Source organism: Crinia signifera, chromosome 1 (assembly GCF_055691185.1).
Source record: "Crinia signifera chromosome 1, ASM5569118v1, whole genome shotgun sequence".
In the NCBI taxonomy this organism is placed as follows: Eukaryota; Metazoa; Chordata; class Amphibia; order Anura; family Myobatrachidae; genus Crinia; species Crinia signifera.
In genome coordinates this window covers 263,087,175-263,159,263 of record NC_139217.1, presented here as the reverse complement: position 1 = coordinate 263,159,263, position 72,089 = coordinate 263,087,175, and the positions used below count along the sequence as shown (strand labels likewise).

The 72,089-nt window shown below is 44.5% G+C and overlaps 1 long non-coding RNA gene across 1 annotated transcript; it reads left to right on the top strand.

Annotated features, from left to right (window-relative positions):
* Positions 1–22,730: 22,730 nt before the first annotated feature.
* Positions 22,731–64,393, top strand: LOC146028209 (uncharacterized). Its single transcript, XR_014455197.1, has 2 exons — positions 22,731–22,782; positions 64,040–64,393. It is a non-coding gene; the product is annotated as an uncharacterized LOC146028209 (long non-coding RNA).
* The last annotated feature ends 7,696 nt before the right edge of the window (positions 64,394–72,089 follow it).

The following is a 72,089-nucleotide window of genomic DNA, read 5'->3' as shown; positions in this document are numbered from 1 at the left end:
CCAAGTGTGTTTAAAGTTGTTGTTTATTGACACAATCTCTCCTTGATACAGTTGATATTAAATGTTTTTCAATACATGTACTGATTGAGGGTCAGATTACAGATCCTGTCAATACATTGTATCATTTTTTAGACTCTTTTTTGAGTGGTGGCTTTCAAGTTATTATACTAGTCACACCCTAGCCGATTGCGGCAGTGACTGAGAACCATACCACACTACTGTATCTCCTACACACTGTACGATATATTGCTTTTGATATAGTACTTTTTCCTATATTTTTCGCGTGTTGTTAAACTTTTAGTGACATCATATCACTAATTTAGAAAGGTTAAACTGTGCAAATTTGCACGTATATGTTCTTCGTTGTGTTGTCTGTTATGTAGTTATGTGACATTTCTTTTTCTTATCTATTAATAATTAAAAGCTAAGTTTTAACAAAAAGCGTGCCCCCACAAAGAGAGAGTACTTTCTTTCCTTTCTTGTTCTAACTAACCATTACTCTCTGGGGAGCACCTCCACTACAGTGATATCTATATCAAAATCATAATTCATCAGTACAGTGGATCATAGTAATATAATTCTGTATATGTCTGCTTTCTATTAAATTTGCTACCTGTGCGGCAGTCACTTCCCACCTTCCCCCCTTTTCCCTTTTACAAGCATGGTTATCTTTAGTGAAAGGTTTTTTTCCTTGCAATAAATGCAAGGTGTGTATGTTTGCTAGTAAAGACCGGACTAAGATTTTTAACATTAATAATAAGAAGTCATGGGATATTAAGAGTAAAATGTCCTGTCTGCCTAGTCATGTTATTTATTTTATCGAGTGTGGTTGTGGCAAAGGTTATGTGGGAAAAACCAAACGTTTGTTAAAAATAGGTATAGAACATACAGTATGCGCTATATTCGTAATAATGTACCCCACCATAATGTACCAAGACACTTTTCTGAATGTTGTGCATCCAACCTGAACAAGTTTAGCTTTAAGGCCATCGAACAAGTGATCCTTGATGAAAGGGGAGGTGACATTAATAAGAAATTAAGTATCTGTGAAACATTTTGGATGTATACGTTAGGAACATTGTCACCGATGGGGATGAATGAGGGCTGTGACATCACACCTTTTTTGCATTAACCCGTGTCGACTAGCTGCTGACTGACTGATGCTGTTGAGCTGTGCTCCATGAGTCCTGTCTATAGGAGGTTGGTAGCGGAAGACGCCCGTGTGCATTAGTGTTGTCAGCTCCCCGTAGTAATTAACCCCTTTATCGGAGTAATGCTTGTTTTATCTTTTCTGTGATTTATTTGCAACTAATTATTCTCTTCTCTCTTCTTTTGTTCTTCCTCAGTGAGGTTACTATGGAATGTATATTAAACCGTTTTATCTATGATATTACTTTTATTATGACCTTAATGACCTTAATGAATTTATTCAATGTATATTGGCTTTTTATGTTTTTGTATAAATAAATAAATATTGTATGCATATTATATATTTTTGAGAACATGTTCCGGTCATGACTTATATGTATATGTATTGTGTAAGTTTGTATATACTGTATGATTATGTATTTCTTTTGTGTGTTATGTGAATAGCGGCTAGGATAGATTAGTGATGTAATGATATTGTGACTGCATTTACTTCTTTGAGGATTAGAAGTAATTGAAGGCATCTGGTTAATGCTAATTGAATGTGGCTATATAAGAGCATGTAGTACTGGAATGGACACACCCCCTGATGAAGTCCATTAACGAAACACGTTGGGCGTGGCTTGCGGAGAGGACGGAGTGACGTCCACTGCGTGGGTGATCGTGAGAACAGCTGTGTTTGGGACTGTGGCAATCTGATGCTGGATGCCAGCTTGACTATCTGTTCTCAATACCGTGAGCTGTTTCCTTCCCACTTGGGCTGGCAAGCTGTTTATTGAAATCCTTAATGTATGTGAGATTTTATTTCAAGTAAAGTGTTGTTTACAATTTGGCTCATGGTGCGATCTTTCCATTCTTTTCCAATATTTATATGTGTGTAGAGAAATAAAGCGGCACTCAGAGACTCTGTGCTGGGTGAATAAGATTGGACTATTTTTTATCCATGTGCTTAGCTTGACGTTTCAGAGCTCGGCAGCCCCGTCTTCAGCATGTAATGCATCAGATGGCGCGCATTTTGCCTTAGTGGAGGCTTGACACTATATTGACAGCTGTGTAAAATGTCAGAAAATCAGCTAGTCCTTTCATCCGCCAATCACAACTCCGCACACATGCTCCATTGTAATACTGTTTAAATCTCTCATGTTTCTAAACACTCTCTCATTGGCAGCTGGCACTCCGGTATCTTGCAATGCCACACTGGCAACAGGATTTTTTGTTTTCATAACTGACAACAGCAGAAGTGCTTCTGTGACTTTACCTTCTGACCTTTAACACATCAGATTCCTCTCATCCTGAGTCAATTGCGGTGTCTGCACGACTCAAGTGACAGCAGAAAATTTGGTGATCAGTTTTAAGGCATTCCACCTTACACACACCATGAATTTGACATGTGATTATAATGCCCATAATAACCTAGGTCTTAAAGTGTGTGCACACGGTGAGATTTAACTTTCTATTCGACCCCTATTCACAGGGCTGCCGAGAGGGGTACTAATTACCCGGGCTCAGGCTTGCTGCCTTTAGTTTAAATGCATACATTGTTACATTGTAGCAAAACTAATAAAGGTGCTCATACATGGTACAATTATTGTGTGCAATTTGGACTATACGTTTTGCAATGCAATGAGATGCAATCTAGTACAAAAGTATGTGCAGCACATACGTTTTGAGCTGTGCAATGGGATGTGTGTGGGAGTGCAAATCTCATCGCACCTGGAAATTGTACCGTGTATGGGCACCTTTAGCAGTAATACAATGTCAGTATTTTAAATAAGCCATCTGATACATATCTGCTACTTTTGTGTCAAGAGGCTTCTGTTTATTAGAGGAAATAATCCATCTAATTATTGTTCCCAGCGCTGGTGATTATAAAAATCACCCTTCCCACACGTAATTGGGAAGTTCTTAGCACATTGCATATTTATTTACTTTATTTTGAATTGTTATATTAAGTATCACCCTATGTACTCATATTGTATCGCAACGTAACAAAAGTTCTATTTTATTTACACTTATACTTGTTTTTTTTAAGAGTCCTCTTTTTTCTATGTTTCTTTGAAAAAGGCTACCGTATATTGTAAGAGGAAACAAAAATGTACCCTTAATGCAGCAAGTAATGCAGCCATGTGTGATTTCATTGAGTTAAAACAGAACTCAATGCATTCTCAGATATAGCAATGTATTTCAAAATGTGCATTTTCATATACATATATCCCACCATGGCTCTAACTGTGCGGAGTTTGTATATTCTCCCAGTACTTGCGTGGGTTTACTCCGGGTACTCCGGTTTCCTCCCACAATCCAAAAATATACTTGTGGGCTAATTGGCTCCAAACAAAATTAACCCTAGAATGTCTGTGTGTGTATAAATGTAGTAGGGAATATAGATTGTAAGCTCCACTGGGGCAGGGACTGATGTGAATGTTCAAATATTCTCTGTAAAGCGCTGTATAATATTTGTGCACTATATAAGAAACTGTTAATAAATAAATAACTATAAAGTGTTTTGAAAAACAATTTCAGTAATCTTAATAGTTAAAATGTTAATTATGCCCTTGCTGTAAGGGGAAAAAGAATCTCAGACAAATGTCAAAAACAATGCTGATAAGGAAAATGTCAATTATTGTCTTACCATCTGGTACTATACTTGTCCTTGTAACCTTGGTCTAAAAATGGTGATTCATCACTACACGCCTACACATAAAACCAGTTTCTTCAAGTTATTTCCCTGAAATGTCAACAGTAGTTCCATTATCGTTGCTTGCACATAGTGGGCCAGATGTACTAAGCTTGAAAAGTGATAAAATAGAGAGTGATAAACTACCAGCCAATCAGCTCCTAACTGACATGTTAGAGGCTGGGTTTGACAAATGACAGGTGGAAGCTGATTGCTTGGTGATTTATCCCTCTCCGTTTTATCACTTTTCAAGGCTTAGTACGTCACTTTGGAGAGAGAGAACGTGGAGAGGAAGTACCAGTCAATCAGCACTATGGTAAAGTACTAGCCAAACAGCTCTATCATAAAGTACCAGCCAATCAGCTCTATTGTAAAGTACTAGCCAAACAGCTCTATGATTATCTACCAGCCAATCAGCTCTATGGTAAAGTACCAGCCAATCAGCTCCTTACTGCAATGTTACAGGCTAGGTTTGAAAAATTACAGGAGCTGGTTGGTTGGTACAATATTTCTCTCCACTTTATCACTTTACAAAGCTTAGCACCTCTTCCCCAAATGATGCTCAGCTACATTGCGTATTTGAAGAAAAGAAAACTTACTATCAGTGAAGACATTTTAAATAATAAAATGTTATTTAAAAAGTATTTACAAATCTTTATTTTAGTCTCTAAAATTTCCTAGAGAAGTAAGATAAAAGGAACCATTTCCTTCTTTTTGTGTAGCCACCAGTGCTTGAGTCACTCAGAGACAGATGTGTAGAGCCTAATCCTTCTTTCCATCTTTCATTACACAATACGTGCCAAAGGTAATATCGTTCAGTTGGCCCTGCAGCATGGCCATCCAGAAGATACAGTATTGCTAATGACTTTGGGAGCACTCAGATTGGGAGTAGACACTGAATTATATGACCGACATGTTATTCTGATACTACCAGAAATGACATATTGCGTATCTGGGCATTGCATCTTGTTGGGTACAGTGGTCAAAGTGTGAATTTAGAAGTGGGGGTATGGAAAATGTAATAGAATAAACAGGGGGTACACCTAGAAACCCCAAAACATTCAGGTAAAATCAAATTGAGATACTTTTTATAGTTTAACATAAACCATATCATCTCTTATATAATAGCACAGAACTGTCACTCTGTGAGTGTGTGTATAACGCTGAGAGGAGTCATAGAGGGAATTGAATAGCGGTACCAATCTGTCACTCCCCAGACAGTGACAGATCTGGCCTGATTATATGTGGCGCCCTCCCTTGCCTCCTGCGTCCGGCCATACGCACTGTGCAGCAGAGCGCAATGGGCTGCCCCAGTGACTGTAGACGTCAGCATCCCTGGCACCACGGGCCACGATGACCCTGCACATGCGCAGTCACGCTAGGAGGCTGTGTGCCGTTTTAGACACTGCGGAGTGCACCAAAGGTGTCCTCCCCTCCGTCAGCTCCTTCACAGAGGCCTCCTGCTTAAAAACACTGATTGGACTCTGTAATGAGTCTGAATTATTTATATGCAGTTTAAGTATTATATTATATTTATTATTATTATTTATTAACAGTTTCTTATATAGCGCATACATATTCCGCAGCGCTTTACACAGAATATTTGAACATTCACATCAGTCCCTGCTCCAGTGGAGCTTACAATCTATATTCCCTACCACATGTACACGCACACACAGACATTCTAGGGTTACTTTGCTTGGAGCCAATTAACCTACCAGTATATTTTTGGATTGTGGGAGGAAACCGGAGTACCCGGAGGAAACCCACGCAAATACGGGGAGAATATACAAACTCCTACAGTTATGGCCATGGTGGGTATCGAACCCATGACCTCAGTGCTATGAGGCAGTAATGCTAACCATTACACCATCCATACTGGTATACATATCTATATATCTATCGATCGATAGATAGATAGTGGGGTTTGAGCCGGCACTCTGCTGCTGCTGATGTAATTGCCCCGGGTGCCTTCTGATGAAGATCAGATACGTGGAAAAAGACAGCGTCTCTCCAGGGGACTGTTTAAATAAGCTTTATGCTGGTATAGCAGTCCCCTGGAGTGACGCTGTCTTTTTCCACATATACATATATATATATCTCTATATCTATATATTTATATCTATATACATATACACATTGGAGGAAGAACCGCACACAGTCCATTTAAGAGAGATACAGGGTGGTGCTCCATCTTAGAGGATTATCCATCCCAAATATAACGATTAAAGAGAAGCAGGCACTCACCAGCACTGAGAATGTGCAAAAGCAAATAGTTAATTCATCAACTCATCAGGACATCAGCAAAGGTCGACGTTTCTGCCCTCCACAGGGGCCTTTGTCAAGACACAAAACATGGATACAGCAGCAGACAAAATTCTGCAACTCCACCACCCACAGTATCCTCGCACACGCCATTCCCTCCCACACACCACCCCCAAGCACCTTTCCCCACCCATGGCACCCTTGGACCCGAACCTAACCCATGAAAAAAAGGCATTCACAGGTTAAGGGGGTGGAGCCCCTTACGACGGTGTGAAGAGCACCCTTATGGGCACGATGAATCACCTAGTATGATATAATGTTCCAACCTGTGTTCCCTACCTCCTCTGTGTCCACCATTCTCTTCCCCATACAGGGATACATACAGTATGTTCTAATGTTGCTTTCCTCAATGTCTTACATGTCACCCTGCTCCTCTTACGTCCTCCTTCCCATATTCCCTGCACCTCTCACAGCCTCTGCACTTCTTTAGTCTTGCACCATATTCTCTTATTCCATATCTCAGCTCAGACACCTTACTTCCTCCTTCCTTCTCTAACCTGTGCACCTCTCTACTTACATTTTTCACCTATGCACCTAGTACCTGCCCTCCATCTCTCATCTCACCTCTGCAACTGACTTCCTCAAATTATCTCTCACCGCTGTACCTTACGCCCTCCATCTCTCACCTGTGCACCTAGCAGTCACCTTCAATCTCTCATCTAACTCCATCTATCTCTTACCTCTGCGCCTTACTTCTTTCATCTCTCTTCACTGAACCTAGCACATCTTCCATTTCTCATCTTACTCTTTCCATCTCTCACTTCTGCACCTCACTTCCTATAAGAAGAATATCCAATCATCTAGGATCAATGATTGCAGGTAATTGCTTCACCGGCTATTCTATTAGCCCTGGAAAGTCGACACAGGCAATGCAAAAAGAGACAGATTTTGGGATCTTTTCAAGGCTACAGTATGTCAGCAAAAACACACAGCTTTTATTAAAGCGGTTTGTTTACCCATGAGATAAAAAATATGTGTAACATCAAACATTTTTCACTCCTGGTGTATCATTGTACTTATTTGGCCATTCCACAATTTTTTTAATTATTATTAAAGTGCTTTATGTTACCCTTTTCTATCTGCTAGATATTTTTTCTGTATATTATGTATTTTGTGTGTAATATTTTCTTTTAAATATCTGAGTATCTTAACATTTTTAATATATATATGATTTTATAAAGAAATACTTTTACTCTATTTATAATATTATAAAAATGTCAACATATTATATTATTGGTACTGTTAAATAATTGTTATGCTTTCAGGTCATGTTTATTGATTGTTTTAATGTTTGAAAAAAAAAAAAAAAAAGAACAGTTCCCATGACAACCAAAACATAGGAGACACATAAGGCTATTTCCGTTGCACAAAGTGGAGTTTTCAATATACAGTACATTGTTAAAGGTGAGGAACTTCAAGTTTGGTTGGGGACTGAAACTCTAGTTGCAGCTATACGTACACAGGAGGTCCCACAGTGGCTAATTTTGTAGAGGCACGGATATGAACAGACACGTACATACTGTAGGATGTGTAGTCACTTACGGCAGTGAAACAGGAGGTAATAGGACCACCTGGGAACATGGATTTTGAGATAAATAATAATAATAATAATAATAATGTTATTTATATAGCACTTTTCTCCTAAAAGGACTCAAAGAGCATTAAATTTGCCTTTGCAGCACAAAATCCAAAACAAGCTTAACACTGGACATTAGTGAAATGTTTGACTAAATATGTAATGCTGTGTACACACGGGGGAGATATATTGCTGAGCAATATATGGCTGAGCAATATATTGCTCAGTTTCTACTTTACATCAGCGACCAAAGATGGTCGCTGATGAAAAAGAAACTGCCGGGGGGAGCCCGGCAGTGGTAATCAGCTGGTCGCAGGAGCATGTTCCTGCGACCAGCGATCACCACAGGGGCAAAAACGGGAGCGCGCACCCGGCGATATATAGCCGGTGCACACTCCCATTGCGGGCAAAATGGTCGCTCAGCGACCATATTTCCCGCGATTTTGCACAAAATCGCCCCTGTGTGTACGCACCTTAAGTCTTTAGTCTATTTTTGGAGGTTTCTAAAGCAGAGGCCTCTCGAACTGTGCGAAGAAGAGATTTCCATAGAGTTGGAGCCACAAAGTTGTTGGGTGTGCTCAATCGGACAACTCCCTGGGGCACATGTGGAGTAGTTTAACCTAATTAAATAGGGTAAAAAAAGCACCCCATTCGGAATCCCCTAAAACTTGACAAAGACCCTTTGGAACGGTGTGGACCATAGACAGGGCAGAAAAGAGGGCCCCGTATACCTCAGTATAAATTTACCATCATTTATACTGACTGTCTACCAGGGCATAAAGTGGTCATGCAGAGAGGGGGGGGGGGGCTCATTTCTCATCTAATTGCACCTCCCCTCCCCCCCCCCATTAGGCAGAGACAGGGCTAGTGGTAGGGTTTTTGACACCCCCCTGGGTACTTGTGTATTATCTGGGCGACTGATTTTTTCATTGGGTCGGGAAAATCGCGTCGATCGCATCGCATGTGACCAAATCGCACATGTGATGCGATCGACGCGATCAACGCGATTTTTCCACAGGAATCAATGTTAAATGGTTCCAAATGGTCCCTAACACCTGATTTCACATTAGGGGCAATGTTAAATGCCCCCCAGGCCCCCCCATTAGGTGTATGCCCCCTCATTATTAACGTCACGCCACCATCAACGCCAACCCGAAGCGTGGCGAGCGCAGCGAGCCCACGTGGGGTGGCGGTACGCGTCGTCCGACTTTTTTCATACCCCCACTATCCAAGTTGGCGTGGAGTTGATTTTATATAGTGTGGCGAGCGCAGCGAGCCACCGAGCCCGAAGCATGGCGAGCGCAGCGAGCCCTGCGAGGGGACGCGGAATACAAGCCTGAAGCGTGGGGATGTGAGCCCCGCGAGGGGATGCGGATTACTTAACATGTATTTCGCGGCCCCTTGCAGGGCTCGCTGCGCTCGCCACGCTTCGGGCTCATATTCCTCGTCCGCTCGCCACGCTTCGGGCTCGCCACACTATATAAAATCAACTCCCCGCTGCCGTGGATAGTGGGGGTATGAAAAGGTCGAAGGATGCGTACCGCTGCGCTCGCCACGCTTCGGGTTGGCATTGATGGTGGGGTGGCATTAACAATGGGGGGGCATTTGGGCTAATACACCTAATTGGGGGGGGGGCTGGGGGGCTTTTAACATTGCCCCTAATGTGAAATTGGGTGTCAGGGACCATTTGGAACCATTTAACATTGATTCCTATGGAATAATCGTGTTGATCGCATCGCATGCGCGATTTGGTCACATGTGATGCGATCAACGCGATTTTACCGCAAAATCGCGTTGGTCGCATCGCATTGCATGCCTTATTATACTTAGCTAGGGTTATTGATTAATTCAGCACATGTCCAATACCAGGGCCATCTTAACAGCAGTGTAGGCCCCTGGGCAAAGCAATACACTGGGGCCCTTACCCATTCTCCCCTCCTAGAGGTGGGGGGTGCTATCAGCAGCAGCTTTGATGTCCCACGGGTGGCAGGGGGTGCTCTATCTTCCACTCAACATGTAGGACCAGGAGCAGTAACTTCTGCTAATTACTCCTTTACTGCACAGGTGGTGGGAGGGAGAACACTAATGTGTGGAAGGGGGCACTGAGCTGTATGAAGGGTCCCTTGTAAATGACTTCCAGGGAGGTAGGGTGTGTTTTATACGCAGAGGAGGGTTGTATAATGGAGTGGGCTTAATATTCGTCATTTTCTGGTGGAAGGGCAGCTTAACTGCAGATATCGCCATTATCTGGAAATAGATTTCTTAGCCTTCAATAGTATACAAACCTAGAGTCCCAACTTTCAGGAGGTGCTGGGGACTTGGGGATCAGAGATCAGGAGCCAGAGCAATCCATTGACTAAAATATAAAACTGTACACCAGACGTTTGGAGCTGGAGCAGGGACCAGCTGCTGGAAGGCTGATATCTCTGGTTCTGGGCATGATAGAGACAAGCCGCTAGTGTCGACAGAAAGGGGAGAGTCCAAGCTTTTGGAATATACTCTCAGAAAACCTCCAAGTCAGGGAGAACCTGAGAAATATGACTGGGAAATGCAATTAACAGGTCGGATGTGTACTGCTGCTTTGAAGTTGGATATCTCCAGTTCCCCAGGGCCGATTTTCAAAATTCTGGTATCCCTGGAAAAAGGGGATCCTCAGCTATCAGAATAGGGCCCTTATACACCTGGGGCCCCTGGGCAAGTGCCCATTAAGCCCATATGAAAAGACGGCCCTGGTTCCCCGGCTGTGGCATTACCCTGCTGGCTGGTTGTGCCTTGGGCTGGTTCTTAAAATACGGGGGGACCCCTACTCATTTTGTCCCCCGTATTTTGGGAACCAGCCCTGGCCCTTGAGCCTGGGGCTGGTTTTAAAAAAATCAGCGAAGCCCTATTTGTCGGGTTTCCTGATTTTTTAATACCAGCCCCGGCTCTTTCAGCCTGGTGCTGGTTACGGCAGTGGGGGGGACCCCAAGCCGATTTTTTGTTTTACTAAATACCGTTTCAGAGCCATTCCCACTGCCTAAAAAACGGCTCTGAAACGTGTAGGACTCTGCTTTTTAAACGTGTTGAAATACCGGTTAACTTTAACCAGTAAATCAACTCTGGCGCTTTCCCACTGCAGCCTTAAACGTTTAGAAAGGGGAAAAAAACGGCAATATACCATTTAAGACTTGCAGTGGGAAAGGGGCATAAGTAGCCAAGACTATATAGTGGAAATCTAATAGTAGATAGTGCAAATCTAAATTAGATAGTACAAATCTAATGTGTTCATTGCAGCCTTCGATTCGATGTCTATTTCCTTTCAAAAACAAATGTTCCCCACAGCGCTGTCACATCACAACCGATCTTCTGTATCCTTTCAGGATGGTCTTTATAGATCCTCTCCTTTCCACCCAAGGTGCTCCCAAAAAAAGAAAGATTGGGATGTTGGTTGTGATTTGACAGCATTTGTTTTTGAATTGTTTTGTCCTAAGGGTTGGTAACTCTAAGTGTTCTCTATCTGCAGTCTTGAGCGCATTAAGCTTTTGTAATTTGTCTTATTTTCGATGTCCATCTCCTGCCTGAAGCCAGTGTTGATCTAATAGCAAATCTAATAGCAAATCTAATGCACATCGAATGGAAAATCAAACAGAAAATAGCGGAAACCTAAAAGGAGTAGAAAAATTTCAGAGCTGGTCAAATAGTCCATATCTAATAGAAATCAAATTGAAAATGGAATAGAACCGTGTGTATGCACCTTAGTCATATAAGTCATTATTTTCATGTTTTTGTTTGTGGCACCATAAAAATAAACACCCACACCCAGAGCTGGTAAGCACTGGAACCTGCTCCCCCTATGCTGCCCAGACCCTGCAGCACCACTGCTCACCACCGCAGGTCCAGTCAGCCAACTGCCAGATCTGGTAAGTACCGGAGCCTGCTCCCCTTCCTCACACTGCCCGGACCCTGCAACACTCCTGCTCCTCACCTTTGTGACTGCCTGGACCCTGCTGCACTTCTGCTCCCCACTGCATGTCCAGCCAGCTGACTCCCGGAGCCAGTAAGGCACCGGAGCCAGCTCCCGTGGATCGTGGCCTACTTCCTGCCCGGAGCCGCGTCCTCAATTTGAAACCCACCGCAGAGGTGATCACCCGGGGACGTCCGATCCGCCGTGAAATGGGTTGAATGTGAACGGACCGAAAACATTAATTTACCATTTAGAAGATGCAATGTGAAAGGGGCTTAACTGGCTTTAGAGTTAGCGGCATGGCTGCGGGGCTGGGGGCGGGGGGACCGGGTTATACGGTGCCTTGCTCCGGCCCTGGGTAGATTCTCTGCTACTGCAGATGCTGCTGTGACGTGGGAGCCATTACCTTAGAGAAAGGAGGCTTCTGGAACAGGTTTGTGGTGAGATCAGCAGGGAGGGGGAGAGGGCACGTGGTGTGCGGGCTTGTCACCCCACCCTGGCGAGTGATGAGTCACTCCACGGGGGGGCATGGGTGATGCGGCCGCAAATTTGCTCTACGGGGGATGATATGGCCGCTCACCATATCATCAAGGGGGGGGGGGGGGGGGGACACCTGCTCCATCTTCCCCCCTCCAGTGGACGGAGCCATAGGCAAATGGCTGAAGCTGCCTAGTGGTGCCGCCGGCCCTGTAGGCTTCCCTTCTTCATCTTAATGACCAATTGTATAAAGAAATCTAGGAGGTGGGCTCACCTCGTGTACTTGCTGCCTACTGATTGAAATGCTATAAGTGTGTGATGCAAATGTTGCTGATCATCTATACAGCCAATAATACAGCCAATGTTAATGTCATTAATCTTAAATCCTGCAGGTGATTATATGCAAATGTATCATTAATGGCATAAATGCCTGCTGCTGAAGATTTAATGTTGTATCCAGCAAAGTTAGATGTGTTATACTGTACAAGGCCTGAGCTTTGCAACTCCTGTTACTAACACACCTGTACCTGCATAGTTAATTCACATATGCTGCTTTCCCACTGCAGACCCGTTTAAGTTTACAGGTAATCTTAAATGGTATTTAGCATTCCCACTGCAGCAGATTACAGTTTCAAATGCCATTTAAGTACCATTCCCATTGCAGGTAAAACGTTTTAGCTCTTCAAAACGTTTTTACAGCACAAATGACACTACACAGGCAACAACCAATCAGTGGAATTGTTGCCTGTTAACAGTAAGGATGCATTCCCATAGCATCATTGGTGCCCAGTGGTGCTAAATAGATTGCTGGCATGTGCCAGCAATCTATATATTTCTGGCTTATGATTCTCATTGGTGCCCAGTGGTTCCAGAAATATATAGATTGCTGGCATGTGCCAGCAATCTATATATTACTGGCTTACGATTCTCATTGGTGCCCAGTGGATCCAGAAATATATAGATTGCTGGCATGTGCCAGCAATCTATATATTACTGGCTTAGGATTTTTATTGGTGCCCAGTGGATCCAGAAATATATAGATTGCTGGCATGTGCCAGCAATCTATATATTACTGGCTTAGGATTTTCATTGGTGCCCAGTGGATCCAGAAATATATAGATTGCTGGCATGTGCCAGCAATCTATATATTACTGGCTTAGGATTTTCATTGGTGCCCAGTGGATCCAGAAATATATAGATTGCTGGCATGTGCCAGCAATCTATATATTACTGGCTTAGGATTTTCATTGGTGCCCAGTGGTTCCAGAAATATATAGATTGCTGGCATGTGCCAGCAATCTATATATTACTGGCTTACAAAATCAGACATTGGTGGCCAGTGCTGCTCCGTGTGGAGCAGGACGGAGGGAGGCGGGGCATGTGGCTGGACCCGGCCAGCGTCGCTAACGGCATCCAGCCGCAGCAGCAGCCAGCCGGACACAGCGGGGCAGCGCGCCGTGGACAAGTGAGTATGACAGGAGAGGGGAGGGGGGGGCGGGGGGTGGCAGCGGGGCGTACCGCCGGGCTGAAAGTGGTTAATCTTTCAGCCCGGCAGCGTACACACACGGAGATGATTGCTGTAAAAAATCAGCAATCATCTCTACCGTTTAAAGATGCATTCCCATTGCATCTTAAACGGTAGATTACCGTGCAAAACCCTGCTCTGAAAACGGGTTAAAATACCGTTTAACTTTAAACGGTATTTCAACTCTGGCGCTTTCCCACTGCAGCCTTAAACGGTATTTTGCCCTCAAAAATCGGCAAAATACCGTTTTAAGGCTGCAGTGGGAAAGGGGCATCAGTTAGTGCACAGCTGTAGTCATTACCAACTGTCACATTTTCAAACCTGCTGCATTCATTTATACTAGATCCACAGGTAGCCTGAAAAACATGAACTGTTGGTAGATCTTGAGGACAGGTTTGTCCACCCCTGTTATAAAGAGACAGGGTAAATTTACTAAGATGGGAGTTCTATTTCACATGGGATGTTGCTATGGGCAACAAATCAGAATCAACTTAATTTTTATTATGCACCTTCTAGAAGATAATAGATATAATCTGATTGGTTAATCATAGCAACGTCCCATGTGAAATAGAACTCCATCTTAGTAAACTTCCCCCTGAGCTTCACGTATACTCGGAAAAGCACACCTTTACCTGTATTGCTAATTTCAGTCTGCTAGTGATGTTCCTCCTTGTGCGTGCTGCCTGCTTCAAGTGTGTTATTCAGAGACTGAGCCTTTAAGATTCTGGGACTATCACACTTTTACCTGTATCGTTACAATCTGCTTGTGTGTGTGTGTGTGTGTGTGTGTCATATTTGCCTACTTTTTAAAACTTTTCAGGGAGATTGTAGATGGTATGAGAGTTTGCACGTCGCATGTCATGTTCCGCATAAAGGACGTGTCAGGCTTTACCTCTAAGCAGGTCTATAGCCAATCAGGGTGGTATACCGCAGTGGCAGGAAACATTTAAATGACTAAGGGGCAGATTTATTAAGTTCAGTGAAGTGATAAAGTGTCTGGGTTTTATCACCAGCCAATTAGTTCCTATCTGTGAAGTTACAGGCTTGTTTTGAAAAATGACAGGTGGAAGCTGACTGGCCGGTGGTAGAAACCAGACACTTTATCACTTCACTTTTTTAGGGGAAGGGGATGCGTGGGTATGGACCAGTGCACAGGTTAATGTAGAAAAGATTCTAGCAAAAGGTATCAGGTATCCACAGTATAAATATAGTTTTTTGGGGCTATTAGTTCTAGCGTCCTTTCACCAAATAGAGATTGTGGAGGTGCTCCCTAGAGAGTATGAGAAGTATGTTTGAGGAAAAGGGGAAAGACTCTCTCTTTGTCGGGGCACTCTTTTTAAAAAAAATTTTTTTTTTTTTTTAAAACAGTTCAAGACAGTATTGCGGGTTTAACATCAGGAGGACACAAGGGATCCCAAGAGAATGTTAATTGTTAGAAAGATTTTTAGTGATACATTACTTGCGTTTGTATGTGACAAGATTTAAAAGAATTGCTTTAATGGTTATTCATTAAAAATAAGCACTAGACATAGACAAAACAGTGACACAACCAAAAACAGATACATATAACATAAAATGATAGCTGAGCTCGTGTTGGAAAAAACACTCAGGTAAGTGGGGCCAATAGCGGTATGTTCCTCGTGGAAAAGTTGGTCCCAAAAGTGGAAAATACCAAAAGTTCCCACGGGGGTCTCAGTCCCCAAATGGAGTGCTCTTCCAAATTTATCGACTCAAGTATCGGTGGTTTTGATAGGGATCAGAAATAATCGCTAGAAAAAATCAGTACACCAATATATAATTTCTCAGATGTGAGGTAGCAGTATATTTTATCTATCCAGGCCCCGAAGGTATTATGTCCTCCGAATATCTGCAGTGACGACACACTGCACAGTTACAGGTAACCTGTGTTGACTCTGCTCTGGCACATTGTATGGATCTCACTAATTACGTGCAAAAACAGAAATCTGCTGTGTTAGATCCCTATCATTTATCATTCAACATACATCTGTATGGTATAGAGATAATGTACTTTTGTAAATGATGCAGGTAATTACGTCAAATAGTACAGTAAAAATCAATCACACATTTGATAGAAAAAAGCGAAAATATAGCTTTTATATGCAAAGGTAGCACTGTCTCCTCTCCCCCTAGGAGGTGAGTTTATAGAAGAGAGATGAAATAGAAGGAGTAGGGAAAGGAGAAAGAAGGGAGTAGAGAAGTTTGGAAAAAGGTGGAAAAGATAAAAGAGAGAAAAAAAGGGCTAGAGAGGATGAGAAAGGGTGTTGCTACCTCAGAGGTGACAATTCACCAACTTTATATACCTATAGCAGGCTAGAGATGATGAGTTCTCGCAGTGAGGTCTCCCTCATCTGTTACTTGTCACCACTCTGCATGCCAGCTGCCATCCATGATGGATGGGCCTTCTAGGTATTGTGGGAAGTCAAAGACCTACGCTCTCTGATATAATCCCACAGGACTGCTGCTGCCCAGCTCTATATACCTATGGCCAAAAAGGGGTCCACCGGTTTCCTCAGTAGGGTCTCCCCCCTCTGTGTACTCAGGTTATACCTCAGATTGGTCGGCTTCCTGTAGCATGTTGCCACGGGGCTTTTGAGGTATTGCGGGTGAGCGAGTCCTGGTTAAAGGGATTGCAGGGAGAGAGGACCAACGGGAGAGAAATTGAGAATAGGAAAAAAGGGTGAAAGTTGAGAGTAAGGAGAAGCTGCTGTCACAGGTAAGTAATTTCTTATCCCCAAGGGTGGGTGCCTCCCTGGAGAGCAGCTGTGATGCCCAGGGCTAAATAGCGCTGCTATTCCCCAATTATAGATAATTATATCCCAGGGTGATAGGCAGCCTCTTGTATTTGCTGTTTATCGTTTTGGAAATAAATATATAATAAACGTGAGTGCAGGGGACCTGAGAGAGAAAAAAAGAAAAGAAGAAAAAAGAGAAAGAAAAAGAAAAAGAAAGAGAAAAGGAAACAGAGGGAAAAAGAATAAGAAAAAGCAAGTAAGAGAAAGAAGGAGTGAGGGAGACAGCGGATACCTCTGATTTCACCCCGGGGATCAAGTCCTTGATCTCCACCGGGTTTGCCGCTGTATAAGGCGGTGCACAGTCCCTGCTGTATCTTCCGCTTGGCGTGTGTGTGTCTTACGGAGCCGCCGTAAATCAGCGTCTGTGGTGTGTGCTCCGGACCTGCCGTCGGTCAGAGACTGTCAGCCGGGGAAGCCCTCAGCAGGGTGCACGAATGTGCAGATGACAGGAGGCACTGGATTAGTGCACCGAAGTCTCCTATGTCCTGTCAGGCAGCCTGTTTCTCGTGTCAGCGGGACCTACGGATATGGGTGACAGGAGGCACTGGGAAGGTCAGCCAGTGTCTCCTACTTGCTGTAAATCAGCGTATCTTTAGCAAACGATCGTCTGCTAAAGATACGCTGATTTACAGCAAGTAGGAGACACTGGCTGACCCAGACAAAGAGAGAGTCTTTCCCCTTTACTTTATCACTTCACCGAGCTGAATAAATCTACCCCTAAGTACTGCATAATGCACAGGACCGTAGCAGAATAAATACAGTGTCAGCCTATTGAGCTGCTGAGGTAGAACCACATACATTCACCTTGGGACCAGGCACTATCCATAGCAACATACAATCAGCCTGATTCAGACCTATATACTCGCAGCCTAGTGAAGAGATTAGAGCCGCCCACCACCCCGCCGAAAATCATCGCCCCGCCGCTGCCCACATCCCCTAGTTAGCATGCGAGGGGATGTGAATGAGTACACAACCCATTGCATGTGGCCAAAAGGGTGAGAAATTATTTGACCGTCATCCAGTTTGATTTTGCAGTGTAAATGATTGCCGCTTTAAAAAACCTGGAGATTTCTTACCAACTCTCACTTTCTGAATCTCTCATTCTATTAAATTTCACCCTGGGTGTGGAGCAAAAAAAGGTACTAACTGAGGACTGACACTTCCGTAATAAAACCTGCTTCTACTAAAATACTACTTTTAGCATGCTAAGCCCCAAGGATACAATGCTCTACTAATTGCCTTTGATTTACGCAGCTGCAATTTTGTTGATTTAAAATATTATGATGAGCTCTTGAGATTATGATGAGCTCTTTAGATTAACAATGCAGATTTGCTGATTAGGTTATGTGACATTAACTAACAAAGTTTTCAATCGTTTTAATTTTTCATCCTGTGATGATTTAAAATTGTGTTATAAAAATGTTTTATTGTGAAGTGCTGTTTTTCTTGTATAAATTGCGTTTTCTAACTAAAAGGGTTGAGTATCCCTTTAACCCTTTATTAAACAGCAGCAGATTTGGATTTGATTTGTAGATCTGCGCTCATCATATTTTTGCATTCCCAGGGGAATGCCCATTCCCCTGCAGCTTCCCTCTGCCCACACCCGGGGCCTCCCTGTCCAAGTGTGATACTTGCCAAAGGCATTTGCACAGGTGGTCTGCACTTGTGCATAATCGCGCATGAGCAGACCCCCCGCCATCAAACATCATGGTCTGAATAGTGGTATGAGGGGTATAAGAGGTTTAAATGGGCTACGTATTTACTGCTAATTGTTGAAGTAGGTGCTATTAGCAATATGACATTTATTCCAACTTCTGCATCCATGGCGATGGGAGAGCACGTAGGAGTGACAGACTCACGTTCTGTCCATGATGAAGTTACTAAGCTGCGCCAATGGCCGGGTGCGAGACCCCAAAGCGGAAGACGTTACACTGCACATGGGGTGAACTTGCTATGTAAGGTAAGAGCTTTTAGGGGTGATTCTGGTTGAAAAGCCTGGCACATTATATTAAGCCTCCTAGGTTTGTCCTTAAAGGGGAATGCAGGGTAAGATGGAGGAATTACTGGGAAAATTTGCTGAACTGGCAGCTGGGCAGCAGAATATGGCTGGAAGACCGCAAGCTCAGATGCAGATATTTTCAGGAGGAATTAAAGGTACTAAGGAAAAGTGAGAGCTACTGAAGTATCCATGGCAATGTCGAGGAATGCCCACATGTGTACTTACTTAAAGGTGGTAGCTTGGGGTGACTTCCAGATCACCTTATTCATTAATCCTGGGCCATAACTGCAGGAGCTGGTTACTTGGCATGACTCTGACAGATAGTCAGCCTCCGAGGCAACTCAGGGGATAGAGACCAGATACTACCAAAACTTGGTGTCCAGGAGAACTACTGCTGCTGCTGCTGAGCCATCCCAGGAAGTCAAGTCTGACCCCCAATGGAACCCTGTGTCACAAACTTGGGGTGCACTACCACTCGGGGATTGGCTAGACCTGACACAGGGGCGCGGAGTCTAACCGTGACGGGGGTTTTCTGCCAGTGACCCCTCCAAGCGGGATATGGGCTTCTGCGGCACCCGACACGTCGGTCGCGGCCCCCTGGTCAGGTTCCCCGTATGAGTGGTGGTAGCTTGTGAAATATGGAGCGTGGTCGTCAAGCCGAGTCAGTAACAGGTGGACAGAAACGATACCAATGGATGCAGCAATGAATAGTCAGAGTCAGGCCGGGTCATACACAGGAAGGCACAGGATGCGGTACACAGGGAGCAGGCAGGAGGATGGTCACAGAACAAGCCAAGGTCATACACAGGAATCACTGGACACGGTACCGGAGGATCAGGCAAGAGAATGGTCAGGAACAAGCCGAGGTCAGATGCAATAATCAGAAGTCTGGAATAGGACAAGGCACTGGAACGCTGGAGCTGGTGTGAACCTATACTCTGGCAGCTTCTGTCTGCCAGAGACTGCCTTTTTATAGGAAGCACAGGGAACTCACAGGTGAATTAATCAACAGGCTGAGCATGCTCAGTTACACAGAGTTTCCCAGCAAGAGAGGTTCACCAGGTGTAACTAATTAGCTGAGCTCAGATCTCACAGCACAGTTCAACTATACAGAGCTTGTCAGCAGCATGAGACAAAGCCAGCAGGATTGACCAGCAGGTAACTGAAATACATGCATATTGTGACATTAGAGCTTGTCAGCAGCATGAGACAAAGCCAGCAGGATTGACCAGCAGGTAACTGAAATACCTGCATATTGTGACACCCTGTTAGGGAGAAGATTTTGTTATAGGACTTTGGGCGAGACCAATGCGGTGACTATAAAAGTGGTTAATGACAGGGTGTTTGCTGCTTTACCAGCAGAGGGTGTGCCATATTATATATTAAATATTTAAAGAATGATTTGCTATTTTGTGTTACTACCTTACAGGGAAAAAGAGTAGATCAGTTATTAGTTTCCCGAAAGCTTGATTGGTTGGCATTTGTGGGGAGGCCACAGGGGAGGAAAAAACACTCCAACGTACACAGATAAGATTATTTTGGCCAGGCATCTATGCCTCAGTTAAGAGGTATTGTCAGAAATGCCCAGTGTGCCAGAAGACGGCCCCACGGCCATGGTTTAGGGCTCCAATGGTACCGCTCTCCCTATCATTATAGGCTTATATCAGTACAAGTTGTTGGCATTATAGATGTGTTCAGCATCTGGGCCAGTGACGTGCAGTGAGGTCAGTCTCTGGTGAGGCTCTGATTGATACCAAGCACCCTGATCCTATAGACAGAAGACTTCATATGAGGAGACATTTTCCCAGTCTTAGAAGGAATACTGATGGATATATATATATATATACATAGATACATATATATTAGAGATGTGCAGGCTCTGATATCCCAGATCCGAGCCCGCACGAACGCCATCAATCCATGGCCGGATCCGAGCGGCGCTCGGAGCTTCCCATCTGACTCGGATCCGGGCGCGCGGGCAAAACGTCATTGCCCGGTGCCGGATTCTCACGAGATCCGGACCGCTATATAAAGAGCGAGTGTCCGGCGCCATTTTTCACTCGTTATTTGAGCTTGTTAGAGAGAGTAGGATAGTCTGTGTGCGGAGCTTTGTTAGGTTAGGTTAGGGAGCTGTGTTTTTTTATGCTGCTGGGGCGACTGCCAGTGCCTACTAGTGCCACTGTCTGCTCTGCTCTCTGGTGGTGTGTGCTCTGCACTGCCAGTAGCTGGCTGCCAGCCCAGTCAGCAGTAGTACCTCTACCTGGCCACTTCACTCATACATGTGTCTGCTTGTGCATCTGCTGTATAATTAATAATACCTCCCTGCTGATGTATTTTTTACAGCCTTATATCAGACGTGTATATGACTGCTGTGTGCACTGTTGTTAAACTTATTAACCACTTGTATACCAGTCTGCTTGTGCATCTGCTGTTAATAATTAATAATTCCCCCGTGCTGGTGTATTTTTTACAGCCTTACATAACTAGTAAACATATTCTCTGCTGGTGTATCTACTGTACTACTGAGTCTGACTGACATAAATAAATATTAATAAATGAACAGTGTACTTGTGCATCTACTAAATAAATTAATATCTCTGCTGGTGCATATTAATTATACTGCCATATATATATATATATATATATATATATATATATATATATATATATAATCTCTTTGGTGGTGCCTGATTAATTTACTGCCGTATATATAATATCTTTCTTGTGGTGCATAATTAATTTACTACCGTATATCTTTCTGGTGGTGCCTAATTAATTAACTACCTTATACTGTATATAATATCTTTCTGGTGGTGCCTAATTAATTTACTACCGTATATATAATATCTTTCTGGTGGGGCATAATTTACTGCCATATATATAATACCTCTCTATTGGTGCATCTACTACCGTATATACTTGCACTCCAGTGGTGCTGTCTTGTGGTGTAATATATTGCATAACTCCACAAAAATAATGGAGATCCAAAATATGGAGAATCAATTAGGGAAAGATGAAGGGCCGCTTCCTCTTACTTCTGAATCTGCTACAAATGCAAGTAGTAATGATGACATAGACAATAATATGCCATCAACGTCGTCTGCCAAGGCCGATATCAAGTGCATGTAAAATCCAAAAAGCCAAAGTTGAGTAAAAGAAGGACCAAAAAAAATAAATTCAAATCATTGGAGCTTTCTATTTTCCCTTTTACAAACTTTATTAAATTCATTCTACCTAGAGAATGCCTTCTCATCCCCAGTAGCCTTGTATATTTTAAACTCTCATCTTTATTCAGGTTCCTCTACTGATTGAGACATGTAGTGACCTTTCAGTATGCACAAAAACCTATTTCCCTTAGCTGAACTACACATATTATTATTACTCCATTCGAGGTCCAGATAATTGAAATCTCCCATAATTAAAACTTGACCCAGGGGCCTGCAGCTTATGATGATGTAAGCCCTTTTTCCTGTAGAAAAAAAATAAACTTAAAGGCACAAGAGCCAATTGTGCGCTCAGAAACATTACAAATCATGGAGGAATGTCAACATGTGTCTGCAAATGCCATGTGTGCGACCTTTACAATACTGTAAAGTACTGTACTACTGTACTTTGAAGAGGAGGCTCCTTCTACCATTTGTGCACCCTGCAAATTTGGGGATAAGTAGCACAAGTCAACATTTATGACATAGAAATTGAGGATGCTACTGTCCACCAGGATGAGTAGGATATGTATATAGCTGGTGCTAAGGATGTTGACGATGAGGGTGTTGATGAGGATGTTGCTTGTGTAAATCAGGCAGCAGTGGAAACGCTTGTTGCCCATGGTATGAAAAAGCTTATTTTCATGCCTGTGCAAAAGACAAAAAAATACACTTATGTGGGGTTTTTTTCTACCCAAATCCAGACAATACCTGTCAAGCTATCTGCACTCTTTTAAATGCCATAGTATGTACAGATTGGGCCCTTAACCATCTAAGAACCTCCTCCTTGTTCTGGCACATGCATCACATTCATAGGTATTTGACAATGTGACAAGAACACTGGAATAGTGTTTGAGGGCTGGTATGTTTGTCCCAGATTCTTGTCTTATACATTTTAGAAACAGGAAAGCTTCCATGTGAGTGTTTCTTTTTGTACAAGCTGAGTAAAGGCCCAGTTCAGGTGTTTGGCCTCACAGAGGGCTAATCAGGGCTTGCAGCTGTGCAAGGGCCTTATAGAGCTGCTAGACTGATCAGTGTGTGCAGACTGCCTGGGGAGACTCCAGAATCTCTGTGAGAGAAACAAGCTTTCTTATGCAGGTGAGTCATCCAGTGGTGACTGGACAACTTTGTGTTTTGTTTAGAGACTGTTAGGAATGTCCTGTGTTTAGTTAGTGCCAGACAGGCAAGGTATTTTCTTTTGATGTTTGTTTTATTTTCTGCTTAATAAAAGTGGTTGCGGCCAGTTGCATCCCAATGACTAAACTTGTATGATTTCTCAGCTGCTGCTTGCTGCCTTCTACCCCAGGAACAGACATCCGGTTCCCCTACAGTGTTACAACAAATTAAAAAGCTTTGGCTAAAAATATAACAACCAGTCCTGCTTTACTTAGCTTCCTTTGCTCTTTTAAATCCATGCACCTGGAATTTATACCATCAACACCTTCATTGTCAATCTCCACAATCATGTAAAGTAGCCCTGCATCCAATTTCATAAGCATGACCAACTCCTCTCCTATTTGGGCTTCCTCAGAAAGATCCTTGAGTGCTATATCTTCTGCTGCCTTCTGCCCCTGTCTTTGTAGCCTCTCGTGTCCTCCCTGTGTCACTCCACTGTATCCTGTCCCTCTTTTTCTAGCCTCCTGCTCTGTCACTCATCCCTCATGTCTTCCTAACTTTCTTCCATCTATATCTCTTTAGTCACTTGCCCCTATCTTAACAGCCGGTGTTTGTTAACCAAATCCCCAGTTTATAGCTGCTAAGGGTCCATTTATTGGGAGTAGGGAAAAACTGCTTTTTTATACGCATCCATCCTCAGCCTTTTCTCTGCCTGCATGCTGCTGCATGGCAATGCAATGTGACTCTCCAGGGCCGGCGGAACCCGCTCAGCGAGGGATGCAAAGCAGGGAGGCGCCGGCCAGCAGAGGCGCTCTCCGTGCTCTGCACCCTGCTCCTGTCAGCTGCCGCTACTTGTGAGATGCTGATGAGGCGCCCGGCAACATGAAGCACCCGGAACGGTGAGCACTGAGCTGAGCGTCGGAGGAGGCATAGGAAAGCTCCGGAGTTACTGCTAACTGCAGTACTAGCAGGAGCCACTAGATGCCCCCATCTCAGTGTGGAGCTCTTCACAAGAGAGATGGCAGGCCCCGGGAGCCTACGGAGGAGCTGGCTGAGTGAGTTTGTTTGGTACTCTTTACCTAGCACGGCGCCCACGATCTTGATCGTGGGCATCGTGAGGTAAAAAATCGTGTCGGTCGCGTCGTATGCGGGCTAAACATGCCCGCACGCGACGCGATGCTCACGATTTCCCATTGAAACCCATGTTAAACATGGACATCGTGTCGGTCGCGTCGCGGCCGGCTATAAATGTGCACACGATGGCCGCGACACGATGCCCACGATTTGCCATAGGAATTAATGTTAAAACACCCGATGGACACGATTTTAATGTTAAATGGCTCAATGGACCCGATTTTAGCATAGGAAACAATGTTAAATGGGCCTTAGAGCCCAAATAATTACCCTGAACTCAGAAATGGCCCCCCCAATTTTGTACGCCACCCCACGATCAACGTGAACCCGAAGCGTGGCGAGCGGCGGCGGTACGCGTCCTCCGACCTTTTCATACCCCCACTATCCACGTCGGCGTGGAGTTGAGAATAGAATAGTGTGGCGAGCGCACGCGGATACCTTCACAGGTAAACGCGTCCCCTCGCGGGCTTCACAGGTGTCCGCGTCGCCACGGACACCTGTGAAGCCCGCGAGGGGACGCGTCTAGCTGTGAAGGTATCCGCGTCCCCTCGCGGGGCTCCCTGCGCTCGCCACGCTTCGGGCTCGGTGGCTCGCTACGCTCGCCACACTATTCTATTCTCAACTCCACGCCGACGTGGATAGTGGGGGTATGAAAAGGTCGGAGGACGCGTACCGCCGCCCCTCGCGGGCTCGCTGCGCTCGCCACGCTTCGGGTTCACGTTGATCGTGGGGTGGCGTAAAAAATTGGGGGGGCCATTTCTGAGTTCAGGGTTAGTATTTGGGCTCTAAGGCCCATTTAACATTGTTTCCTATGGTAAAATCGGGTCCATTGAGCCATTTAACATTAAAATCGTGTCCATCGGGTGTTTTAACATTAATTCCTATGGCAAATCGTGGGCATCGCGTCGCGGCCATCGTGTGCACATTTATGGCCGGCCGCGACGCGACCGACGCGATTTCCATGTTTAACATGGGTTTCAATGGGAAATCGTGAGCATCGCGTCGGTCGCGTCGCGGGCACACATAAATGTACCCGCGATGCCCGCGATGGGCGCCGTGCTAGGTAAAGAGTACCGTTTGTTTTTATTTATTTTATCTCTCTCTCTCTCTCTCTTTCTCTCTTTCTCTCTTTCTCTCTTTCTCTCTTTCTCTCTCTCTCTCTCTCTCTCTCTTTCTCTCTTTCTCTCTTTCTCTCTTTCTCTCTTTCTCTCTTTCTCTCTTTCTCTCTTTCTCTCTTTCTCTCTTTCTCTCTTTCTCTCTTTCTCTCTTTCTCTCTCGGCTCGACAAACCCTGGAGGCCAGCTCGCCACGGCGACCAGATTCTGCATCCTGGCGACCAGATTTTTGGCGGGGGAACCAGAATCTTGTCGTAGCAAGGTGTGCTTGCGGTAGCAGCTTTGAATAACAAATCCACTGCGGCTATTACAAAACCTGGAGCCGGCACCGCGAACCAGTACTTCAGCGGCAGCAGTGGTTCCGGCTCCTCGCGCGCACACAGCAGTAGCAGCTCCGGGCTGCTCCTCCTCCGGCTGGGAGGGCACCATGTACCCGGCAACCGCCACCACTAACCCCTTACCGCTGTGAGAGCCCGATCACGATCGCCCTCTTTGCCCCCCTCCCCTTGGACGCAGCGCTGCCAGACCAGGAGAAGGAGGCAGGGTCTGCGTGCACCCAGTCCCATCCGATATGCTGAGCCTCTGGTGGTGAAGTACTACTGGGCACTGGGAAAAAGTGAGGTGCACACAGTAGAAGGACAGCCGGGGTGATTCTTGCAGGGAGTGTGATCGCTTCTACCTGTTCCTGTGTTAACCTCTAAGCACTCGGATGGCTGCCAGCTGTGCGGGGAACGCGGGAGTCGGGGATCTTATTGGCACACTCTGGGTTTGTTTAGTTGTAATGCTGCCATTGCAACCCTGCTCCATTCAACCTGCTGAGGGATGTGTGAGCTGGTACTGAGAATGCCAGACAGAGAGATGCCCCTGTGTGACACTCCTCCAGATGTGACTGTATTTTGTAGTGTGACAGCCTGCCAGCTTTGTGACTGTATTCCTGGGGTGTGACATTACTCACTAACACATTTTCAAGAATCTAACTTGTGCATCTGTGAAGAGATCTGGAAAACGTGCACTGTGAGGACCAACTTTGGGAACCAGGGATATGGATATATATATATATATATATATATATATATATATATATATATATATTTCCATATCCGTGGTTCCCAAAAATGGTCCTCACAGTGCACGTTTTCCAGGTCTCTTTACAAATGCACAAGTTAGATAAATATCTATATACCCTTCCCCAAGGGCAGGTCATTATGGCATGTGGTATAATGCATTATGTATAGCATGTGGTGTAATCTGTGTGTGACGTGTAATAAGTATTATGGTGCAAATTTTCAGTGCAAACTGTCCCTATGTTTAGTTTGGCTCCTACACTTTTTTAAAGAACTTTGTTGAGCCCTGATCTATCCATCTATCATCTCTCCCTCTCTCTCTCTAAAATCTATCTCTGTCTGTCTATCTGCCTAATATCTGTCTGTCTTCTTATTTATTTAAGGGTACTATAACAAAAAAAATCAAACAGGAAGAGGTACTCTAACAAAAACTTTTATAGCACAAATTGTCCCTTTATGGACTATGTAAGGGAGGGCGCAAAATTGTAGTTTGCGGGAGGGCGCAAAATTTTAGTTTGCAGGAGGGCACCAGACACCCTAGCACCGGCCCTGTGACTCTCATAGGCTGAGAGTGCTTGTCACACTTAGAGTCGATGAACTTCACCTCACTCAGTCCCCATTGACTGTTGGAGGCAGCATGTGATACCGACCAGACCAGAAAATAGGACAAACTACATCCTATATTAATATGGACAGGCCATGAGATTTTCAAATATGGGAAGATCCTGTATAATACAGGATGATCCTTTTATAGTAACATACTACTCTTTATAATACAATCCTGTATAATATTGGACTGTACTTTATAAGATGGGATGATCTTGTATAATAAGGGTAATATTATACTGGATGGCTGACAACCCTATATGCCAAATGGGGTGGCAGAGATTAATCAATGATATAGGAAACTTAGGTATACAATGGAGTTAATGAAAAACTAAAGAGGGATTAAGTAGGAGTACAGCAACAAGCTGTACAGGGGTACTATAGGTTATAAAGGTACGACTGAGAGTTCTAGTAGCTTCCAATGAGGTAAATAGCCTGATAATTTTGTGACGATGCAAGCAGTAATTAGACTGGATATGGGGGGGAAGGAATTGAGACAGGGCTTGGCTGAGGGAGACTACCATAAAATGGACTTTTTGGCAGTGGTAAGACAATTACTTTGGATATAAAGATCTTGAGTTTGAATTGGGTAAGCCAAGAGCCAGCATTGTGGGTGATCTCATCTGTGGCACTGAAGAATATGTTATATACAAATATAACAGCAAAGAAGTACACATACAGTAAACATATTTATAGATGTAGTATTTTGAATTATTTCAGAAAAGTGACAAACACAACATCAAAATGATTACGCTTGTACCAGAGCAAAATATAAATGTGCTTATTTGTATAATCTTTGTGTAGAACAGCAATCACAAAGAACTGTGCAAACAGGTCATCTCAGGTTGGTCAGGTTGAACTGTGTGGATAAGAGACCTATACAAACATAGTGCAGTGTTTGGAAAACTAATTTCAAGGTAAATGACATATGGTTAAAAAAAATTGCACAGATGGGGCAGGCTTCTTCTTTGCTGGCGAATCGCCAGAACGTCACCGCTGGCGATCCGCCAGCAGCCTGCCTCACCATCTGACTGAGACTCACGCACACGCGCGTATCAATCTCCGTCGGCGGGGTGACTGGAACCCTGTCCGTCTCCGCTTCAGGGAGACGGACAGGGTTAGGGGGGGGTGTGGGCAGGCGGCGGGGACCCCGGGTGACCACCGACAAGCCGGCGGTGACCCGGGGGAAGCGCTGGAAGCGCCGTCGGAAGGGGACGCGCGCGCCTCTCGTGCGCGCGCGTCCCCTTCTCGCTATAGAGATGGCGCTGGCAGGGGATGGCGTCTGGCATCGCCATCGCCATCCCCTGCAAAGATGGGACCTGCCCCATCTGTATGAAAAACAAGAGTATCTGGCGAGACCCCTATAGTATGGATTCTTAGGTATAATCAATTATGGTATCATCAGTGGTACTGCGCATGCAGGGGGCTTTTTAGGGGCATTTTAGGGGCTGCCCTGCAGTTGCACATAAAGAGGCATCCCAGAGGGAGGAAACACCTCCCAATGTGACTGCCCTGGTGACTGGCAGGTCGAACTTCCAATAGGAAGTCAGTGCCAGTCACAGTGAAGCCAGTGCAGTCTCACAGGCTTCTACTGGGGCTTCTACCTGGGGGGGGGGGGGGGGCACTGCTCTATATCATAAAATATTATTCAAAATATGTAATCAAGTGTAAGGCAACGACAACACATGAAATGTTCAGGTACATATATGTAAAGAAATAACCATAACTGCATTAGACCATTGTGGAGCCAGTTAATGCAGTGTCTTTGCAAGTCTGCGTCAGGGCCGTCTTTTCGTATGGGCTTAATGGGCACTTGCCCAGGGGCCCCAGGTGTATAAAGGCCCTATGCTGATAGCTGAGGATCCCCTTTTTCCAGGGATACCAGAATTTTGAAAATCGGCCATGGGGAACTGGAGATATCCAACTTCAAAGCAGCAGTCCACACCTGACCTGTTAATTGCAATTCACAGTCAGATTTCTCAGGTTCTTTCTGACTTAGAATTTTTCTGAGTATATTCCAAAAGCTGGGACTCTCCTCTTTCTGCCGACACTAGCGGCTTGTCTCCATCATGCCCAGAACCAGAGATATCAGCCTTCCAGCAGCCGGTCCCTGCTCCAGCTCCAAACGTCTGGTGTACAGTTTTATTTTTTTGTCAATGGATTGCTCTGGCTCCTGATCTCTGATCCCCAAGTCCCCAGCACCTCCTGAAAGGTGGGACTCTAGGTTTTTATACTATTGAAGGCTAAGAAATCTATTTCCTGATAATGGCGATATCTGCAGTCAAACAAGCTGCCCTTCCACCGGAAAATGATGAATATTAAGCCCACTCCATTATCCAACCCTCCCCTGCATATAAAACACCCCCTACCTCCCTGGAAGTCATTTACAAGGGACCCTTCATTCAGCTCAGTGGCCCCTTCCACACGTTAGTGTTCACCCTCCCACCACCTGTGCAGTAAAGGAGTAATTAGCAGAAGTTACTGCTCCAGGTCCTACATGTTGAGTGGAAGATAGAGCACCCCCTGCCACCCGTGGGACATCAAAGCTGCTGCTGATAGCACCACCCACCCCTAGTAGGGGAGAATGGGTAAGGGCCCCAGTGCATTGGTTTGCCCAGGGGCCCACACTGCTGTTAAGATGGCCCTGCGGGGAACACTTATTATATAAGGTCCCGCGGCCAAAGCATTAACCCTACCGACCAGTCAGCCTGGCCAGGGGTCCTGGGGGAGTGGGGACCCCTCCAATAAAGGGGTCCCCCCACTCCAGGACTTACCTGACCAGGCTGAAGCCTGGTGCTGTCCTCAAAGCCCCTGGGCTGTGGGCATCGAGCTGATCTTTGTGTAAAAAAATAGATTAAAAACTATTGTCTTATACCGTGGAACTATGAGTCCCAGCAAGCCTCCCCCGCATGCTGGGACTTGGAGAACCACAAGTCCCAGCATGCGGGGCATTAAAGGGCCCGCTGGCACTTGTAGTTCCACAGTACAAGAAATAGTTAAATAAACACACTGACAAGCCAGAAAAATAAAAGTTTAATATATACATTACACAAACACACTGATACTTACCTATCTTGAGCCCGTAGGTAGGTCCCTGGATCCTGGGTCCAGGGTCCGGGGCTCCAGGGCTCCAGGGCTGAAGAGTCCGGGGTCCGGGGCTCCAGGGCTGAAGAGTCCGGCGTCCAGGATCCGTAGTAATCCAAAGTGGTACCTGTGGAAGGAAATCCTACTCACCTGGTCCTCTGGCGACGATCCTGGCATCTTCTCTTCAAGTCGTGCTTCTCCCGGCTGGTACCCTGCTGGCTCGTTATGCCTGGGGCTGGTTCTTAAAATACGGGGGGACCCCTACTCATTTTGTTACCCGTATTTTGGGAACCAGCCCCGGCCCTTGAGCCTGGGGCTGGTTTTAAAAAATCAGCGAAGCCCTATTTGTCGGGTTTCCTGATTTTTTAATACCAGCCCCGGCTCTTTCAGCCTGGTGCTGGTTACGGCAGTGGGGGACCCCACGCCGTTTTTTTTTTAAATCCCCCCCCCCTCATATTTTTTATGGGTTAATCAGGTTTTTAAACGGCAGTGTGAATGTGCCAAAAACGACTTTTAAACGGTAATTTACCGTTTAAAAGCTGTAGTGGGAACGGGTCTTTTGAGGCTCTTGCCGTTTAAAAACCCGTTTAAAAATAACGGCTAATGACCCGTTTCAGCAGTTTGAAAGCAACATAAGACTATTTTTCGGTACTTGTTTCCTAGCACGGCCACAATCTTATGGATCGTGTACCTTTAAGTTAAGGTACACGATCCACACGATGGACCCGATTTCCTTTGAAATCAGGTCCATTTTGCCGGCAAAGGTACAAAATCGGGGGCATCGCGTCGGTCGGGACCATTAACATTGGTCCCGACGCGACCGACGCGATGCCCCCGATTTCCCCATAGGCTTCAATGTTAAAATATTTTTTAACATTGAAATCGTGAGGATCGCGTCGGTCTTGTGCCATTATAATGGCACAAGATGAGATGGACTTGATTAAGTCCATCTCACCTTTAAAAAAATGTGAAAAATGTGAAATGGGCCAATATGACCCATTTCACATTATAGATGTCCCCGTCGTCACCCCACGATAGATGCCAACCCGAAGCGTGGCGAGCGCAGCGAGCCCGCGAGGGGCGTCGGTGCGCGTCCTCCGACCTTTTCATTCCCCTACTATCCACTAGGGCGTGGAGTGAGAATAGAATAGTGTGGCGAGCGCAGCGAGCCCGAAGCGTGGCGAGCCCCGCGAGGGGACACGGATACCTTCACAGGTAAACGCGTCCCTTCGCGGGCTTCACAGGTATCCGCGTCCGCTCGCCACGCTTCGGGCTCGGTGGCTCGCTGCGCTCGCCACACTATTCTATTCTCAACTCCACGCCGACGTGGATAGTAGGGGAATGAAAAGGTCGGAGGACGCGCACCGCCGCCCCTCGTGGGCTCGCTGCGCTCGCCACGCTTCGGGTTGGCGTCTATCGTGGGGTGGGGTTTACGTCGTTAAATTTGGGGGTCTAGGGAATATTTTACATTGAATCCAATGTAAAATCGGGTCCCAGGGACTCGATTTACATTTCATTCAATCAAAAAATCGGGTCGAAAATCGGGTCGGTCGCGTCGATCGCATCGCATGCGACCAAATCGCATGCGATGCGATCGACCCGATTTTTCCGACACGACCACCCCGATGTAAATCGGTGTGGCCGTGCTAGAAAACAAGTACCTATTTTTCTATTCAATTTACACTACTGGGAGCATGCATTGAGATTGAATCTGCATTGTAGAAAAACAATTCAATGCCCTTTCAATGCCCATTGTTTATAGGAGCAAAATCAACTAGAAAAATAGTTCATATCTCACCATGTGTATGATCTATTAGAGTTGAGTGTTGTTTTGTTTCTGTGCAGGGTAAATACTGGCTGCTTTATTTTTTACACTGCAATGTAGATATCAGTTTGAAGTACAAACCCCACCCAAATCAAACTCTCTCTCTGCATATGTTACATATGCCCCATGCAGTGCATATGGTTTTGTCCATTAGAGAGATTTTGCTTTTGTGAGTGAAGCAGAATCAGGCCGTTAATGTATACTTTTATATGTGTACTAACCCTAAAAATGGCTTTCAAGGGATCAAGATGAAAATACATTGCACAATGATAACTGGGCTTCTTACCCTCTTCTCTGGCAGGAAAATAACCTAATAACCCCCCCTCCCCCCCCCCCCCCCCCCCTCACACACACACACACACACACACATAATTGGTAGTAAAATATTTCAGCACATTGCAGCAACTCCTATATATATATATATATATATATATATATATATATATATATATATATATATATATATATATATATATATATATATATATATATATATATATATATATATAAACACGAAAATGTGTGAAAAAGGGACCTAGGAATGGAAGTCACTGTGTTAGTATATACCTACTATGCTTAAAGGTACTCATTAACCTTGTATAAGTGTGCCTATGCTTTAAATAATGTAATTTTTGTTCTTGCTACAGTTGAGGACATCGTTGTTACGGATTATAATTGTAATCAGACATAAGACATTAAGTATGCTAATGTTTTTCAGTAACTTCAATCATTTCTGTTTGTTAAAATAGACAGAATAAAAGACAGTGCAGTCCCACTAGACTGAAATGAGTCAATGACAATTGTACTCATGGATTTGATAATGTTTTTTTGTGTGTTCCCTACAAATGAAAATGGTTGAAAAATAAATTAGCAGGTGTTCTTTATGCATTATGTTAAAAATTCCCTTATGCACTCTGGTCCTGCTTCAGACCTTTTCGCTAGGCTGCGTATTTTCTCAGCCTATAGAACAGGTAAACAGTTAGGGGGAAATTTACTAAGATTAATTCGTATTGCTCATGTGTATTCGTAGGGAAAAATACATGTTTTTTAGGCGTATTCGTATTTTCAGAATTTACTAATGCATTCATACGTGTCTTCGTACAAGTCGTACTGAAGTCGTAATGCCCTTTGCGCACAGCGTCTATTCTTGGCAGGCTGGGGGGGACTCCAAACTGCCCCCCCCCCCGACCGTGGGACAATGGCGGCCCCGGGCGGGGCGCGGGAATGTCCCCGAATATCGGGACGTTCCCGTGGTAAGCGGGACAGTTGGGAGGTATGGTAATGTTAACATATATTGAGGATGGAGAACACAGGAAGCCTGCATTATTACTATTTATATGTGGTAAGAGATGGAGTATAACGTCTGCCTTGCTTTAATTGCTTAGTTACTAATGTGTACTAATTTCTCTACATTTGTGCTCTATCAACATCTACTCATTAGTGGCCTTTTATAAGTCACACATTTGTGATTTTGATTAGCTGGGGGTTATTTTCTGATTTTTTTCCTCATGTGTAAAATTCTAAGATGTGAAATACACTTCCAAATCAAGGTGTATTTTTTTTGGCGTATTTTTTTACGCTTCGTATGCGTTTACGATTCGTATTCATATTTTTTACAAATACGAATTGTTAGTAAATTACTAAAGTACGTTGTTTTCATGTTAAAAACAGGCGTATTCTATCAATGTCGTATTCATTCGTATCCATATTCAAAAATACAAATACGCCATGTATACACCATGAATACGAATACACATCACCGTATTTTCAGTAAATCCTGAAAATACGAATACGCATAAAAATATCGTATTTTGCTGTACGAATACAATTTTTTTTTATACGATTTTACCTTAGTAAATTTCCCCCATACTCTGCCCAAAGTTTATCAAGGGTTGGTCCCACCCCCTGGACAGCTGATTATATTGGCAAGGGGGTCTTAATCATAGCCGACATCAGTATATCTTAATTCTATACTCCAACCTTTAATACAGCGATATCCACATTTCTTACTTGACACCACACTGTTTATGAATAAATTAAATTCACTTGGCACATTAGCATCAGATGTGTGGTTGGTATGTTTACATGTGTCTAGTCTATATAGTCATACCGGCGGTATGACTATATAGACTAGACACATGTAAACAGAGGCCTACCTAGATATTCGTGGGCCCCATAGCAAATGTTTGTAAGGGCCCCCTATTTAGCAACTGATGGGGATAAATGTATGTAAAACATATTACTTAGAAAGCAAAGATGGGCCCCCTTCAGCTCTGGGCCCCATAGCAGCTGCACCCTTGCACCTATGGTAGTTACGCCCTTGCATACCGCATAACATAGGTATTGCTGCGGTTAAACATGTATTGGATTCTGATGGTCATTTGTCTGTGGTGTTTACTGAGTTTTTGTTACAGCTATTATCCTTTGTCTTGACAAAAAAAAAATTCTATTTTACGGCAACAGGGCCAGTGCAAACCCTGTCTGCGCCCCAGGCAATCCCCCTCTGCTGGCCGGGCGGAGGGGGAACGGGGGAGCTGGGAGCCTGGGGAGGTGCTGTGCGCGCATGTGCAGCAGCCCTCCCGTGGCCATTTTGGATTTGGGCAAAGTGCTGCGGTCGCGGCCCAGCCAGCCCAGGGGGGTGCGCTGCCCGCCTGCTTCCCGCACCGGGCCCTCGCAGATGTAAAACACCAGATTTTTTGTGATGCGAGGTGCATGTCTGGGATGGGCCTGGGGGACTCCTTTATTGGGGAGTTCCCACTCCCCCAGGTACCTCATCCAGGGCTGACCAGCCAGGGTGTTCATGTGATGGCTGGGGGACCTTGCGTAAAAAGTGTCCTTCGGCTGTGGCATGCTGACTGTTGGAGTCTGGTGCTGTATCCAAAATACAGGGGGACCCCTAGTCTTTTTGTCCCCCGTATCTTTGGATCCAGGACCGGTCCATTATTTAAAAATGGGGGGACCACTTCACTTTTTCCCACTGTATTTGGGAAACCAGGACCGGCTCAATGAGCCCAAAGCTGGTTATGCCATTTTTATTTCTTCATTTCCGTTTCTAAAAAAATAGCACATTACCGGTACTAAAAATCGCACCTCCAAAAGTAACAAATGTGACATGTGCGATATGGTGGGATTTTTATAGCTGTCTTAAACAATTGCATCCTATTACATCTTGCCCTTAGTGTTGTTTTTTTGGGCAGTGATTTGTCAGTTTTTAATGTGACAGCTCTACCTCTTTTTTAACATTGTGATTTTCATTCCTGTTGTCCTTTGCTAAACTTTCTGCACCATTCTCCCTTTAGCAATAGCCACAGCACTAGTAGTTGGTTGCTGCTCTGTTCTTCCATCCAGTGTGATCCATATCGATTGACTTACTTATATCAATAATGCGGTGGGTGGTATGACACCTACTGAGCATTATTGAACACATGCTTTTAGGGGGAAAAAATCTGTTTTTTATTCATAAATGATTAATTATAAATGAAACTTCACAATGCAGTTTCACAACAAACTTATTGTATTTATAATTTTCAATTTTCACACAGAAATAACAGAACAAAAGGAAATACAAAAACATCACCTAAACAATTGGACGATTGAGCCACACATGTGGAATTAAAACAGAGATGTCAGTATTAATGGTAGTCAGCAATCAGATCGATATGATTACCTAAGAGAGGTCACTTGATTCACTCTCATGTGACCTGACGAATTGTTAGGAATTTGTTGCCATGCAACCAGTCACGTGATTATCAGTGGACCACGTGATTGGATCAGCCACATTATGACACCGCTACCCATTGTATAAGGTTGGACACGTGATTGCGTCCACATGGGACCAGTCTTCATTGAATTTGTAAATGAACATCGGCTACTACAACATAAACAACTCGGGGGTTTGGCCACTGAGATTTTAGTTAATAGTTTATACTGTAAATAGAAAGTAATTCCATCGATCTTTTATTATTTTAAGGAAAAATAAAGTTAATGAATAATATATATAATCCCTTTCCACTCCACATTTTATAAATTGGATTTGTTTTTAACAAAACTGTATTAATTGATTGCCAATTGTTGTCCAGGTGTTTGATTACAGTCTTATGAGTTAGGGTGTTTTAACCCACCACAATGAAGCACCATATTATCTTTCAAAAAGCTGCATATACACGGTGAAAAGCATCAGTGCATTACCATCACCCACTTGGTCCATATTGCACTAACCCAGCTTGCACCAACCCAACACTTTGCTAGCCGGACAAGCCCTACACCTACCATTGCCATCCCTGAGAAAGCCGTACTTCTAGGCCTCATTTCTCCAGCAACACCCGAATTTGGCACTTGCATGACTCCAGCTTGAGTCACACCGCTGGAGTAAGGGTACTGTCGAAGTCGTGTTGCATCCATGCCACACTAGCATGGTATGGCTGCCATTTTGGTTCACATAGTTACGTAAATAGTGTATAGAAGCAAGTAGGAATAATTGTGCAAACCCTGAGCGCAGCCATACTAATACACATAAACCCATACTCCACACTCACAAATAATAAAATATAGTTATATGGTTTAATATCGCTAAACATAGTATTAATGGCAATACACAATTTCCCCAGTATCTATGTGATGAGCCTCTCACATGCAGCTCTCCGGTGTTTGTTTGAAATGCGCAGCATTTACCATTCAAAAGTTATGGACATTATGGGGGAAATTTACTAAGATGTGTATTCTACTTCACATGTGATGTTGCTATGGGCAACCAATCAGAATCTACTTCTCATTTATTTAGCACCCTCTAGAAAAGGGCTGGGCAACACCGGCCCTACAGATGTTGATGAACTACACATCCCAGCATGCCTTGCATCAGTTTAAGCATGGCCACATAGCAAAACTAATGCAAAGCATCCTGGGATGTGTAGTTCATTAACATCTGGAGGGCCGGTGTTGCCCAGCCCTGCTCTAGAAGATAGTAGACAGGATCTGATTGGTTGCCCATAGCAACATCACATGTGAAGTAGAATACACATCTTAGTAAATTTTCCCCTATATCTATTAAACTATACATTGCCATGAGGAATGGCTCACAAGGAAAACCCAGTTGAAACCAGATGGACAGCAGGAACCCCCGTGCATCTTTACTGTACCAATCAGGAGAAGCGAAACCAGATCTTTTGACCAATAAAGAACTTTATTGTATCCCATTGTCTGGACCCTATATAATGATGCGCACGGACTCAGGACAGTCTATTTCTATCCCACTGTGCTCAGGATTCTGAATACAGTGACCCGGTCTGGGGGGAGGGGCGTCTGCGTGTGAGAGACGGTAACTATACTTTTTGTATTGTTTGTAGCTGTATTTGAGCTGAGTTGTACTTACATCTTCTTTTCCCCTTTTCATTAGTTATTGTTAAGTATTGTATAGAGATTTGTGTATGGTGTTGTTGTTTCATATTCTGTTACCCATTTGTCCATTAGAGACTAAATACATACGGTAAAGCACTTTTTACCCTTACTCCGAACTTAAGCCAAGTCTCATGTAATTTATTCGCAATAAGCAGAAGAGTTTACAGGAATAATACCTGATACATTTAAGTGTGTTTAAGTAAGGATACCGCCATAAGGGTATCGGTTTAGCGTGAGATACGTTGATAAGGTCCACTACGTGGCGCTAAGCATTGGTTCACCCGTAGTTAGGAATAAAGAGTATAACTTTACGGACACTTTACGTAAACTGCAAAATTTACTTATTGTCCATTGGTTTGGGATTTATTAGAATCTAACAGTACACTATTAACCACTGGCCAATGTACAAGGAAACACTGCGACCACGCTAGGTCCACCTGGCATTCTTTAGAGTATATGGGACTACAAACCTTTAGGGCACCATAGATATGGACTAGTGCTTATACAGTAGTGCGATAACAGGACTATCCACTTTTGTGAATATAGGGGGTTATTCTGGGTCATTTGCAAGGCTTGATTCAAATTGCCATCTGCCGAATGCTGGTACACTACCCCCTCGCATGCCACGTATGCTCGCACGGACTGCGAATGGATGTTTAACATAAACATCCATTCGCAGGCTGTGGGGGGAACACCCACATAAGCAATGATGTGGAAGGCCCATGTAACCTTAGATATGCATGGCATTTCAGCAGGAAGTGGGCGGGTAGTTGACATCTGTTCATGTCAGCTGCCCACCCCCGGTACACATGTCACAGCCGATATCCATGGGAATGCTGGGCTTCCCATGGGTGCGACTAACCGCCTGCTGTCTTGGGTGCATGCACCAGGCGAACAGTCTGTTCTGCATATGCACATGCACAGAAATGCGGCTGTGCATGCACATATGCCCAACAAATGCACAGGGGATGCGAATAGATCAGAATAAGTGTATTTTATTGTATTTTTATTTATTTGGTTTTTAGTACATGTTTTAAAATGATTGATTACATTATGTAAAAACACTGTACCTATGATGTATCAGTTACACTTGTTCTGTTGAAATAAATAAGGCCCTCATTATAGTTTGTTCGATCCCCCGTGTGTTCGTGTGGGGGACCCATGTTTGTGTCCTGCGCATGCGCATAATCACATGACATCAGCCACTAGCCCTGTGTTTAGTCTGCAGCCCGCAAATATAAGTCAGTCCCCACTGACTTATATTTGCCAGCCCAGGAGAAATCATTCAATGTCCAATAACTATATCACACAATCTGTGTAGTTGTGGATAGGTTTACAAAAATGGCTCACTTCATCCCTCTTCATGACCATCCATCAGATTCCAAGCTTGCACAGTTATTAAGTGAACAGATTTTCCGACTTCATTGGTTACCAGAAGAAATTATGAGGGTGATTTTGATCCATTTGCTCCCCTGTGCAATGGTCCGGGTGGCATGGGGTGGGGTTGAGCCCATGGTAACGCCCAGCAATTCATGGGCATTCCCATGTAAATGCACCCATGACGCTGGTGCCAGGGGCGGGCAGCTGATGTCAGCAGATGTCAGCTGCCCGCTCTCTTCCCCTGCAGATCTAAGACACCAGAGAGGTGTTTTAAATCTCTGAGCACTGTAGAATTCATTTGATGGCCGGCGACCGTCAAATGATTTCGCCCCCGCACCCAAGGCTGCGAATGGATGTGTATGCTACACATCTATTTGCATGCATGCAGGAATATTCACCGTGCGAGGGGCAGGAGGACGTGCGTAATTCGCAGCTTTGTGAGTTACCTAGAATCTGATCATGAAGTGCAATTTGGCATAATTTCTGCGCCATTTTACAAGTGAAACTGAAATTCTCTACAGATTATCACCCGCAAACGAATGATCAGCCCAAGAGGGTCAATCGAGATCTGGTGAGAAACACTTTCCTACCTCTCAATTGTCACTCTAGACTTGCTCTGCATTTTACTCCCAGGAGAATGAAGCCAAGCTCACATGCTGGGGATAGTCTGCACGTTGTTCACGCTCCATACTGAGGTGCTCACTTTGGTACTGTAGCGCCATGCCGCATACAAACCAAAGTTTCCTCCATTCACCTGTTATCGGTGCGGCCATTTTGGATTCAGTAACATGATTGCTTTCAGCCAATCTCAGCTTCACTGTTACTGACATCACAGATTCTTGCCTATCACTTTGCAACAGGCCATATATGTATAGTGAGTTGAGAACAGGGATATCGCCAGCACAATGATATCTTTAGAGTAGCTGCAATTTCATAATCAGCTCCTCTGATATCCTGTTGTTCCTGCATGTGGTTCACCATCCTGCTGCACGGTGTGGCTTTTTCCAGTGTTCCTGGAGGTTCTACTCCATTCCAACTGAGCCCCATTGGAACTTCCATATACCTCTAGTAGTCATCTATCCACTCCTCACCATAAATTGCCGACATTGAGTTTTAACATCAACACCACGATCACCAAAATCGATCGCTAGCACCTATCCACTGATCACTAGCCTCGATCTCTAACATCGATTACCAGTGTGGGGTCTAAAAAACCCCCAGTTTTTCAAGGAACACCTATAAGGAATGTGAACATGGCCCTCTGCTCCCAGGTGTAATGAGTTATTTTAAAAAGGAAATGGTCAATGAATTTAAGGTGACGACATGTCAGGATAATAGTCAGACACCAATACATACTGTACTAAAAGACTGTAGATATATTATCCATAACATGACATAACATAGGAGAATTCTAATGATATACTACCCAAAACTATGCTTTAAACCTAATTATATTTACATTTTTACATTATTATGTTCTTTGTAACAAAGGAATATAATTAAAAATTGCAATTTCTTTTAGTGCTAAAATTCTGCAATGGGAAATGAAATAGAGCAATAACTACTTAGGGGCTGATTGGATGAGCTTTGAGTGGGCGAGTAGAGTAGTAATGACACATTTTCAAAATCTCCACACACTCTTGTAAGGAAAGAGCATTAGCTTTGATGTTTTTCATCACTAGTCTGAAAGAAATTGTGAAATTAAACAGAAAACAGCAAGATAGAGCTACAGTAGTTGCCTGAGAGTCATTACCTTAGCATCTTCTATATACATATATATTTTATAGGTTTGAGTAATCTGTGTACAACACTAGTGTACATTGAGAGGTAAGCTTGCATTACTAAAGTGAAGCTTGATTACTTAAGTGAGTTGGAAACTGAAGCAGGTGAGTTAGAATACTGAAAAAGGTGAGTTTGAACACAGTCTAAATTTTCATATTCTGTTTTATTGTAATAGATTCATCTTCTTTCTATCCTATTGTAACCTGTTGCTCAATTTTGACATTTAATTCATTGTATCTATATTTTTCCCACATTGTATGTTATTTTTACTCATTCACTATTATTTTCTCTTATCTTTGCCACACATTTATTGCACTCTGTTTCCCTCTTCACGCCTGCTCACATTTGCCTCACTTCTGACCTTCTCTGTTCCCTTCATCCTCTCACTTGTTGTTTCATACTTAATTGGATTACTCAATCAACCTGATTTTACCCACTGGTCTCCTCTCTGACAGTAGTTCCTTGCCTGTTACCTTCTCTCTCACTCTGTTTTCTACCAAATCTACTACAGACGCTGTCTGTCCTCCCAAATCCCTCTGTCTGCTTTCACTAACCTACCCTCTCACCTTCGGTCCCTCATGGCTGTTAATCTCTCAACTTCACTTTCTCCAACTGCTCCTCCCCCCTCCCATCCCATACCTATCCTGACCACTCGCCCCCGCACCCCCACCCTCCCAATGACCCCCCCTCGCTTCTGCAATCCCAAAAACCTTATCCACATAAATACACAACCCACCCCCCCTCTTTCCTGTGCACTATGGAACGCCAGATCCATCTGCAACAAACTCCCTGCCATCCATGACCTATTCATCTCTAGAGCATTCCACCTCCTTGCTATCACCGAGACCTGGCTCTCCACCTCTGATTCTGTCTCTCCAGCTGCTCTCTCCCACGGTGGCCTCTCTTTCTCTCACACTCCCAGGCCTGACGGTCGCCAAGGTGGCGGTGTGGGTTTTCTCCTCTCAGCCTCATGCACCCACAGTGTCATTTACCCTGAACCCTCTCTCCTTTTCTCCTCCTTTGAGTCTCACTCTATCCGTCTATACTACCCCTACCACCTCCGTGTCGCTGCAATCTACCGCCCCCCTGGCCCTATCTCCCAATTTCTTGACAACTTCGCCGCCTGGCTTCCACACTTCCTCTCCTCTGACCTGCCATCTGTCATTCTTGGTGACTTTAACATCCCCTTGGATAACCCCGCTGATCCTGGCACCTCCAAACTCCTCTCTCTCTGCTCCTCTCTTGGCCTATCTCAGTGGACTACCTCTCCCACCCACATCCAAGGACACTCCCTCGATCTCGTCTTCTCTCGCTCTTGTTCCCTTACTGACTACACTATCTCAGCTTTTCCTCTTTCTGACCATCACCTCATCTCCTTCTCCCTCACTGCTTCCCCCTCTCCCACCCCCCCTCCCAAGCGCATTGTCTCACGGCATAACGTCAACACACTTGATCTTGCTGCCTTCTCAAACACGCTGTGTCCTCTTCTCGCCCCAATCACCCTCATGTCCTGCCCGAACCTCGCTGCCTCCCTCTATAATGACACCCTATCTTCGGCATTGGACTCTGCCTGCCCTCCCTCCTCTATCCCCCTTCGATGCTCCAACCCCCAACCGTGGCACTCACCTATCACCCGATTCCTTAAAAAGTGCTCTCGCACTGCTGAGCGCTTCTGGAAGAAATCACGCTCCCTTGCGGATTATCTTCATTTCAAATTCATTCTTTCCTCCTTCAGCTCTGCCCTTGCTCTGGCCAAGGAATCCTACTTTAAGTCCCTCATCCTTTCCCAATCATCCAATCCCCGCAGGCTCTTCGCCACCTTCAACTCCTTGCTCTCCCCCCCTCCTCCAGCTCTTCCGTCCTCCATCGTAGCCGCTGATTTTGCTACCTACTTTTCAACCAAAATCTCCTCTCTCAGTACTGCCATCACTGCTGCCATGACCTCACCCTCTCCCTCCTCCCCTCCTACATCTCCACTCCCCTCCTTCCAACCCCTGTCCTCATTTTACCCCACCACTGCTGCTGAAGTCCACTCTATCCTTCAATCCGCTTCTCCCTCCACCTGCCCGCTTGATCCTATCCCCTCCAATATTATCCGTCGTCTCAGTCCATCAGTCTGCTCTCACCTGGCTCACCTCTTTAATCTTTCCCTATCCTCTGGGATCTTCCCTTCCTCCTTCAAACACGCTCTTGTCTCCCCAATTCTCAAAAAAACAAATCTGGACCCCAACTCTCCATCCAACTACAGGCCCATCTCCCTCCTCCCTTTTGCCTCCAAACTCCTAGAACGTCTGACCTATAATCGTCTCCTTAGCCACCTTACTGCTAACTCCATTCTAGACCCCCTCCAATCCGGGTTCCGCCCTTTACATTCCACTGAAACTGCCCTGACCAAAGTCACTAACGATCTACTATCGGCTAAATCCAAAGGCCTATTCTCTATCCTCATCCAGCTTGATCTGTCGGCTGCCTTTGACACTGTTGACCACCCTCTCCTGCTCAACACCCTCCGCTCCTTTGGCATCACTGGCACGGTCTTCTCCTGGTTCACCTCATACCTCTCCGATCGCTCCTTCTCCGTCTCCACTCCGAGCTCCTCCTCTCCTACTACCCCCCAGCCAGTCGGTGTTCCCCAAGGGTCAGTCCTTGGCCCTCTCCTCTTCTCCCTCTACACCACCTCTCTGGGCACCCTCATCAGCTCCTATGGTTTTCATTACCACCTTTATGCTGATGATACCCTAATCTATCTCTCCTCCCCCGACTTATCCCCATCACTTCTGTCCAAGGTCTCCGAATGCCTCACGGCCATCTCAGCCTGGATGACCCAACGCTTCCTGAAACTAAACATGGCTAAAACTGAACTTCTAATCTTCCATCCCCCGAACATCCCCTCTTCTCCCACTATCTCCATCAGCATTGGTGAAACCGAGATCACTTCCACCGACCAAACGCGCTGCCTCGGTGTCATCATTGACTCCTCCCTCTCTTTCACCCCCCACATTCGTGCTCTTTCACAGTCTTGCCGCTTTCACCTACGCAACATCTCAAGCATCAGACCATTCCTCTCCACTGACGCGACCAAAATTCTCATTCACTCTCTTGTCATCTCCCGCCTTGACTACTGCAACATCCTTCTCTCTGGGCTACCTCTCACCCGCCTCGCACCTCTCCAATCCATTCTTAACGCTGCTGCTAGGCTCATCTTCCTCTCCCGCCGCTCTACCTCCGCCTCCCCCCTCTGTTTATCTCTTCACTGGCTCCCCATTCCTTTCCGAGTTCTCTTTAAACTCCTCACCACCACCTACAAGGCTCTCTCCTCCTCCACAGCTCCCTACCTCTCTTCACTGATCTCTATCCACACTCCCTCCCGTCCTCTTCGCTCCATCGCTGACCGCCGACTGACCTCTCACCTAATCACCTCCTCCCACTCCCGTGTCCAAGATTTCTCTCGCGCTGCCCCCCTGCACTGGAACAACCTCCCGCCACCCATCAGGCTATCTGATTCCCTTACCTCCTTCAAGCGCTCCCTCAAAACCCACTTTTTTCGACTAGCCTATCCCTCCTCCTAACCTCTTTTGATCCTCCTATCCTGCCTCCGTTCCCCTCCGTTCCTACTTATCCTATCGTATTTCGTTCGTCCACCCACCTATTTTTAGTATGTTAACTCTTATGAGCAGGGCCCTCCTTCCTCACGTACTCACCCTACCTCATTACCTCACCTGTGCTCCTGTCCTGTTCTTCCCTTCCTCTACTTCATCTTCGGTCTCCTTGACTATTTTGACACCTACTTCTGAACTGATGCTGATTTTAGTTCTACCAGCTATACCCCTATTTATACTGTATCTTTCTATACACCCTGTACTTTACCTTGTAATTTGTTTTTTTTTGTTTGCTATGTACGGCGCTGCGGACACTTTGTGGCGCCTTATAAATAAACGTACTACTACTACTACTAGTGTACACAACTCCACCTGCATCCCTGAAAGGATTGCAAATATTGCAATTGCATTACGCTGAGAGATCGGTATGCTTTAGACAGTGATTGCAGTTTTGTGATTTTGCAAAACTACAACTGATACTGAATAGACCACTATAACAAGTGAGTGGATATTGTGATTGTAGATAAGCAAAGTGTCGACATGTAAAAGGTCAACTTGAGTTTTTCATGATTTAAAAAAAATTGTTCGTACTTTACCATCCCTGTGGGCATAGACGGAGAATATAATAGTGTGTCGAGCACAGCGATGCACCATGCCCAAAGCAAGGTGAGCACAGCGTGCCACGCAAGGGGACATGGTACACTAATACGGTGCCCATGTCGACATAAACACCAAAAAATTCAAAACTCTTTGTCGACTTTTTCCCGTTTCATCTTTTTGCTTATATCAACCTTTTTCATGTTTTGAACACACCCCTTCTTATCTTAGTGCTTCGGAAGACTTCAAGAAATTACTTCCTTGTACCAATTATGCAAAAGACAATAATCAACATATCCCAGATATTAATCTATTTTGGGCAGCTTCTATCCTAGTTATAAGAGGCTAAATCATAGCACACATGACACATAACTGCAAACTTTTATTATTTCAATTTGAAAAACTATGTTTAGCCCTTACTAATGTCTGATGAGATAAAAGCCCAATATAAAGATATTAAAAACCTGCTCTGAGCAAAAAAATAAATCACTACAACAAAAGGGGCTCTTGTACACCCCAATCAGATTGCAAAACAATTCTTGGTACTTGTGTACTTTCACGGCTCCCATCGCATGCCAAATGTAGTGGCATGCGATGGGATGCGATTTTTGCCGTTTTTATGCATTTTTGTTGTTGAAAAATCGCATGCGATCGCATGCGATTTTTAACAGAAATGCATCCAAATGCATTGAAATTAGTATCAAACATGTTCAATGGCCCCCAAATGTCATTTTTGAGGCTGTACCACCCCCACTATCAACGCGAACCCGAAGCATGGCGAGCGGCGGCGGTACGCGTCCTACGACTTTTTCATACCCCCACTATCCACGTCGGCGTGGAGTTGAGAATAGAAAGTGTGGCGAGCGCAGCAAGCCACCGAGCCCGAAGTGTGGCGAGTGCAGCGAGCCCCGCGAGGGGACGCGGACACCTGTGAAGCCCGCGAGGGGACGCGTATACCTGTGAAGGTATCCGTGTCCCCTCGCTGCGCTCGCCACACTTTCTATTCTCAACTCCACACCGACGTGGATAGTCGGGGTATGAAAAGGTTGTAGGATAGTGGGGGTGGTACAGCCTCAAAAATGACATTTGGGGGCCATTGAACATGTTTGATACTAATTTCAATGCATTTGGATGCGTTTCTGTTAAAAATCGCATGCGATCGTATGCGATCGAATCGCATGCGATGCGATTTTTAACTATACGATGGACATCGTAGGAGCCGTGGTTGTACACAAGTACCCAATTCTTAATAATTTTGTCGATTTTTCTAATTATTAGATTTTATTTATAAGGCACCACAAGTGGTTTGCAACGCCATACATGTGGCACACAGAACATTACAAAGTACATTGCATTGCATCTGAACATTGCACCGTGTTTGGGCACCTTTACAATTATTAAAAAAGGAAATACAATGTTTTATATGGGCAAAAAACATCCAATGATTTCCCTTTATAAAATTGCAGCAAACCACAGCTGGGAGGTATACATTTGGGTTGGGATCATTCGTCAGAATGATTCTAGGTCTACAGTCATTAGGTCGACCCCACTAGGTCGACTGGCAGGAAGGTCGACCTGACTTAAGGTCGACATGGGTCAAGGTCGACATGACTTAAGGTCGAATTTGCATAAAGGTCGACATGAGGAAGGTCGACTGGTCATAAGGTCGACATGGGTTTTTCACTGTTTTTTGATCCGAATGTCGACACAGTCGACATGGACACAGTTGGCAATGAGAATCGGACCCTCGCATCACTCGCTATGCTTCGGGCACGGTGCCTCGCTGCGCTCGGCACACTATTTTATTCTCCCACCACGCCCTAGTGGATGGTAGGGCATGAAATACCGCCTGTCGGCACATGTCGGCTCAAAAAACAGTGAAAAACCCATGTCGACCTTATGACCAGTCGACCTTCCTCATGTCGACCTTTATGCAAATTCGACCTTAAGTCATGTCGACCTTGGCCCATGTCGACCTTAAGTCAGGTCGACCTTCCTGCCAGTCGACCTAGTGGGGTCGACCTAATGACTGTAGACCTAAATGCATTCTGACGAATGACCGCATCCCATACATTTGATGTGTTTTCGTAGATACTCATTAGCAGACAATAAACGCATTGCTTTAGACTGGGTAGGCCAGGCCAATCATTACTTTTCACTAGAGCAGGTATTTAGTCCTCATATTCACATAGCAGCCTTGTAACACACTTGACGGGCCCTTTTCCAAGAAGAGATAAAGACAATATTCTCCTAGCTACAATATGGAGACTAATACCCCTTTTACACCAAAAACCCTGGTCGGACCCTGGTCTTTGAATGCTGGAGTATCCAGGGTCTGACCCTGCTTTATACCCCATTTACACAGCACTTTGACCTGGGTCGGACCTGGGTCAGCCCTGCCTTAAATAAAATATATATATATATATATAAATATATATAATATTTAAGGCAGGGCTGACCCAGGTTTTTAGGGGGTAGATGGGGAGTGCTGTCCCCGGGTGCTGGGAGGAGGGGGGTCCCTGCGGCTGATGAAGGGAGGGGGGTACCTGTCAGCCTGAGGTCGGAGCTCACTCAGCAGAGGAGATGATGTGCGCCGCTGCTGTACCACTCCCCGCAGCCGTGAAGTTCCTGCGGCGAATGGACAGTCATTGGCGGGGGTCCCTCTGGCGCATGGGAACTAGTACTAGTTCCTATGCGCTGGAGGGACCGCCGACACTGACTGTCCATTCGCCGCAGGGACCGGCTTCCGGGGGATGGTACAGCAGCGGCACACATCTTCCCTTCCGCTGAGCTCCGACCGCAGGCTGACAGGACAGGTACCACCCCTCCACACAGGACCTGGGTAGAGGACCCGTGTAAATGGACACGGATATACCCCATTTACACCGCTGATGATCCGGGTCTGACCCGCAGCTGACCCGGATTTTTCGGCGGTGTGAAAGGGGTATAACTAGGTTCTTCTTAAGAAATGTCTCCCTTTCATTCCCAATTTTTCCCAGTAACAGGTAATCCTATTTGCAGATGGTCAAACGTCCCAATGCCTGACACATTGGTCTTCCCAGCCTATACTATCTCTAAGAATGTTTGTTATTATTAGCATATCGCAGCCTTTAACACTTAGGGCCTGATTCTGGTTGACTGGGTAGGCTGCGAAGATCATAGCTTACCAAGTCACAGAGAGCCCGTCCTGCTGCCCTGACGAAAAATTGCCCCCGACACCCCGCCGCTGTATTCCCTCGCAACCATGCAAGGGGATGAGTTATGAACACATCCTCTCACAGGCAGCAGGAGAAATCATTCTCCTGGGTTTGCTATCATAAGTCGGTGGAGACTGATTTATATTTGCGTGCACCGAGAGGAAGACAGGGCGGGCGGCTGGTCCCACGTGTCGCCATCACCTGTTTAGATATTTAGCACTCAAGATCCAGTCAGATAACCTGAATGTGCATAAAGAACACTTGAGTTAAGCCCTAGTTAGCACATATCACCCAGCACACATCACTTTGTGTGTATAGGGCCATGTGTGATAAGCGATCTGCTCTAACTAGATTGCTCAGCACAAAAATTAAGCCCCACATCACCCTGTGTGTACAAGTCAATTATATGATAAGTACTTGATTCTTGGTATACAGCTATTTCCTTACTTGCAAGTGCAAAGCTAAAACACTCAGGCTAATGAAAGGAGATGAAGGCAGACCTGGATTAGATAATGCATTATGATTGAGGCATCTAGATAAATTTCTTTCTCCTTTATTTACTCTCATATTAGACCTGTTCTGTGCTTAGATGGAATCACAGGGTGCTTGGCCTTCATCAAATGACGAAAGCCATTAACACTTTAAATAAGCAATTCATCTCCACCTCATATTGAGAAATCTTCCCCTATTGTCAGTCTCTTCATTGGTTGCCTGTATTTTCAATATAAAATACTTCTACTTACATTCAAGGCCATTACTCTGACTACACCAATTTATATCTCTTCGCTTATCTCAAAATATATCCCCACCCGACCTTTCTGCTCTGCACACAATCTGTTTCTCTCATCCACACTAATTTCTTGCTCCCACTTTCACTTGCAGGATTTTGGTCGGGCAGCACCCACCCTATGGAATGCCCTTCCACGCACATTAAGACTCTCCTTTAGCCTCCAAACTTTCAAGTGTTCCCTGAAAACTCACCCCTTCAGGCAAGCTTACCATACTCAAGAACCCCCACACAACTTCCAGTAGCATTTATATTTAATTACATCCCATCAGGACTGTCTTGTAATCTGGTGGTCCGAGTAGGGACCACCAACCTCTATGTCAGTTTGTTTCTACCCAGTTTGTTAAATCACTGTTGTTTTCAATTGTAAAGCCAAACAGAATATGCTGTGCTATATAAGAAACTGTAAATAAATAAATAAAATAATTGCCTACATGGGTTTTTTGGGGTTCTTTTGCTGATCTAATCACTCTAAATATAACTAAGGGAAAAAAGTTACTTCTATGTAAAATAGCTTGAGCAGCAAAAAAAAACAACTCTAAAGGACCATACACACTGGGCGAATTTGAGCTGAAAGTTGCTCAAAACCGCAGGTTTGAGCGGCTTTCAGCTCAAAGCCGCCCAGTGTGTATGGCCTGGTGATGAGCGGTGAGCGCTGCTGCGCACTCCTGCAACATCGCCGGGAAAGCCGCTCATCTGCTGGTTATACCAGCAGATGAGCGGCTTTTAGGGCGGCTTTGCATAGCGCTCAGCTAGGCAACGCTGTCTCCCCCCCCCCCTCCTTCGGCGCCGGGTAGGAGGAAAGCCGCTCATTGATCATCGCTGTCCATACACACTGGGCATAGTTGCCCAGTGTGTATGGACCTTTACAATGGTTTGAACCTTCTTCCCCAATTTTTACCCAAGATTGTCAATCTATTTTATATTGATTAGACAGACTCTCTGATCAATACAGCAAAACTAGCTCCAAAATGTTTTGATGTTTATTTACGATATACGCACATTACCATTAGAATTGGCCACCACAATTAAGCAATGCTCCCTTTTGACTACATGATCCAGTTTACAGATTATAGAAAGAGGTGTGCCCTTTTGAGATAGCTTTTGACAGATATTCTTATAATGGACTTATTTAGTATATCATCTTTATATAATGGTATAACTAATTTGTACACTACCCGCCTTTTCCAATTCTGAACTCTATTGTTTGCCTAATTGCTGTGTGTAATATATTGTATGGTATACTATACAATTACCATGGTAAAATGACCAATAAATGACAGCTGACATGCTTGTGATGTTTCGAAGAGTTGGGGTGGATCGTCACAAGCAAAGAAAAAAAACAATGAAATATAAATTGTAAAGGATTGTTAACAATTGATAGGAATACCAACATACAACCAGTATGACTTTTGTTGTCAGTGGTGCTAGGTTGGTGGTGCTCCCAAAAGTTCAGCAGTAAAGCTGATTAAAAGTGTGGTGTCCAAAGAAGGACAAAGGAAGAACAAAACTAGGTTTTTGGGGCACTCTTTTTAGGTAAATAGGTGTAAAGTAGTAAGATGATTGGAATTAATAAATAACTTTTATTAGGGTTCACTTAAAATATGTTGGCGTCAAAAATAAAACATTTCAAGTAAATACAATTTACAATGGTGCATCACAGTATATGTATATAATACAATAGAAAGTCACATCGACTAGGCGAGAATGTTTTACACCGAGGGGACCACCCCCTGTTGAGTTGAGGAAATGTTCAACCCGTGAAAATTCCCATCAGTGGGGTAGAGGTGATAAGAAAGTTCACAGTAATAACGGATATGTGCTAGCGGTCTAATAGTCAGTAGACTAAACCAGGAAAGACTGAGGACAGAAAAATAGTCATTGGTGTCACGCCTGGTATTCTAGGTGTCCCGCTGTTCATACGACACCAGATCTTCCCTATCAGTCGCCCGATTAGGTACTGATCTGGCCAATCACTGTTTAGCTGCTGAGATCGGACAAGATCAGGCGGCCCAGTGGTGTATGGTCGTATACCTAATTGGATTGATATAGCAACACAGGACTGACATTTGGGACCATAAATTGCTTCTGCTTTCCAGAGACACAGGGTGACCACAGCCTGATACGCAAGGTATTGCAGGACGGGTCAGATCTGCCTAGGGATGAGAGAGCAACAATATATGAGAGTACAGCACACTGAATTTATTGCAGTAACCAGACCCTTCTACTACCCTCCATCATATAAAATAAATTGGATGGAGGTTGAGAGTAATAGTCTGGTTGTGCTCAATTCAATAAAAAGAGATAGAGAAAGATAAAAATTGGTATGTGCCCCCTATCCGATTGGTCTTACTGGTGAAAATGAAAGATTGACATTTAACACCAGATTCGATCCGGGGGTTGTGTGGTACAGTTCTGTGGGGTATGTGTCACAGAGGGAGAATAATGATGATTTTAAGTCCCTAGGTGATCATATTAAGTGGAAAAAGGGGTACAGAACCACCAACCGAGATTAAACAGTCATGTAAGTTGTTGTAGATACAAGCAATATTATTTGCAGAAACAGGCAAGCTTAATGGTAAATAATATGCAGAGTATGTTGGGCCACAGATATGTGGTTATGCAGATCCGATAAACATGGTAACTGATTTAAGACTGATATGCACGTACACAAAGTGACAATCACTGGATGTATTAGACTGTGATTGCACAACAATACGGTCAAAAGGGCAAGCACAAACAGACTGACACTCTCACGATGTACTAGGTTCTGATAAGGCAGTCTGGTCAGAATGGCATGTGCGAGAAAAACAACCTAGCAATGAGATTTAAACAGTGCCTGTGTGGATCATCCCAATTGGATGTCTAATCGGTTGTGGTTCACAGCATCAAAAAGGCAATGGTAATCTCATGATATGTTTGACTCTGATACGGCGACTCTGATACGGCAATCAGGTCAAAGTGATATGTGCAGAAAAAGCAACCCAGCAATGCATTTAGACGGTGCCTGTGTGGTTCACAGCGACAAATATTAATACTCATGCAGTAGGTAAAAATCCATTACACAGAGATATACACAGTCACAAATGGCAAAGGTCAATCTCACAATATATCTGACTTTGATACGGCAATCTGGTCAGAGTGATATGTGCAAGAAAAGCAAACCAGCTGTGAATTTAAATAGTGCCTGTGCGGTTCACAGCGGCAGATTTAATATTAATGCAGTGGGTAAACCTCCATTACACAAAGATATTGGGGAAATCACCGAACAATAGAAAAGAGGGACAGAGGTTGGTGGGAGAGAGTGGACAGCCTTATCAGTGTGTAGGTATGGCGGTGAGTGGGAAGTCCCACGTAATGAGAGGTGGTAGGGTACCGTGCGGAGTGCTGGTACCTGGCGGGTGACAACCCGCTGTTGACAGTGACTCAGTCCGGGTGAGTCCCTGAGTCAGGCTGCGTCTACTGACAATTTCAGCGTTGATGGCTGTGTAGCAGCAGCCGGGTGATCCGCCCGTGGCTTGCAGCGGGTGGAGAGCTCCGGGTATGGAGTGACGTCAGGGGGTGGTCCTAAGGTGCGTCTGGACACGTGTTTCGCCGTGGAGGCTTGTTCACCGTGACGCGCTGACCTAGGGGATCCCCAAGACGTAATATCTGGTGTGTGACCAATGGGAAGGGTGGGCTGGGAGACGGACCTGGAAGCAGACGAATCGGATTGATCTGCATGACAGCCAGCTCAGCTTGGTACGTATACTACGTATAATGTGTCCGTGCATCTACAGGCATGTCGGTGGGCGGGTGCCGGAGCCGTATGACGGCTGTAATAAGGAGGGACTGTTGTGCAGGGGATACCAATAGGTATCGGACCCTGTGATAGAAAGTGGTAACGTGAGCGTGGGGTGGACATATGGGTAACAGACTGGATATGGCAAAGGTGCCAGAGATATCAAATGCTGGAAATACAGTTCAATAGATGAAAAGCACATATAGAAAGCAAACATGAACCTAGGAGTACAGAATAAGGGGAGTGTTGCAATGGAACGGGATGTAGGGAGGAAGTAAGTGTATATGGCAGGGGCATAACTATAAGGAATGGTAAGGGGGAGGGAGGAACTGGATATATGCGCACGATGAGTACACAGACAGAAAGATAAGCAGAGAGAAAGTGATAATGATGTTGCTGAGAAAGTTGTAGATGGTATTGAGGATGGTACTATCGATGGTCACAATTAGCTTAAAAATTGGGCAAATGCCTGAATTCCTGAGTGTGATAGGGCAGCGATAGGGGTGTATGGTATGAGAATAGTTGGTGATATGTGGGGTGAGGATGACGACACAGGGAATTGTCAACGGTAACCTTAGGGGAAACTGTGTGGCAGGGGTGGAGCCAGGGGGGGGGGATAATAGGTTGGATGAATGACCTGCAAGGAGAGGGGGGGTATATGAATATAGAAAGTGGCCGCCTTGCAGGATGGTGTCCCTTGAGAGGACTGCTCAATTATGAAATAGGATAACTGGGGGAGCTGGGGATGGTGGGGTGGATGGGAAGACATAGGGGGATAAGATACAAAACAGCAACACGTTACATACAATACGATAAAATAAAATTAAATTAAAAAGAAATAAATTCAATTGGGTTAAGTTAAGTTAAATTAAATTAAAGAGAGGATGGACAGCAACTGGTATGGGACACGGGACATAGCTCATGTCGATAATGTGAGACACGGGAGGAGAGTATATTGGTCTGCAGATGACCAGAGAGGAAGAACACAAGATTAAACAATAGCTAGGGTCCAGAGCAGAACCTGGTTTCATAGGAAGGCACTGTAGTGGATCCCTTCATTAAGGCCCACTGGGGACAGTGCATCAAGGTAAAAGATCCACCAGCTCTCCCTTTGTAATAGGGATTGGTGGATGTCCCCCCCTCTGCGGCCCAGATGTATTTGTTCTAATCCAAAGAAGAGAAGTTTAGAGGAGTCGGCTGAGTGATATTGCATAAAATGCCTGGCAACTCATGTGATCTGTTTCATCCGTGCCCTGTCCTTTGCAGCATTTCGGATGGTCCCAATGTGCTCAAGGATCCTTTGCTTAAGGGGGCGAGAGGTCATACCTACATATCTTTTTTTGCAGGGACAAAGATTGCAATATATCATGTTAGTGCTTCTACAGTTGAAGTAGCCTTGAATCTGTAGAGGTTCATTAAATTTATTGTTGACGGTGGAAATGTTGGTTACTTGGCTGCACACCTTACAGTTGCCACATGGGTGGGTACCTTTAACATTGGGTATCCTGGGTTTGTTCCTAATGTAATGGCTCTGTACCAGATTGTCTCGTAGGTTGGGTGCCCTCCGCCAGCTCAGGTCAACATTGGGTTTGAGGTTTTCTAGTAGATCTTTGTCAGTGAGGAGAATATGCCAATGTTTCTGTACGATATTTTTGATGGCTTTCCATTGTGGACAGAACGTACCGACCATCCTGATGGTCTGAGTGTCAGTTATGCTGTCAGTCTTGGTATTGAATAGAATAGACTCTCTTGTGGTATTCACAATGGATTTTCTGGCTTTCTTAATGAGCCGCTTGGAATATCCTCTATCCTGTAGCTGTAATGATAGTTCTTCATATTTCACCAAGAAGGTCTGATCGTTCGAGCAATTGCGGCGTAGCCTCAAGAATTTCCCTTTCGGGAGATTAGATACAGTGGGTGGAAAGTGTGAACTGGTACAGTGTAAAAGGCTATTGGTTGATGTTGATTTCCTATACAGTTCTGTACTGAGTTTGTTGTTGGTGTCACGGTATAGGTGGAGGTCAAGAAAGGTGATGCTGTTTGGGCTGACTTCGTAAGTAAATTTGAGGTTGAGGTTATTAGTATTGAGTCTAAGAATGAAGTCCTTAAGTTGCTCAGGGGTGCCCTTCCAGATGATGAGGATGTCGTCAATATAGCGCATCCAGATGTGTATACATTCGACATCTGCATCATTCTGAAAGACGAATTCCCTTTCCCACCATCCAAGGAAGAGGTTAGCGTACGTAGGGGCATATGCTGCCCCCATCGCTGTCCCCCTTCCCTGGATGTAGTAGTGGTCGTCGAAAACGAAGAAGTTCAGATGGAGAACAAAACTCAGGAGTTCCAGAAGAAAGTTGTGGAATGGAGTTATTCCTTGCATAGTGAGGAAATATCTGGTAGCTCCGATCCCTAAATCATGTTTGATACAATTGTAGAGCGACTCAACATCGAGGGATACCAATAGGTGATCATCCTCGAGTTGTATGTCGTGTATCTTTTTTAGCACATCAGTGGTGTCTTTAGTATATGATGGCAGACTTGTTACATGATGGCGTAGGTGGATGTCGATGAAAGTACAGGCGTTTTCAATAAGGGATCCATTGCCGGAGACGATGGGTCTCCCTGGTGGTTCAGTTAAAGACTTGTGGACCTTAGGAAGAAGGTAGAAAGTTGCAACTCTAGGATTCGGGGTTTGGAGGTATTGGAACTCTAATTTGGTGATGGTGCCATCCGCAAGGGCTCTTCCTATTATGCGGTCATATTCAGTTTGAAAATTTAAGGAGGGATCAAACAGGGTCTTATGGTAACATGACTTGTCATTGAGTTGTCTGTGTACCTCCTTAAGGTATAAGGGAGTTGGCCAGAGAACAATATTGCCCCCCTTATCCAAGGGTTTAATGACAATGTCGTCCCAGCTCCGGATTTCCTTAAGGGCTAGGGATTCTTGTCTAGTCAGATTGCCTCCAGTGTGAGAGTATTTGGCTTTCCGATGGAGTTCATCAAAGTCCCTGGCCACCAGGTTTGTAAAGACTTTCACTTCCGGGCAAATAGCCTCTGTGGGAAAGAAAGTTGATCTTTTTTTGCAGATTGTTCTCCCTAGATGTTCCGGTCCTGGGTCCTGCAATTTTTCCAAGCCTTGAATTGCTTGGAGTTGCATCGCATGAAATTTGGTAAGTAGAAGTTTGCGGCTAAAAAGATGAAGACTAGTTTCCCATTTAAATCTGTCAAATTTATTAGTAGGGGAGAAGGATAGGCCTTTCTGAAGAACTGTACATTGGTCGGGTGTAAGAATATGGTCTGATAGATTAATGATTTGTAAACCAGTTTCTACTGTCCTCACATTGGTCTGTTCCTTTGCGACTGTCGACTGGCCTGCCGTGGCTTCCATGTCGACCAATCTCTTCTTCTGTTTCTTGATGCTCCTTCTTGTCTTCCTCTTCCTCTCCCTTGTCTGGGGCCATTGCCCCTTCCAAAGTCTAAAAAATTGTCCCGATTATAGGAATTTGAGCCGTCACTGTTGTCATCAGTACTTGAGTACTCAGACTCGGAGAACGTAGTGGTCCCTCTCTGGTCTCTCTTGGGTTGACCTCGATATGATTGGGGTGGTCTAGTCCAGTTGAAGATCTTGCCAGAACTAAAATCTCGAACGTCCCGTTGGAATTTGGTCTTTTTCCTCTCGACTATCACAGCCTCATATGCTTCCAAATCTTTTTTTATTTTGTCAAAGTTGTTTTGAAAGTCGTTATTTTGCTCCCACTTTTCGAGTTTTTTGCCCAAGGTCTCAATGTTTTGTGAGCATTCCTCTAATATGAGGTGATTATGCTTGATGAGTATTGAGATAAGTTCTTGTAAGCATTTAAGGAGGCTAGTCTCCCATTCTTTCTTAAGGTTCTCAGTATGTAACTCGAAAGATGGAAATGTCTTGGGTCGGAGTCCTCTGGGAGTGACTTTGTGTTTCTGATAATTTTCCAGGCTGGAGAGATCCCAGTTTGACCTGATTTGTCTCTGTAGAGTTTTTTTCAGATTGTGAAGTTCGTCGTCCCAACCCAGATCAGTTGGTATATTGGAGGAATGGGTGGAGAAAATGTTATTAAAATCCTTGGTTTTGTGTTTGTAAGTCAGTTCATTGCGGAGGTTCAAAGTAGACATGCCAATAGGGGTAAAAGGATGTTTAGGAGTTTGAAGTTGTCACACAAAAATGCCAGTTGGGGCCCTAGGTCGAGGAAAGTGAAGAATAAATTCAGGAAACTAAAGCGTTTCCTTTTGGGCTGTGCTCGATCCGGAAACTGAGAAATACCTCAGTAAAATAACTGTTTCGAAGAGTTGGGGTGGATCGTCACAAGCAAAGAAAATAACAATGAAATATAAATTGTAAAGGATTGTTAACAATTGATAGGAATACCAACATACAACCAGTATGACTTTTGTTGTCAGTGGTGCTAGGTTGGTGGTGCTCCCAAAAGTTTAGCAGTAAAGCTGATTAAAAGTGGGGTGTCCAAAGAAGGACAAAGGAAGAACAAAACTAGGTTTTTGGGGCACTCTTTTTAGGTAAATAGGTGTAAAGTAGTAAGATGATTGGAATTAATAAATAACTTTTATTAGGGTTCACTTCAAATATGTTGGCGTCAAAAATAAAACATTTCAAGTAAATACAATTTACAATGGTGCATCACAGTATATGTATATAATACAATAGAAAGTCACATCGACTAGGCGAGAATGTTTTACACAGAGGGGACCACCCCCTGTTGAGTTGAGGAAATGTTCAACCCGTGAAAATTCCCATCAGTGGGGTAGAGGTGATAAGGAAGTTCACAGTAATAACGGATATGTGCTAGCGGTCTAATAGTCAGTAGACTAAACCAGGAAAGAGTGAGGACAGAAAAATAGTCATTGGTGTTGCGCCTGGTATTCGAGGTGTCCCGCTGTTCATACGACACCAGATCTTCCCTATCAGTCGCCCGATTAAATACTGATCTGGCCAATCACTGTTTAGCTGCTGAGATCGGACGAGATCAGGCGGCCCAGTGGTGTATGGTCGTATACTTAATTGGATTGATATAGCAACACAGGACTGACATTTGGGACCATAAATTGCTTCTGCTTTCCAGAGACACAGGGTGACCACAGCCTGATACGCAAGGTATTGCAGGACGGGTCAGATCTGCCTAGGGATGAGAGAGCAACGATATATGAGAGTACAGCACACTGAATTTATTGCAGTAACCAGACCCTTCTACTACCCTCCATCATATAAAATAAATTGGATGGAGGTTGAGAGTAATAATCTGGTTGTACTCAATTCAATAAAAAGAGATAGAGAAAGATAAAAATTGGTATGTGCCCCCTATCCGATTGGTCTTACTGGTGAAAATGAAAGATTGACATTTAACACCAGATTTGATCCGGGGGTTGTGTGGTACAGTTCTGTGGGGTATGTGTCACAGAGGGAGAATAATGATGATTTTAAGTCCCTAGGTGATCACATTAAGTGGAAAAAGGGGTACAGAACCACCAACCGAGATTAAACAGTCATGTAAGTTGTTGTAGATACAAGCAATATTATTTGCAGAAACAGGCAAGCTTAATGGTAAATAATATGCAGAGTATGTTGGGCCACAGATATGTGGCTATGCAGATCCGATAAACATGGTAACTGATTTAAGACTGATATGCACGTACACAAAGTGACAATCACTGGATGTACGTTTGATATGCACACACATAGAATGACAATCACTCGATGTATTAGACTGAGATTGCACAATACGGTCAAAAGGGCAAGCACAAACAGACTGACACTCTCACGATGTACTAGGTTCTGATAAGGCAGTCTGGTCAGAATGGCATGTGCGAGAAAAACAACCTAGCAATGAGATTTAAACAGTGCCTGTGTGGATCATCCCAATTGGATGTCTAATCGGTTGTGGTTCACAGCATCAAAAAGGCAATGGTAATCTCATGATATATTTGACTCTGATACGGCAATCAGGTCAAAGTGATATGTGCAGAAAAAGCAACCTAGCAATGCATTTAGACGGTGCCTGTGTGGTTCACAGCGACAAATATTAATACTCATGCAGTAGGTAAAAATCCATTACACAGAGATATACACAGTCACAAATGGCAAAGGTCAATCTCACAATATTTTTGACTTTGATACGGCAATCTGGTCAGAGTGATACAGTATGTGCTTGTGATGTGTCTGACATCGCAGCCTAGGATATGCACAGATCTAAAAACATCAAAGACGTTTGGAAACATTGGGTTTATATACTTCTCTGAATTACTTGACATTTATGATATTATATGGTATTACCAGCCATAGTATTTATCTGCATTTACTTAAAAGAAAATTACAATCCTGATGCAGTAAAATGGCTCGGAATATGAGATGAATTGTGCTTAAGGAGATGTAAGAGTTCTTTAATGCTTGTAATGACTGAATTGATTTTTGAAACATTACAGGCTATTAAGATGAATAAAAATGCTTGCTTGCCAATTTTCACACCGATTTTGACAAATTCATTTGGCACTCAAAGGGTTAATAGCACCTCTATACTTTCTTATTATTTATTATTATTTATTAACAGTTTCTTATATAGCGCATACAAATTCCGCAGCGCTTTACAGAGCATAGTTATGAGCAAACACAAAACAAATTACATTACAAGACAGTTTAGAAAAAGTACATGGTTAATACGGATAGTTGCATCAGGGGACAGGACACTGAAGCAATTATCAGGGTGGCAGTGGTTTATATATTCTAAGAAAGGCACATGAGGAGAGAGGGCCCTGCCCGTGAGAGCTTACATTCTAAAGGGGAGGGTTAGACAGACAGGGGTAACACAGAAGGGGGAGAGGTGAGCATAAACAGGTTGGGATAAGAGATGGTCAGGTTTTATGCAGGAGGGTCGGAAGAGGTCAGCTTAGTGTTTGATATTTTAAGTCTAAAATAGCGCTGGGTCCAGGGCCGGCGCCACCACTAGGCAAGTCTAGGCATTTGCCTAGGGCGCCGGCCACTGGAGGGCGGCATTTCGCCCCCCAGCCACGGGGTACCTGTTGTGCCGTCTGGGGAGGAAGGGGTGTCTATTCCGGGATCTGACAGGAGCCTGCGCGGGTACCTGTCCTGCGACGCTTTGTGTATAAACCTGGCGGCGGCGGGGGTCCCTGCAGTGAATAATAAATAACTAGCACTATGCGGCGGCGCAGGAAGCGCTTCTATTTTGAAAACACTGGCCGCACGCTGATTCAGCCAATCAGCGTGCGGCCAGTGTTTTCAAAACAGATGCGCTTCCCGCCCGACCGCCGGATAGAGCTAGTTATTTATTATTCACTGCAGGGACCCCCGCCGCCGCCAGGTTTATACACAAAGCGTCGCAGGACAGGTACCCGCGCAGGCTCCTGTCAGATCCCGGAATAGACACCCCTTCCTCCCCAGAAGGCGCAACAGGTACCCCCCACACACACACACACACACCATGGCACTGGGGCGCCCCCACCCCGACTCGCCTGGGGCGCTCCGGTGCCTTGCACCGGCCCTGGCTGGGTCATCCAAGAGTAGATAGCAGAGAGACAGTTGGAGATATGAGTTAGGATGGAAGGAGAGCGATCAGGAAATGAGGGGTAGATTTTAGTATTTTCGGCATAGTGGAAGTCGAGTGAACAAATAAGTTCACCCAGAGAGGACATGTAGAGATAGAGAAGAGGGCCAAGAATAAATAAATCAGGGACACCTACTCTCAATGGAACAGCAAGAGAGGTAAAGTCATTAGAGGTACAGCTGGGCATTTTCAAAACTGACAAAGCAAGTACAAGCATAAAGAGTGATATTCAAAAAGTTTACGCAGATGGAGAAATGGTGATATCACAGCTGAATAGGCAGTTTAAGCAGCCAGGAGTAGTATGATGTGAGAATGAAGTGAGCTCACTCAAAGCAGTCTCTTGGTTTTCTGGGTTGCTGGTGTCTTTCTGAGTCACTTTGATACGAAGATGTTAAGTTGGTTGGCAGTTTCTGTCCAGTTTAAGTCCAAGCTTTAATCTATGTAACTGTTTTCGCCCTACTTAAAAATCTTCCTACTTTAAAATATGACAAACTAAAAATAGTCAGCCAGGCTGAGGTCAGCCTTGTGTTCACAATATATACTAAAAGCTGTTTCTAAGTTAATTGATTGAGACCCCACCCAGCCAGAGCCCCTCTTCCACTAGCAATAAAACTAAGATAACAAATGGTAAGAGGTTACATACCATCCCAGCCACTAATAAATTCTAACTCACTTTCAAATCTTATAAAAATATTTGCACAATTACCTAGATATAGAATATAGCAGTATGCAAGCAGCTACTTCAATACTGGTGTAACAGATGATATGAGTTACCTAGATATAGAATATAGCAATATGCAAGCAGCTAATTCAATACTGGTGTAACAGATAATATGAGTTACCTAGATATAGAATATAGCAGTATGCAAGCAGCTACTTCAATACTGGTGTAACAGATGATATGAGTTACCTATATATAAAATATAGCAGTATGCAAGCAGCTACTTTAATACTGGTATAACAGATGATATGAGTTACCTAGATATAGAATATAGCAGTATGCAAGCAGCTACTTCAATACTGGTGTAACAGATGATATGAGTTACTTTAAAATATGACAAACTAAAAATAGTCAGCTTGCAATAGTCAGCCAGGCTGAGACTTTCTTGATGCAAAGTCTTCTTTTATGTATTTTCTTTTACAGTCCGCTATATGGTTATTGCACATAAACAAAAGTGAGATTCAGTATGTTGAATCGAAAAAAAAAATTGGTCGGCTTAGTACTGTAGATATAGATAGCATAATTAAATTGATTGCTTTTGTTGATTTATTCCCCATGTTGCTATTGTCTTGTATTTCTAAAGGACTCCCTATGCCAGTGGTTCCCAAACTGTGTGCCGTGGCTCCCTGGGGTGCCTCGGGACACTTGCAGGGGTGCCACGGGTTGGTGGACCAGGACCAACTCAAATTATTTATGGTCAATTATTTATGGACAAAACCAGTGCTGGTGGCTGCCAATCATAAAATGTGTGCCCTTTACCACATAACTGAACCTAAGAAGCACATTTAAACACAATCTACTTAATTTTATATTTATTTTATTGGGCCTAGGGGTGCCGTGGATACCCCGTGGATACTCTAGGGTGCCGCGATTTGAAAAAGATTGGGAACCCCTGCCCTATGCATACCTCCTCTGTGTCTCTAACGAATGTGAATAACATAGATACTTGTTTGTAGATGTGCAGGTTTTTTTTATTGTATTCATTTATTGTTATATAACACACCTTAATCTATTTAAAGTGTTATCTCTATCTGTATTCCTCCTGTACAATCCGACTTCTTGTTTATAGTTACTTTTGTGTGGCTCCGCGTGAAAGAACCAATATTGTTACAAGAAACAGACTTGCGGTGCACATATTGTAAACAATATTTGTCTGGGATGTGCTGATCTTTTCTCCTTGTGGTGATGGAATTACAGTATTCACTTTCAGATTGCATAGACCACAGGTTCTCAAACATTTCTGTGCCATGACACACTGAAGACTGACATACATATACATGCCAACACATTTTAAACATACAAATAAATGTAAATGACCTCACTGTATCCAAAGCACTCACTCCCAGCAGTTCTTTACATTCCATACACCCCCCTTTTCACTAAATACAGCTCTCCTGTGTGGCATTCTTTTCTACTTCTCATTCCTCTTTGGGTGGTGCCCTAAGAGACATAGCTGGTGGGCAGTGATGGGGGGTGGAATCAGGCTATTTGCACCATTAGGCACCACTCCTAATGGGGAACATGTCGTGATTGGCCAAAATATTCATAGATGCCACAACATCATGATTAGCATATACTTGCGTAAGCCCTGCCCCTTTCATGGTGGATGTGGAGGCTCATTAATCACCTTTAAATTCTACCAAATGCACTAGGAATTGGGAAGAATGCGGGAGGGATGCCCACTTTTCCGCCAAAGGGGATCCAAAAATCGTGTGTCTGCAAAAACTGGGAGGGCAATTATGCTGTGGGGTCTACCCTCACCTGACAATTCCTGGGTTTCTGATGCAGATGCTCAGTTCCTTATAATTGTAGTTAAGCAGGAGACCATGCAGTTTCCATTGAAGATGGAAAAAAGCAGAAAACCTTGCTTTTTTTTCATTGGCCAAAGCAGGTCCTGTGACCTGGGTGTGTGTGGGAACGCACCCCCCAGCATGTCCTGTAGCATGGGGGAATGTGGAAAAAAACACTGTAATCCCTTTCCTCTGCTTCTGGTGTGCTTGTCTGTTTTTATTATTCTGTCCCCTTAAGCCCTGTAAATTTGGGGTGTCCTGTACTCCGTGCTGAGCATTGGGCTTAAGCACAATCACTCAGCATAATAATACATTTTACAATTCTAACTAGACAGCATTAGTGACCTACATACAGTATACTACAGACAGCACTAGTGATCACTATACAATACAGACAGCAAAAGTGACCAACATATACTACAGGCAGCATTAGTGATTACCATACAATACAGACAGCATAAGTGACCAACATATACTACAGGCAGCTCTAGTGATCACCATACAATACATGCAGCACTAGTGAAGACATACTACAGATAGCCTTAGTGACCTACATATACTACAGGCAGCACTAGTGTCTGCCATATACTACAGACAGCATCATACTCCTAACTACTAATCTCATGGCACTAATAAACTCAAACAGGCATCAGAATAAATTCAATGTATAAAAATGTCCTGAAACCTTGAATTTAGCTTAGAGTTTCTGCATTAAAGGGATCTATATAAACTAAACTAGGTCCCCATTTTTAAACAAGTTGTATCACTTTTTATTTTTATTAAAATGAGCTGCTGCTATATATCAATACATATATTTATATACATATATATATATATATATATATATATATATATATATATATATACACACATATATATATATATATACACATACATACATATACACACACACACACACACACATATACATACACAGTTTTACTGCTTAAGGACAGCTGCCATACAGGCACAGTAGATAACACTCAAAGGAAAACACTACTAAAAAAAAGAAATCCCAGTTATATAAAGAATAATAAGTACAATAAGTATGTATGGTCCTTTATAACAGGTTATAATATAAACTATATAAAAACGGCAAAATCTTTCATAAACACTGGGACATAAAAGACCCAATACTGGGAAAAGTTATACCTGATAGACCTCCCTTTATCTATAAGGCACAGAATTTAAAATCAGTTTAAGTCAAAAGTACATTATTTCCAAAGCAAATGGAAGGTAATATTAGAACAAAAGGATTCCATAAGAACATAACATCAATAAGTAATGTGAGAAACGTCATATATATGATTGAATGCAGCTGCAGTCTCATATATGTAGGACGCCCGTTAAGACCCCTAAAGGTGCAACTAAGCGAGCGCATTAGAAACCTCAGAAAGGGCCTTGAGACACATGCACTCTCTAACCACTATAAAACACACCACCATTGTACAACATCATCTATTAAATAGTTTGATCAGATTAAATAAAAGACAGAGAGACCCAATCTCAATTATGTTCAAAAACGAAATGCAATTAATACTACAGGGAGACCTATATTCTGATTTTGAACTCAAATGGTTTCTCTAGGATAATGGTTTTTTTTTTGTAGACAATAACCCTATTCTTTTGCTGTATGTTGGTTTCACTATTGCTCTTTTCATTCTCTTTTTAAATTCCATTCTCAATGTCCTATTTTTCATTTGGTCTAGTGTTTCTTTATTTTAAGGTAATTACACCAGTCACTATGGCAACCCTACTATACAATTTTTTGTATTAACAGAACCACAGGGATGTCCACAATGGTCACATGACCAGATCACGTGAGCCATATGACCGACTTTGAAAACCAACAAGCAGCACCATATGAATTTCTTTATTTTGGCTACGGATACCAGAAGGACCGTGAGCACAAGCTTGAACGTGGGCACGAGTCCATATTTTATGTATTGGGCATCCGGAATGACCATGTGACCATCGGGAGATCCAGTCACATGACTTGGAGGGCCAATAGTGTGTCCGGCCAAACCTCCATAACACTGTACATGTGTTTTTATTTAGGACAATTTGTAGAAATCACTGTGCTTGATGATTGCCACCTAAAAGCATTGTAAAATCTAAGGAATTCATACAATAATGTGTTTTGTGGTTACTTGGTTTACTGTACGTGTGATGTGGAAAGGGTCTTGAATACAAGGATATCTACTTCTTCATAGTAGATTCACTGTTTTTTGGGGTATATCCCACTGGTATCTTTCTGCTTTTTTTCATACTTTTTTTTGTGCTGTTATTTAGCACTGCCAAGGGCTAATATCCTGGCAGAGATGCTGTGGTACACAATGTACTGCCGCAGCTCTTTCTTTGCCCATCCCTCCTTTTCGCCACACCTTTCTTCCCACCCTCTTCGTTCTACTGAAGTGTGATGACTGATCTCATCACCCATCATGTGTACTGATGATGTTGACAGCACAACTGCTCTCACATTTGAACTCTCCTTCCCTAGCTAAGATCCTGCTCCTCTCTTCCAGTTTCTAGCTGGTTGCTGCCCAGGGTGCAGAAGATGGTCCAATTCCACCAGTTGCGATACCCTTACACCAGCTGCACCGCCGCTAGTTCCGCATCTAAGCATAGGGTTGCTCTAAGGTACCATGGTGCATCCAATGTGCACACAATGGGCCTGATTCAGGTTGGCTCACTAGGCAGCATACATTTGCTGCCTAGCAAGCCCAATAACAGCAGTGGTCATCTATATGCCCAACATGGTGCCCGAGTCATTAGCAAGTCCGCAGTGTATGATATGGCCGCTGTGCATGTAACTGTACACCTCTGAATGCTGCTAACAGTTACTCCCACCTCAGATTAAGACCCGTAATATAAACTTTTTATCAATGCATTTCTGGATTTAAATGATAACACTATAATTATTTTGTTGCTGTTCAGTCACAATAATGGATTTCTTTATTTAAGCTGCCCCTGAGGTTATAAAACCTAAGCAATAATGAGAAAGTATTTGAAAAGAAAAAAACATTTGAAATAGTTTCCAAGAATGAAATAGAATCTCATGCAGTTGACTTGTTGTACTTAATTGTCCAGAATAAAGAACTAGTAAGATCCTGCAGAATTCATTAGATTAGTCTATTAGAAGCACTCAATGTGATTTCTGTTTAGGCATTGAATAACATACGGCACTGTTAAAATAACAAAGAAATGGAAAAGTTATGTACTGAAAAAAACTGATCGGCTATTGATTCTTTCCTGTGAGTCATTGTTCAGTCGCTCTTCCTTTCATGAGTAACATATCCTTTATGGTTTACTTCTTATTCACTCTTCATGCACATTCTCTAAGCACAGTACAGTTCATTGATGTATCTATAATGGGTGCAGTGTGTGCGGTGTACACGGGCCCCTGAGACACAGGGGGGCTCCAAAATACACACCACACTGCACCAGATTAAGCCTTTAGGGGGCCCAGGGCACTTTAGACAGTGGTGTCCCCTTGCACTTGTTATTACAGGCTGCAAACTGCGTGGGAGAATGTTACACTGTCAAAACAGAGAGTAAAGGCAGTATAAACAGGCCATACCTGTGGGAGATAGGAGTCAGTGGTGTAACTAAAGAGGGTGCAGGGGATGCAGTTGCTATGGGCCCCGGCAGTTTGGGGGGCCCCAAGGCAACCCACTGCACCCTCTATAGATGTTAGTCCAGCATTTGACTTATTAGATGGAGGACGGCGGTAGTAGTTGAAGCTGCTATGTTTTCAGACTCCGGAAGCTAGGAGCGGAGCTGACAGTGCGCGGCTGCCTGAGTGTACTACAAGTATAATCAATGCGCGCATGTTGGCTGTACACCGCTGCGCACTGGTGTCAGCGCCGCTGCTAGCTTCCGGACTCAGAATCTGACTGTGAAAATGAAGCCTCTGAGTGTGAATATACATCACCGGCGATCTGGGATGCTTTCTCCCTCCCCGGACGTTGGAGACCAGAGCCGCACTGTCCTCACCCCCCCCCCTATGCCGGAGATCAGAGATGCTCTGTTCCACTGCCTCCACGGACTTCAAAGATCTAAGCCGCTCTGTCATCCCCCTAGACGGCGATGCTAGAGATCAGAGATGATATGTTACCCCCTAGACACTAGGGATCATAAACGCTCTGTTCCCCGCCTCCACTGATGACAAAGATCAGAGCCGCTCTGCCACCCCCGCTGGACGCCGGAGATCTAAGCTGCCCTCTCCCTCACCAAGTAGACCCGGCACCTTCTTCCTCCAGGAGCTGCACCATGAGGAGGAGTGGTGCTTGGCCCGTTTTGCTCTCCCACCAGACGGACATCGTGCTTTGCAGTTCATGCTAGATCCCCATTCTGGATTCCCTTGCCATTTCACCCTGGGCCTGGGTCCACAGGCGACACCCTCACTGACACCCTGCAGATCATTACCCCACATATTGGTAAGTGCCTGGTGAGCCCTGCACCAACCTACCCCCCCCGTGTGTGACCGCCCTGTATTTGTGAAACCTTATCACCACCCTACCCTCTTCCTCTGTGTGTGTGACTCCCTCAAACCCCAATCATCTCTGGTATATGCCCCCCTGTAACCCCTATCCCAATGTGTGTGACACCTTGAGCCCCTTACCACCATAATCCCTGGTATGTGACCCCGCAACCCCTGTGTGTGACCCCCCTCACCCAGTGTCAGAGCCCCTGTACCCCCTATCCCTGTTTGTGTGACCCCCCTGTAGCACACTACTCTTGTGCGTGTGTATATAAAACCCTGTCCCCCTACATCCTCCCGCTGTGTATGTGTATTTTGACACCCTGTACTTGCCAAACATCCCCCTCCCATGTATGACATTGTGTACCCTCCTAACCCTGTGTGAATAGTTGTGTGACACCTTTTATCCCCACACTACCCCTGTACAAGGGGGCCCTTCTTAAAATTTTGCTATGGGGCCCAGTGAGTACTTGTTACGCCCCTGATAGGAGTCCTCTAAAGTGGCTAAGTGGCTCAATATCATTGTGTCTACCATCGATGAAAAAGTTTCCATCTTTCTATTAGTAAAACTCACTAATTCCAAAGGAACTGTCCAGATGGGATGCAGTTACAATCCCGGCGGTCGGGATCCCGGCGTTCAGAATCCCGACGCCGGAATCCCGACCGCCGAAATGCCGACCGCCGAAATGCCGACACATTCTCCCTCCGTGGGTGTCCACGACACCCCTGGAGGGAGAATAAATTAGTGTGTCGAGCGTAGCGAGGCACCGGGCCCGCTGCGTGGCGAGCGCAGCGAGCCCGCAAGGGGGGGCGATCCACGTCCCCCCCCCTTGTCGGCATTTCGGCTGTGGGGATTCTGGCGTCGGGATTCAATACTGAATCCGTCCAGATAAGCCATTCGAAATATTTTATGATCCCTCTTCTTTTAATAATTATCTAACACCATTCAAGGGTCTTCTTTCTAAGAATAAATCACTCTTGTAGGATTAACAATATGGATCGCACAGGACCTCTCTTATAATAATAGGAAATGCGGTACTTGTGGAGTATCACGGCTCCCATCGTATGGCATCGTATGCCATATGTAGTGGCATACGATGCGATGCGATTTTTACCAATTTTTACAGATTTTTGAGCATTTTTGCAAAAAAATCGTATGCAATCGCATCGGATGCCATACGATGGCATCCGATGCGATGCGATGGCACCCGATTTTGCACTGAAATGCATCAAAATGCATTGAAATTTGTATTAAAGTTGTGAAATGCCCCCAAATGCCATTTTTCATAGTGCACCACCCCCACTATCAACGTCAACCCGAAGCGTGGCGAGCGCAGCGAGCCCGCGAGGGGTGGCGGTACGCGTCCTATGACCTTTTCATACCCCCACTATCCACGTCGGCGTGGAGTTGAGAATAGAAAGTGTGGCGAGTGCAGCGAGCCACCGAGCCCGAAGCGTGGCGAGCCCCGCGAGGGGACGCGGATACCTGTGAAGCCCGCTAGGGGACGCGTATAGCTGTGAAGGTATCCGCGTCCCCTCGCGGGGCTCGCCACGCTTCGGGCTCGGTGCTCTCGCCACACTTTCTATTCTCAACTCCATGCCGACGTGGATAGTGGGGGTATGAAAAGGTCGTAGGACGCGCACCGCCGCCCCTCGCGGGTTCGCTGCGCTCGCCACGCTTCGGGTTTACGTTGATAGTGGGGGTGGTGCACTATGAAAAATGGCATTTGGGGGCATTTCACAAGTTTAATACACATTTCAATGCATTTTGATGCATTTCAGTGCAAAATCGGGTGCGATCGCATTTTTTAGCATACGATCAGCATACGATGAAGGTCGTGGGAGCCGTGATACTCCACAAGTACCGGAAATCCTATATCAACCGGAAGATTATACCTGTTATTCCTCTGATGAAGTCTTTTTAAAGACGAAAAGCATTGGCCATCAGTACTGGTTCACAAAAAAAGATTGGCAAAGATTTATATAACACAATCCTGATGGGGTCTCGTGTGGAGACGAAACGCGTCAGGCTTATGTGTACATCAACTGTATAAGAAAAATCCTCTGACGAAAAAAAGAGTATGAAATTTGTTTTTATGCTTACATTTTAAATAAATGTTTTATATTTGAAAATCTTGTCTATGGATATAAGAATTTGAAGAATTGGGAAAGACAATAGTAAACACTACTGCAATATAGGGCGCTATATAACACTTTTGTGGTGGTATATATATATATATATATATATATATATATATACATACACATACATACATACATACATACATACATACATACATACATACATACATACATACATACACAGAGAGAGAGAGACAGACAGACAGAGAAAGGGATTCCCGGCACTCCCTTTAGTTGTGTTAAGAACTTCGGTGCCATACGATCCGGATAAGGATGATAATACAAAGAAGTGGGTTGGCACTCCTAAGATTTTTCATGTCTGCACGGCGGCAGGGGTAAATAAAGTTGAGGACACAAGCGTTTGTAGGTCAACGTTTTGGGCCCCTGGCCCTTTATCAAGACATCAGCCTATGCTGACACCTTTTTGCTTCACAAGCCCCGGAGTGACGGCTGTTATTTGGAGGTCATATTGGTGGAGAAATTGCCACATGGGAAGGCACCCGGGCACATCTTATTACTACAAGCGGGGAGTGCCGGACACATAGGTTCTATATCTATCTATCTATATTTATTTATTTCTGAAAAGGAAAGAGGGAGCAGGATGTGCTAATGGATATGATCACAACCACTTAATACATAAAAATTTATTAAATCACAGTTTTAAAGGCCCTTAAGGCAACAATAAACATCAAGGTCATTCACTTCATAGAACAAATGTATAATCTCATTGAGGTAGAGACTTCCAAAGTCGAACAGGGGGACCCCTAGAAGATTAGGGGTCCCCTGTAAATTGACAACCAGCATTGGGCTCAAACAGTCAGCAGGCTAATGCCACAGATGGGGAAAACTTTTTAGGTACTTGTGACCTAGAACGGCACAGACGATTTTGATCCTAGGCATCGCAAGGAAAAAAAATAGCGTCGGTCGCATCGCATGCGGCCAAAAAACCGCATGCGATGCGACCGACGCGATTACCGCGATTTACATAGGGAACAATGTTATATAGCCCAATTGACCCGATTTTACATAGGGAACAATGTTAAATGGCCCACTGACCCCAAATAGCCACCCTGAAGTGTGAAATGGCCCCCCCAATTGTTAACACCACCCCACGATCAACGTCAACCCGAAGCGTGGGGAGCGGCGGCGGTACGCGTCCTCCGACCTTTTCATACCCCCACTATCCACGTCGGTGTGGAGTTGAGAATAGAAAGTGTGGCGAGCGCAGCAAGCCACCGAGCCCGAAGCGTGGCGAGCGCAGCGAGCCCCTCGAGGGGACGCGGATACCTTCACAGGTATCCGCGTCCCCTCGCGGGCTTCACAGGTATCCGCGTCCGCTCGCCACGCTTCGGGCTCGGTGCGCTCGCCACACTTTCTATTCTCAACTCCACGCCGACGTGGATAGTGGGGGTATGAAAATGTCGGAGGACGCGTACCGCTGCGCTCGCCACGCTTCGAGTTGACGTTGATCATGGGGTAGCGTTAACAATTGGGGGGGCCATTTCACACTTCAGGGTGGCTATTTGGGGTCTGTGGGCCCTTTAACATTGTTCCCTATGTAAAATCGGGTCAATTGGGCCATTTAACATTGTTCCCTATGTAAATCGCGGTAATCGCGTTGGTCGCATCGCATGCGTTTTTTTGCCGCATGCGATGCGACCGACGCGATTTACCTTTTACCATTCATTTCTATGTGAAATCGCGGGCATCGCATTGGTCGCATCGCATGCCATTATAATGGCATGCGATGTACATGCGATGCCCGCGATGGGCGCCGTTCTAGGTAACAAGTACCACTTTTTATATAACTCCCCTGGCCAAAGCATTACCTCTGACTAGTCAGCCTGGGCCGGAACCCTGGGGGAGTGGGGAGCCCCCCAATAAAGGTGTCTAAAGCCCCTGTGTGGTGGGCAACGGCTGATAGCCATAATGTGTAAAAATTATATTCAGAAACTGTTGGGTTAAGCTTTGGAACTACAAGTCCCAGAAAGCCTACCCAGCATGCAATAAAACTTTAATTCATACTACATTCACACATACATACTTACCTATAGGTTCCACCTTGAGGTACCTGTGGAAATAAATTATACTCACCATCCAATCCGGGGTAGATCGCATCCTCTTCACTCCATGTAGGTATCCAGGGGTTAAAAAAAAAACTGACATCCCAACACCATAATAAACTGGAGGAGCCCCAATTGTGTTTACACTTGGGGCTCCTCCCCCGAACTGGGGAATTTGCTGGTGATGTCACACACTGGGTCCTCCCCCAGCCAAGAAGCAGCGGACTCCGGGGGAGATCCACAGCTGATTTGCTCTTTGCGGCACCATAGAAGACCATGTTAAACGATGACACATTTTGTCTCTTAGCAACAGAGACTTTTTAAGATACCATCTTGAAAATGTCTCTGTTGCTAGTAGACAAAACGCATTGATGCCCCCTGGTTTCCGGTCAATCTGATCAACCTTAGTAGCAACAGCGACAGATTTTGCACTTGTGCCTGGGACCAAGTTCAACGCCAAAGCCGTCCCCGGTTATTGACAGAGAGTCCAACATTACTGCCGCAGTGTACGCTGGTGCTACACACTGCCCTTCACTGCAGGTTTCCATAAACTACTAAATACAGCCCGGACGGGTAGACAGAAGAAATGGCACCAGATGCCGCAACACCGTGTCACCCTGTATCTTGTAACTGGCGGTCAGTGCTGTTCCTATCTTGGCACACATACGGATCTGAAGACATGTGAGCACATACAACAAGCCTTGACTGCAAATGCTGTGGGATAAGCTGGTACGTTTATTAGTCAACTTGAATGTTTTATTTTAATATGTGTTTCTAATATCTGTTTTCATGAATATTTTTTTGCTTTCTATATAAATATAAAATGTCAAGTCCTGCGTCATTATTGTTAGCATGGACCCCCCAGTGAGACTGTGATAATTTAAGTGTAATCATTAACGCTATGACAAACCCTTTTATTTTTATACTTTTGTCTCTTACAAGCTGGCTGCTTTGTAAAAGATAAAGTTACTTGTGTATTAGTAGGGCGCCCGGCTATGCTATGCTGACAACGTACCTTAGGCTACGTTGTCAGCATAGCCTAGCCGGGCCTGCTAATATGTGTGTAGTGCATTATACTTACCTAACGTCCTAATGTTCCCGGTGCCAGCGTTGCCCTCCTCCATGACACCCTGGCGACAGCT